The sequence below is a fragment of the Antechinus flavipes genome, chromosome 3 (assembly GCF_016432865.1).
Source record: "Antechinus flavipes isolate AdamAnt ecotype Samford, QLD, Australia chromosome 3, AdamAnt_v2, whole genome shotgun sequence".
Taxonomy (NCBI): Eukaryota; Metazoa; Chordata; class Mammalia; order Dasyuromorphia; family Dasyuridae; genus Antechinus; species Antechinus flavipes.
The window spans coordinates 546,530,276-546,602,364 of NC_067400.1; the positions used below are offsets into that span (position 1 = coordinate 546,530,276).

At 34.5% G+C, this 72,089-nt stretch overlaps 1 protein-coding gene across 1 annotated transcript; it reads left to right on the plus strand.

Annotated features, from left to right (window-relative positions):
* Positions 1–498: 498 nt before the first annotated feature.
* Positions 499–29,068, plus strand: MRPS31 (mitochondrial ribosomal protein S31). Its single transcript, XM_051987396.1, has 7 exons — positions 499–726; positions 3,607–3,906; positions 4,808–4,966; positions 16,796–16,939; positions 20,615–20,691; positions 24,614–24,757; positions 28,694–29,068. Exons 1-7 carry the CDS (start codon positions 602–604, stop codon positions 28,921–28,923), a joined length of 1,179 nt encoding a protein of 392 aa, XP_051843356.1. The 5' UTR covers positions 499–601; the 3' UTR covers positions 28,924–29,068.
* The last annotated feature ends 43,021 nt before the right edge of the window (positions 29,069–72,089 follow it).

Sequence of the window (72,089 nt, forward strand, 5' to 3'; positions counted from 1 at the left end):
GCACTTTGGAATTCGGTCTTCCTAACTCCAGGGCAGTGCCAGACCCGTGAGAGGCTAGATCGAGGATGAGAGCTCCCCAAAGTGAAAAATTTAGTCAGTAGAGCTGAGAATGGAACAATCGTGTCCAGCTTTTCAAGCCTGGTCCGTCCTTCCCTTGATCTGTAAATTGTCAGGATTGGGAGTCCAGTCCAGACTTTGGGTATGATCTTTGCAAAGACCTGTAAGCATTCTGGGACTACGTTTCATCACCAGTAAAATGGGAAGATTGGATTAAAATGGACTCTAAAATCCCTCCCTGCCTTAAATCCTAAAATTGTTCCGTGCTTCCAAGAAGGAAACAGAATTGCTAAAAATAACACGTGAGAGAGAGTGGCCACCACGGACTCCTCAGGGCAGGAAAGCCCCAGGCCGCGCAGGCGCACTCCCCTCCCAAAGCCTGTGATGTCATGCGTAACTCCCGGCACCTCCGGAACTGAGCTTCGGACGTCCGTAGCAAGTCGGACGGAAGGGAAAGCACACGGAAGAGGTGGGAGGAAGAGAAAAGTGTTGTTCAGTGGAGAGAACGTGTGGCTTCCGGTTGCTTTCTTCTTTCACCGCCGCGATGTTCTCTCGTGTTTCGAGTCTCGGGCCCAACCGCCCCCTCTTCCTTCGTCTTCCCTGCATCCCTGGTGGCTCTGAAGCGGCTATGGAGACTCGGGGGCCGTGGTCTCTCCCCGGCCAAGCCAGGTACTACCTTACTTTCTCCCCTTCTGGAGCCTTGGGGTCACCCTGGCAACCGCGCGCTCCTCGTGCCCCGCCCCCGTGACCTCTGCCCTCGGAGCCTTTCCTACCCCTCTTCCTTGCGACCCTTTTCCTGGGCCTAACATTGAGCTCCCTCTGCCCCTTTCCAGTTGTGTTTGTCCAGATTCGTGCTCCCCTCAGCCCCGGCCCTTTCCACGGCTTCCTCCCTAGCTGCGGGAGTTGGGGGTTAAAAACGCCCTCCATCTCCACGATTTCCCCTTACTGATATGCAACAATAGTCAAGTTAGCTGTAAGAAATTGGATTAGACCCTTAGAGGAGAGCTCCCGTTCCAGTTCCTTCGTGCACGAGTAGCTAACCAGCGTTTGTTGGATTTCATCCTTAGCAATCTTACTCCCTGTTCCCATACTCAATTCAGAGTTCTCCCAACTTTTATCACAGAGAGCACAAAGTACTGAGTGTGGAGTCAGGAAGACTGTGCAAGTCACTTCACCCTGTCTGCCTCAATTTCCTTATCTGTAAAATGAGTTGGAGAAGGCGGTGGCAAAGTACTCCAGTGTCTGTCAGGAAAATTCCAAGTGGGTCAGGGAGAGTCCGAGGGAACTGAAAACGACTGAAGAGCAAATTTCCATAAACCTGTGTTTTAGCAGAACTAGATGAGTCTCTGTTCTTGTTCCATCCCCTTTTTTGGTACCTGTCTATAGCATTCTTACCTCAGATAGCTCTTCTATGAGCAATAGCCACAATTTGCATAGTGGTTGATACATTTGATCCTCACAACAGCTATGTGACATGGGTGCTATTACTACCCTCATTTTACATATGATGAAACTGACAGATTGTGATCTTCCTCAACATTGTCTCCTCACCAAAGTGAGCTCTCCCTTAAATTTCATTTTTTTCATCTAGCTCATTTTTCTAGACATTTAATTATTTGTGTATTCATTCTTCCATCTAACTAGATTATAAACTCCTTTGTAAGTTTATTTTATATCTTCAGTGCTTAATTGTCGTTTGTCCTTCATTCTTGACGAGGACCATGACGTCAGGGAGGTGATGCCATGACATGCAAGTGAATTGGATTTAAGTGAGGGAGGACTAAACGTTTCATAGAGTAATGTCTGAAGGAATGAATATAACAATAATAAGTTTGCTAATCTTATTGGGACAGAAGAAAGATATAGTGTGGTAGGCAATATCGGAGATCTCATCCAAGGGGAAACCAGAGAAAACTTTATGGAAAAGTTAGCATCTCAACTAGACTTTACAGATTGAAAATGTGAGAAATGGGAGTGTGCATTTCAACCATGTGACCAGAGGTATGGAACTGGGAGAGACCTGCAAGATTTTTTGGAATATTGAGTTTTTCCATTTGACTGATGTACATGCAGAAATAAGGCCGAAGAACTTATCAAAATCTGTCTGAAAATGCTCTTTGCACCAAAAAAAGAGAAATGTACATTTAAGCAACTCTAAGGTTCCATCTCAGAACATCAGGATTGACAGAGATGACAAAGGAAAACGAGATATTAAGCTCCCAAAAAATAAACATATTAATATATTCTTAGAGGAGTTGTGGATTGGCATAACCCTTCTGGAAAGCAATTTGGAACTAAGACCCTAAAATCATTAAATTGCATTCGCCTTAACCCAGCAATACCACAACTAGGCTGTACCCTCAAGAGATCAAAGAAATACTATGACAAAGAATTGGTAACTGAGGGAGTGCCCACCAATTGGAAAATGTCTAGACAAATTATGATACATGAATCTGGTAGAATATTGTGCTGCAAGAAATGCTGAAGGAAAACCTAGGAAACTGTATGAAATAATACAGAGTGAACTGAGAAGAACCAGAAGAGTAATATGTGCAATATATGCAGTAGCAACATTGTAATGACAAACAACTTTGAAAGACTGAAAACTTGATCAAAACAGTGGCCATCCATGATTTTAGAGGACTGAAGATCCATGCCATTCCACCTGCTGGCAAAATAATGAGGAATTCATTGTGGAAGGAGATATGTTTTTGGACTCTATATTTGTTACTAAAGTTTTATTTTGTTTTTTTTTTTCTCCCCCTTTGGGGGGATGGGGAAATAGGGAAGTGTAAAGGAGAAAAGATAGATGTATGGGGGGCAGCTAGGTGGCACAGTGGATAGAGCATCAGCCCTGAAGTCAGAAGTACCTGAGTTCAAATCTGGGCTTAGATACTTAACACTTCCTAGTTGTGTGATCCTGGATAAGTCACTTAACCCCAATTGCCTCATCGAAGAAAAAAGAAAAGATAGATTTATGCTAATTGAAAAATAAAACTAGAAATGTAAGTTGGTAGCAGATGAGACTAGAAATGATTGAATGCCTCTTGTTTTGTTTGTTATTAGGGAGCCATTGAAGATTTTTTTTAAGTAGGGTTTTATCTTAAAGAGAGAAATATATGAGAAAGATGACTGTTGGTATATGGGAAAAGTTAGAATATGAAAAGACAGTGTTGGGAAAATCAGGTAGAAGTCTTATCAAAGGATATGTAAAAGCTGCTAAGGGTATAATTGGAATGTAGTGAGAATGGAAAGGAAAGGGAAAAATTGGAGAGAGATTTGTAAGGAACAATCAGTAACACTTAACAAGAAATTGGATATGAGGAATCAAAGATGATTAAAACTTCAAACCCAGGAGACTGGTAAACGTAGTGCTATTAAATGGTAAGGTTTTGAGAGGGGAGGAAAGTTATATTTTTGACTAAAAAGTATACATTCAAAGTCTTGAACACCATTGGAGTAGCAAATAAAAATAAACTCTTAAATTATCTTCACGTAATATATACATTTCTTTTTCCTTTTCTTTATTCTTTGAAATATCTTTCCTAGGACAGAATACAAAATCCAAAGATATTTTGGTACAAGCAGTGTGGTCTACAGAAAGAAAAATAAGTCTTTTGTTCCTGTTGCAAAGATTTCTGACAATATTCCAAAGAGCCAGAATGAAAAAAAGAAAAATGCAAGTAACTTGTTGAATATTATAAAGAGTATGAAAGTTGAATTAAATACATCAGACATGTTAGAGAACAGAAAACCTCATACAACCAATAAACAAAAGAAGGAGGTTAAAAACTTGGGGAGGACAAGTAATGTAAGTCAGAAAGCTGTGGAAGATTCTTCACCTGAGAGGTAAGTTGAATTTTCATTTGAATGTTTCTTGATATGATGGGTTTGATACTCCATTTTTTTCCCCTTTGAATTTGTACTGTTTAAATTTGAGCTTTTAAGTAACAAATAAATATTGTTTTCCCTTCATTCCAATCTCCAGTACTTCATCATGATGTGTAGATGATTCTGGGTTGTCCAAGACTATGTCATTGAAAAATAAATTCTGATAGATCATACTAAGATGTATAGCAAACTTTGACAAACTATATGACAATACCTTCAGGTTATGGGGGAAAAAAGGCCATATTCTGAGAAATTTTCCACTGAGAGAACAAATATTTCCATCTAAGAATAGATGGAAGTCAGAAAAATTAATCAGAAAGCTGTAGAAGGAATCTTAATTAAGAGTTACAAAGTGCCTGGTCAGGTGGAGGTGGAACTCGAAAGAAAGGGAAGATTTGAGAGTAACTGCCTAACAAAATTTCAAATCATGCAGTTACTGAAGAAAAACAGGAACACCACCAATGTAGTAATGACTGAAAAGGTATTATTAATTTCATGTTCTTAGATTGAAAATAATAAAACTGAATGTTTGTCAATTTTACACAATTAAGACTTTTTACTGAAATAGGTTTAGTCACCCCACTTTGTTAGCTTAGAATAATGAGCTTTATAATATATACATACATATTAATACAAAGTTATTATAAGATTAAATGTGCTTCAAGAAGATTTAAAACTAAAATAATATTGGGAATCATGTTTATATTTGACTTGTTAAGCTCTAAAACTAGTGGAGCTTTATATAACCTGGTGTAAAAAAGAAAGATAGATTACAAGACTGTCAATTTGCATTTTGCTTAACAGAGAAATGTAACAGTATATAACATTCTATTTTCTTTCTTTTCACATTCTTCTTCAGTCACCAGTCGCTGAGTCCCGAATTAGTGGCTGCTGCAACTGCTGTTGCTGATTCTCTTCCTTTTAACAAACAATCAGTCAAATCAGAGTTGCTGGGTCAATTGAGGAAACATGAGAAAGACTTCAAAGCACACCAAGGAAAAGAAACAGTTAAAATAAGGTTAGTAATTGAATGGCAATCTTCATAATGGTACCCGATGTAATCATTTTTTCATTTAAATGAGATGGCAATTGTAACTTTAAATTCTTCTTAAAAACATCACACAAGTTAAAAGTTTTATCTATCAAAAAGCTACTTTAAAAAATAGTAAAGTAAAAAGAAACTGGCAAACTTAGAACCTCTTTTTTTTTTTTTTTTTTTTAATAACTTTTTATTGATAGAACCCATGCCAGGGTAATTTTTTACAGCATTATCCCTTGCATTTACTTCTGTTCCTATTTTTCCCCTCTCTCCCTCCACCCCCTCCCCCAGATAGCAAGCAGTCCTTTACATGTTGAATAGGTTACAGTATATCCTAGATATAATATATGTGTGCAGAACCAAACAGTTTTCTTGTTGCACAGGGAGAATTGAATTCAGAAGGTATAAATAACCTGGGAAGAAAAACAAAAATGCAAGCAATTTATATTCATTTCCCAGTCTTTGGGTGTAGCTGCTTCTGTCCATCTTTGATCAATTAAAGCTCTCTTTATCGAAGAGATCCACTTCCATCAGAATACATCCTCAAACAGTGTCGTTGTTGAGGTATATAATGATCTCCTGAGAACCTCTTTTTAAGGAAATATTCCTGTGAAAGGAAACATTTTTCTAAATGAAGTAAATTGCTAGATGTATGTCAGCATGACAAAATCTTCCTTGGTCTTCATAATCTTTGACTTTTTTAAATTAATAAATCTCTACACTTAACCATCATGACATTCCCATAGGCACAAAATTTTGAATATAAATTACAGAGAAAGAGAAGCCCAATTATCATATATATAAAGTTATACATTTCAAAATTATACTAAAAAAAAATCAAGGTGAAACATTTACAGGTTGAGCTGAATTCATTTTTTAATTAATTTTTTTAAATTTATTTTATAATTTTTTATTGACAGAACCCATGCCAGGGTAATCTTTTACAACATTATCCCTTGTACTCACTTCTGTTCCGATTTTTTCCCTTCCTCCCTCCCTCCACCCCCTTCCCTATATGGCAAGCAGTCCTATATATGTTAAATATGTTGCAGTATATCCTAGATACAATATATGTATATAGAACCGAACAGTTCTCTTGTTGCACAGGGAGAATTGGATTCAAAAAGTAAAAATAACCTGGGAAGAAAAACAAAAATGCAAATAGTTTACATTCATTTCCCACTGTCCTTTCTTTGGGTGTAGCTGCTTCTGTCCATCATTGATCAATTGAAACTGAGTTAGGTCTCTTTGTCAAAGAAATCCACTTCCATCAGAATATATCTTCATACAGTATCATTGTTGAGGTATATAATGATCTCCTGGTTCTGCTCATTTCCCTTAGCATCAGTTCATGTAAGTCTCTCCAAGCCTCTCTGTATTCATCCTGCTGGTCATTTCTTATAGAACAATAATATTCCATAACATTCATATACCACAATTTGCCCAGCCATTCTCCAATTGATGGGCATCCATTCATTTTCCAGTTTCTAGCCACTACAAACAGGGCTGCCACAAACATTTTGGCACATACAGGTCCCTTTCCCTTCTTTAGGATATAAGTCCAAAAGTAACACTGCTGGATCAAAAGGTATGCACAGTTTAATAACTTTTTGGGCATAATTCCAGATTGCTCTCCAGAATGGTTGGATTCGTTCACAACTCCACCAACAATGCATCAGTGTCCCAGTTTTCCCGCATCCCCTCCAACATTCATCATTATTTTTTCTTGTCATCTTAGCCAATCTGACAGGTGTGTAGTGGTATCTCAGAGTTGTCTTAATTTGCATTTCTGATCAATAGTGATTTGGAACACTCTTTCATATGAGTGGTAATAGTTTAAATTTCATCATCTGAAAATTGTTCATATCCTTTGACCATTTATCAATTGGAAAATGGCTTGATTTCTTATAAATTAGAGTCAATTTTCTATATATTTTAGAAATGAGGCCTTTATCAAAACCTTTAACTGTTGCTTCCCTTCTAATCTTGTTTGTATTAGTTTTGTTTGTACAAAGGCTTTTTAATTTGATATAATCAAAATTTTCTATTTTGTGATCAGTAATGATCTCTAGTTCATCTTTGGTCACAAATCTGTTCCTCCTCTCCAAGTCTGAGAGATAAGCCATCCTATGTTCCTCTAATTTATTTATAATCTCGTTCTTTATGCCTAAATCATGGACTCATTTTGATCTTATCTTGGTATACGGTGTTAAGTGTGGGTCCATGCCTAATTTCTGCCATACTAATTTCCAGTTACCCCAGCAGTTTTTATCAAATAATGAATTCTTATCCCAAAAGTTAGGATCTTTGGGTTTGTCAAATACTAGATTGCTATAGTTGACTATTTTGTCTTGTGAACCTAACCTATTCCACTGATCAACTAATCTATTTCTTAGCTAATACCAAATGGTTTTGGTGACTGCTGCTTTATAATATAATTTTAGATCAGGTACAGCTAAGCCACCTTCATTTGATTTTTTTTTTCATTAATTCCCTTGAGATTCTCGACCTTTTATTGTTCCATATGAATTTTGTTGTTATTTTTTCTAGATCATTAAAATATTTTCTTGGAAGTCTGATTGGGATAGCACTAAATAAATAGATTAGTTTAGGGAGTATTGTCATCTTTATTATATTCGCTTGACCTATCCAAGAGCACTTAATATTTTTCCAATTATTTAAGTCTGACTTTATTTATGTGGAAAGTTTTTTGTAATTTTGCTCATATAATTCTTGACTTTCCTTTGGTAGATAGATTCCCAAATATTTTATGCTGTCAACAGTTATTTTGAAGGGAATTTCTCTTTGTATCTCTTGCTGTTGGATTTTGTTGGTGATGTATAAAAATGCTGAGGATTTATGGAGATTTATTTTGTATCCTGCTACTTTGCTAAAGTTATGAATTATTTCTAATAGCTTTTTAGTAGAATCTCTTGGGTTCTCCAGGTATACCATCATATCATCTGCAAAGAGTGATAGTTTAGTTTCCTCATTGTCTACTCTAATTCCTTTAATCGTTTTCTCGACTCTTACTGCAGAGGCTAGTGTTTCTAATACAATATTGAATAATAATGTGATAGTGGGCAACCTTGTTGAGCTGAATTTTAAAAGCATTTTGTGGAGGACTCTGGAAAAACTAGAAATCAAATTTTACTAGAGGAAATTTGTATGCCAGTCTTGGTAGTTTCTGTTATATTTACCTGTAACATTTTTTCTTCAATTTTCATTTGATAGTTTTTTTTTTTCCCTCCTTAATGTGTGTCATACCAACTCCAACTCCACTTTCTGAGAAGTTTCAAACATAAAAAAATAATAGATCTGGATTTTAATCTAAATATTTCACTATCTGCCCTCCCCCCACTTAATAGTATTTTATTCTTTTACAATTACATGTAAGGATAATTTCCAACAGTAATTTTTATAAGATTTTGAGTTCCAAACTTTTCTACCTCCTTCCTTTCTCTTCCCCCCTCTCCAAGATAGCAGGAGTCTGATATACATTGTACAATCACATTAAACATATTTCCATATTAGTCAAGAAAAATCAGAACAAAAGGGAAAAACCACATACAAAAAAAGTGAAAATGGCCTGCTTTCAGATTCCATAGTTCTTTCTTTGAATGTGTATAACATTTTCCATCATGAGTCTTTTGGAATTATCTTAGATTGTTGTATTGCTCAGAGTAGTTAAGTTTAGCATAGTGAATCATCATACAATGGCTGGCTCTCTCCACAAACTCAACATCAGTATGTAGAAATCTTTCCAGGTTTTTTTGAATTCACCTACTCATCTCCAGAATCTTCTTAAGCCTAGATTTTTCTCTTTATTTACAGTTTCTGCTTTTATGTTTTCATTAACTCAAGAAGTTCAAGGATCTTCACTATGCAGATGATTCCTAATTTTATAGTATAAGTCCCAAGTTCTCTGTTAAGCTTTATTCTTACATTACCAAATGCCTTGCATTCTCTAGATCTGAATGTCCCATGAGCATCTCAAATTCAACATCTAAATGCAGTTCATATTTCACCCAAGACCTATTCCAATGCCAAATTGCCCCACTTCTGTTGATGACAACACTATTATTCAACTCCTCCAAATTCACACAGTTGGGACCATGGCTAATTCTTCATTCTCTTCCTATCACTATATCCAGTAGTTGCCAATGCTTAGTAATCCTACCTACACAACATTTCTTATGCCTGACACCTCTCCATTCACAACCTTGACTCCTATTCAGGCCCTTGCCACTTCTCTCTTGGACTCTTGAAATAGCTTCTTTATTTGTCTCCCTTCTTTCAGTTTCTTGCCTTGAAAATTCATTATCCACCTCGTTGATATATTGATATTTCTAAAAGAGCACTGAGTCACTTTCTAGAAATCTTCAGTGGCTCCCTCTTACCTCTAAGATAGACTACAAAATCCTTAGCCTTTTATTTAATATCTTCTGCCCATCTTATGAATCTTATTCCATATTACTGCTAATTAAACTCTGAAGACAGTCCCTCTTCTCAAGGAATTCACATTCTAATAGAATAGAAAATGATAGGCAGTTTCAGCTAAGTAAGATGGAAGGTGATGATGGTTTTTAGGTTACAGAAACAAAGCAAATGATTGTACATTTCCTTTAATGTCATTTCCATTAATAAAACCAAAACTCTTTTAGTTGTTTAACCATTTGACTATGACAAGGACTTTGGTGGCAAAAAGCATTCACTTCTGCATGAAATTGATTCCCTGAATGATGGCTCTTGGAACTGGGTTGGAAGCAGAATATGGGTGATGGGATTGAGGAATGGAAGGGCTGTTGAGGGCATGTAGGGGTCCTGGATTATCTTCATGAAGGCCTAAAGGAAAATTGTGATGGAAGTGATAATGGTGACTTGACTTGCTTGGCGCATTACTTGTCTTTCCTTCAGGGTACCCTGCTACTTCAGCTAATGCACTTGTTCCCTGTAATTGACACGTGGTGGGGAATGGCTGGCTCTCTCCACAAAGATCCCTCCCGTGGATGATTGCTTTAGCAGCTGGGTTGGAAGCAGGGCCAGTGTGTTGGTATGGGAAGGGGCTATTTGCATAGTGTTTCCAATAGCTCTTGGGTTCACCTTCTTGTTGTTTGAGCCTCTTTCTCCCTTCCCTTTGCTTTAACAAATCCTTAACTGCTTTCAAATCATCAATTAGATACCACTTCCTATGTGAGGCTTTGGGCATCTTCTCCAGCCCAGTTATTAGCTTGTATGTGCATATGCTTGTTTCTTTCTCTCTCTCTCTCTCTATATATATATATATATATATATATATATCCCTTTCTCTCTCTCTCTTTTCTTCTCTCCTTTCCTTTACTCTTCCTTCTCCTCCCCTTCCCTTTCCTCTTCTCTTCTCTCATATTTGTATGTTTACATGTGTCTTCCCTACCCTCCCTGCCCCCCAGTTCAATATAACTTCCATGAGGGAGGCTGTTTTCTTTTTGCATTTGTATTTATATCTCTGGTATCTTCCTTATAATGAGCACTGTATGCTAATTGAGTTGAATTTTCATTATCTCATTCCAGCTTGGTCTGTCTACTTGCTTTCCTCTGCCTACTGATTTGAAAACTTTCTGTGAGGGATATGGATAAGTGGTTTCACTCCTTTTTAGAAACATAATTAATCTTGTAGAAGATAATTGAACTTTTTTTCTGTCATCTAATTGCTGATTTGTATCTGAATTCCTGTACTTTTATTAGTTCCCTCATTCCCCATTTTGGGCAGTTTTTCAGGTTTTTGATTGAGCAGGTTTTTAGCCTTTTTGCCTGAGTTACTTTTCAGTTTCACTGACAGTTTTCATTTTGTTAATTTTTTCAGGAACTTGGTTGGCTCCCCCCCTCCCCCTCCCAATACATTTATGCAACTGGTTCAATAGTTACTAAGCATCATCCTTGTGATGAGCACAGTGCAAGGAATAGAGGGAGATACAAAGTTCACCTAAAACATATTCCTTTTTCTCAAGGAATTTTTTAAAACATTAGGGAGCACTCTACCTATATATAGTCTAGTAATAGATACCAGTCAGTAAAGCATTTATTAAAGGCCTACTAAGTGCCAGGCACTGTGCTTATCTCTTCCCTTAGTGAACTTACATTCTATTGGCAGAAATAAAAGTACATAACTATTTATAAACTATATATAAAATATATTTCATAAATAAAAGTTAATAGAACATGGGGATCATGAGCTAATGGAGAATAGGAGAAGGCCATGTGTAAAAGGTGGTGCTTGAGCAGATTTTTTTTTCTTTTAAATTCAATTATTTAATATTTTTATTTTTCCCCAGTTACATTTAAACCAATTTTTTAATATTTGTTTTTAAAACTTTGAGTTCTAGATTCTCTTCTTTATCCTCACTTCCAGACCCATTTAATTAAGAAATCACATGTAAAGTTATGCAAAACATTTCCATAATGGTAATGTTGGGAAAGAAAACTTAGGTCTCCCATCCTTAAAAAAAAGATCTCACAAAAAATGAAGCGAAAGAGTGTATGCTTCAATCTGTATTCAGACACAATCAGTTCTTTCTCTGGGTATGGATAGGATTTTTCATCACAAATCCTTCAGAGTAGTCATGAATCCTTGTATTGCAGAGAATAGCAAAGTCATTCACAGTTGACCATCTCAGAACATTGATTACTTTGTACCCTATACATTTCACTTTGCTTAAGTTCAGGAATAATTTTCTGAGAGCATCCTACGAGCAGATTTTCAGGGAATCAATAGATTTCAAGGCAGTGGTAGGTGGGAGAGCATTTCATGGACATTGAACACCCAACTCTAAGGTACTGAGTGAGGCAGTAATATGAAAAAGTGTATTTTTCATATTTTCCATGTACTTTCCACTATCCATTTGGATGAGCTAATGAGCTGGCCTCCAGTCAGGAAGCCCTGGACAAATCGTGTAAACTTCTGAGAGCCCCAGGCAACTTTTACACAAAGTTTGCAGAACAGTTAGTCTTTATTGCTAACACATTTACTCACTGGAGAGCTCTCTAGTTGATGAAGTCACAGGTTTAATTTTGACCAAAAACAAAGGTAATTTGCTTATATGATGAGTCTATTGGAGGTTAGGAAACGTTGAAAGGGAAGATTGCTACCAATTTGGGATATTAGAAAAAAACTGATGATGATGATGATGTTGATAAAAAACTTATTTGATGATGACAAATGAAGGATAAAGCATTTATTAAGCCTCTATTATATGTCTATATTAAGTGCTAGAGATACAAACAGAAAAAACTGGAACAGTCACTGCTTACACTTGTGAGAGATGGTACATGAAAAAAGTTTAGCTAAAAGCAAATAGAAAGGTCCAAGAGTCTCTACATTACATTAGGAGATCAGATGGCAGCATCAGGGGCCTGCCAGGTATGTAGAGGTAAGGCAGGTGGCAGGACCTTGGGGACTTCTGGAGGTATTGACAGTGTAGATGCTAAGGCAACATTCTCTATCCCAATGGGTAGAGTAGAGTGAGTGACCTCCATCTCTAAGTCCTTGAGCAGGTAAGTAGCCCAGGAGGAAGGGGCAAGGCAAAAGTGTATTCATAATGAGTCTTATGAGACAAATCAGCTTTGTGAAGAACAATTGAAAGCTAACAGAGAACAGAAGCCCAGTATCAAAAACATTGATAGAAGCATCAGAGCGTCTAGGTTCACCTCCCACTTACCAGCTAGCTTACGTTGGGCATGACATTTAATCTCTTTGAAGAGCTCATTTTACTCATCTTTAAAAATAAGGGATTTAGACAAGATGATCTATAGAATCTCTTGATCTATTATCCTGCAATCATAAGGAGATATTACCAAAATGTTAGGGTCATAATGGCCTTTAAAATTTTGTTTCTGTGGAATTATCAGCCAACAGTGTGATACAAGAACATGTTGTGGGATGGGAGTAAAGACCAATTGTATTCTTTGTTTTGTTTGGAACCAATTAGTTGTATGACTTCACAAGTTATGTGCCCTCAGTTAAATCTTATCGTCTTCATATATTAAAAATGAATGAATTGATCTTCAAGGTCATTTTCATGTCTAAAATTCTGTAATTCTTAAGTGTTGAAATGCGGGTAATCCTTAAACTTGTAGTTTTTGCTTGTTAGGATTTTTTGAAAATTAATCTAATTCAAAGGATTTTAAAAAACTTAAATATAAAAGTGAGTAAAAATTTTTCATAGATCTTTATGAAAAGGTGCACATTTAGATTTTATAAAAATACATTAATGTTACCTGGAAATTGTCTTATAAAACAAAACTGTTGTGCTATTTGTAGTCAAGGAGTGATTTCAAGATAATTTCAAAGGGCTCATATTGAAAAATATTATCCAAATCTAGGAGAAGAACTGATAAACTGCATAAAAGTATGCAGATTGAAGCATACATTTTTCATATTATTTTCCTTGGTATTTTTTTTTGAGTGCAACATGGTAATATGGAAATATATTTTGTATAACTTCACATGTATAATTGATTTTTTTTTTTTTCACAATGGGCAAGGGAGGGTTTGGAAGGAGGGAGAGAATGTGTAACTTAAGATTTTTTTTAATGTTTAGAAAAACCAAAATATCTATTAGAACAAAAGCAAACAGTATTAGAATTTTTTTTTTTAAAGCAAGGAAAATGCTTTTGTGTCCCATTTTTTTACCTGCCTAAAATTCTACAGCCTTTGGTTGTGTAATAAAATATGAAATTATGAAATGGGGGTAGGTATTCCTTGTTCTTTGAGTACTTGCTTAGAAAGACCACAGCTGGCAGCAGGAAAGGGGTGCTAATCATACTTTTAAGTATTGAAGACAACAAGTCATAAAGGCAGAAACAAACAACAAAAGACTTACAGAGTCAGATGTTGATGTTCAGGTAGGAAAATGTTATGGTGATGAGGGAGAAGCAAAGAATATTACTCACATAATCATAGATTAAAGCTGGGAGCACTAGGCAATATTTATCTGATGAAAATGAGGACTTGCGGGGGGCAGAAGTTTGAAGTTTTATCTATTTAGGAATTTGGGGGTGGGAAACATTAATTAATATATACAAATCATTTCAACATTATCAGTAGAATTGTAAAGTTAACATGTCCTCATTATCTCAAAGTTAGCAGGACCTTTTTTTGATGTTCTGCTGGTCTGGAATTTGTCTGGAATTAACAGAACCCTGACAGCATTATATCTTGATGGCTTCTGATGATTCAGTACATATTACCAGGATGTGAATTTTGGTTAATATATGATATAATTTACAAATTATGCTTCTTTGATCTTTGGGACAATTTGTATGTTACTCTCAGCTTCTGCTTTTATCTCTGGCTATTAATAGTACTTCTTATACTGGCTACTTATAAATTTGATATATTGACTAGAAGGGGAGAAAATTTCAGAAGGACCAGAATAAGATATAGTTTTAACACAGTGTTTTCTTTTTTCTTCTTTTTTTTTTTTTAATGTAGTTTTTGGGATCATTGTTGTATCATTTGCTTTCCTTTATTTCTACTTTTCCTTGTGTGTTTTATATTTTTCATATCAATATGATATTATATTATTACTTTAATATGAAATATATTTGGCTATTATCTAATACTAGACTTCCATGTTGTTTTCTCAGTATTATTTTGTTGCAATTAAAAAGCTAATTTTGATCAGTAAAGAAATTGGTGATTGAAATAGGAATGATGTTCAACATGTAAAGGACTCTTGCCATCTGGGGGAAGGGGTGGAGGGAGGGAGGGGAAAAATCGGAACAGAAATGAATGCAAGGGATAATGCTGTAAAAAAATTACCCTGGCATGTGTTCTATCAATAAAAAAATTATTAAAAAAAAAAAAAGAAAGAAAGAAATAGGAATGATGAAAATCTATGGAGAATTTTATCATTTTAAAGTTCCTGATAGAGCCTTTAAATGACCAGTGGATAAATGTTCAATTCTCAAAGCTATCTAACATATGAAGAAACACTTCAAATCACTAATAATTAGAGAAAAGCAAATTAAAACAACTCTGTGGTTCTGTTTCACACTCATAAGATTAGTAAAGATGACAAAAATGGATAATGACCTGTTAGATGGACTAAGGGTAAAAAAGACATTTATTCACTGTTGTTGGAATTGTAAATTGGTACAACCATTCTGGAAAGCAATATGTAACTCAGTTCTGAGAGTCACAAAATTGCATTGCCTTTGACCCAAGGAGATCTTTTCTTGATCAGTATTCAAAAGAGAGGAGCAGTAAAGGAGCAAAAGGGCACATATGTATAAAAAGTATTTATAGAAGCTATTAGCAGTAAAGAACAAGAAATGGGGGGTGGGGGTGGGGGTGGTGGAGCTGAATTGGAGACTGAAGAAAGCAGAGGCAGAAGCAAAGGACAAATTTCCCAAATAATTGGGAAATATTTGAATAAGTTATATAAATGGCTAAAATGATGTAAGAAATGATGAAGGGCACAAATCAGATATAAACTGACATAGTCAAGTGAGAACAGTATTTACAGTAACAACATCCATAAAGACAACTTTGGTAGATTTCCAGAGGATTGATGGTCTATTGTGCTACCTCACTTCCTAACAGAGAGGTGATGAATTCAAAATACAAAATGAAACGCATTTTTTTTTTTTTTACCTGAGCAATGTAGAATTTATTTTGTTTGTCCATGAATGTCTGCTATAAAAGTTCACGATTGGCAATGAATATGGACATATAACACATTTAGATTTTAAGGAAGTAAATTTCAACAAGATCAAAGAGAAGACAGTTATAGCTCTTTGGCCTGAGATTGTAAAGTAGAAGACAGTTCAAAAGAAATGGAAGTTTCACAAATGAAAGTCGGCCAACACAAAGTGAATGATAACATTTTCCAAAGAGATCTGATAAGTCTAGATTTTAAAAAGATTACAAAAAGAGGCATATAATTAAAGAAGTCTTCCAAAGTGGCATAGACCTACAAAAATAGAATCAAGAAAACTAAGGCTCCAAATGAGACTTGTTTTTTAAAAGGCTAGGAATAGAGGCAGAGTTATCCCCCTTCCTTCCCCTTACCTCCCCCAAATTTATTAAAATCTGGAGGGAAAAGGAGGATGAAGTCTGCTGCAAAGAACACATGGTATAAAGCTAAACAATACAATGAAAGCAGAATGAGAAGAAATATAGGTAGAGAGAGACCAGGTGACTATTTTGAGAGTTCATAAGAATATTAATATAGCTGTTAAGGTTTTAATGAGTTGATGCAAGATCACTTTATTTCTAAGATTTCTATGTTCCTGTTCTATGAAAGACTTTAGGGGATGAAGTTTTTAAGAATCTATAAAATTATTTCTCACTTACTGTAAGTTTGAGCAAATTCTTTTGCTCAGATCTCTGAATATTACTTTTTCTCAGCTAGAAGTAGAAAAGGTTTATAAATCTGTCATTATTAAAAATTGAAAGAGAATTTCTAGATGTTCACATATATTTTAACAATGAATTAGTGACCTGAAGTGACTTTGCTGTAGATTGCAGTTATATTGAAATTATCTTTTGTATTTTTAAACTCAGAACTTATGGTTTAAGTTTAAAGGACTGCTATAGTTTTTAATGCAGAAATCCAAAGAACAAATTATAAAAGATAAAATGAAAAACCTTAAAGAGCTGTAGTAAGGGAATATTAGCTGGTATTTTGTATTACTGCCGATTTATACTTGTCAGTTAAAGTATTTATAATGATGATATAAAGATTAAATAGCCTGAGTCATCATTACATGTCAGGAAACCTATTACTGTTTTGTGGTTCAGTGCTCATTTAACCATTTCTGTTTAAGTTTCAGTGACATAATTTCAGATATGAAGATTGCCAAGTCATCTGCCCCTCGAACTTATGCCAGGCCAGACCGTCAAATTCAGTTTGATGAAGAACATGGATTTTTGTCTGCGAAAGAATTGGGAGATCTTAATCCTAAGAAGAGGTACTTTAATTCTCAATGTTTATTTGCTCCATTTTCCTAACTCGGAATATAAATTTTCTTCTATTCTCTTGGTTATGGACTTTGACTATGTATGTTCCTGTCCACAAAGTATTAGACAGAAAAGATGCATCCTCCCAGTCTATACTGCCCCATTCTGTTCACTGGAAAAGGATTTAGCGTCTGTATACATATATTATTCTGGGAGCATTCATATTATATAGGCTGTTTGAAATCCTCCAATATTGATTAGAGTTTTCCTGACTTGGACTAGGTAAGCCAGACCACATATTAGATAAGCAGTCTTCATTTGGCAGCTTTGTTTTCAATTGTATGTTAGTGATATGAAGTAAAATTGTACCAGCTTATATTAACATATTCTAATCATTCTCTACAGCAAGGGAAAATCTTGGAGTTGAAACTTGCTGCTGCTTCCCCAAAATATAAAGTATCCCAAAGAAATTGTTGAAATGATAGATCATTTCATTAATAATGGTAATTTATAAGATGTCCATTCTTCTTTTTTTGTTATTGATTCTGTACTTTAATTAGCTTCCATGGGCTCAATGAGCATGTCTACAGAGATGACTTTTAAGTCTCTATACAGCCCTACTTTCTCACTTCAGTGTTAATTTTGCCTCACAAGTAGTTAATGGACATTTCTATCTGCATTTCATATTTGTCACATTGAAAGAATAACTCATAGTCTCCACCTCTCAGCTCCCTAAAACATCCTTCGTCCACATGACATTCAAGTGTTTACTATGTGTTAAGTTCTAAGGATTCAAAGATGAAAGTAACAGTCTCTGCCCTCAAGGAACTTATATTGAATTAGAAGGGATATAACATCTGCACAGATGAATAGACAATAATTTCAGAAGAAGGAGAAAGAAAAGGCCTTTGTAGAAATTGGCATCTGACCACTGTTAAACTGCTAAATCAGTGGAATTTTGTTGGTATAACTTCTTAGATTTTTGCAAAATATTTGCTATCATCTCTTATACTATTCTTATGGAAAAGATGAAGATATGGACTAGAAGAAAGTTGTAATTAAATGGATTCAGACTAAGCTGTTAATGATAGGAGTTCCCCATTGGAGTTACCTGTGCTTGCCTTTGGGATCAGTGAATTTTTTTGTTTTTTAGTTAGTGTAATAGTAACTTGAAAGACATATATATCTTTACAAACACACCCTGTAGGAGACACAAACTGGGAGATATAGCTTACATACTGCATGATAAAGTCAGGATTTAATAAGATTTTGGCTGACTAGAATAACTTTAAAAAATTTAAATCTGAAACAGATTAAAATGGTACAGAAAATGTATGATATTTCTGTCTCCCATCCTCTTTGAAGCACTTATGATGGGTGGGAAGTGACTGTCAAAACCTGGGAATGGTACAGTTTAAAAGAGTGATTTTTATCCCACCCTGCCAGCTATATTTTGATATCTTGTTTGGGAAGGTGAGTAGTAGAATGCCATACTCACTCCCCTCTTCTCAAATGTCTCCCAGTTATGTTCCAGCAATTAAAAGATTGTTTATATTAATGGACTTCCCTATTAAAATGCTGGAAGTTTAAGCTGATCAGCAGTTCCTACCTTGCTAATCAGCTAATTAGATGGCTTAATGCTTAATGGAGATCTTCTGTGGGAGCACTTTGAAGTGCTAGGAAGTGGGGAGGAGTTGTTATTTCAAGTTAGAGCAGACTTGGAGGGCTTTGAAATATCCAAAAGACTGTTTAAAAAAAAAACAAAGGCACTATGGAGTGGAAAATTGAAACCCTGGAGGTTGAAAAGAGGAGAAAAAACCCAATTCTGCCCTGATGGGGAAAATAGCTTCATAAGCTATGGAAAATTGTCTTTCTGCCTTCAATGCTGTACATTGCTGAGCTTCATCTGTTAATGGAAAATAATTTTACACAAACAAGAAGGCTTTAAAATGCTGTCACACAACTCACACTTGCCAAGATTCATTTGCGATGCAAATATATGTGTATATGATCCAAATCTATGCTTGCATTGGCTATAGGAAACTTGGGATGAAGAAACTTCTATTACCAGTGCAGATAAGTAAATATTCTCTGCATTTTAAACTAGGTAGAGTTCAGAGAGGCACTTGCCCAAGGCTATGTGGTCAGTATTTATCTAAGAAATGATCTGAACCCCTGACTTTCTGATTTGCCAGCCAATTAATGTATTGAGTTTTTAGATCAAGAAGAGAAGGCTAAAAGCAGTTCAAAAGACCCAATTAAAAAGCTGGTTTTTAATATGTCACATTGGTATTTCATTTTGAAAATTCTGCAAATAAGAGCAGGAAACAGTGAAATATGAAACTTCATTAGAGTGAAATATGTTTGCAGAAAGAATGAACTTCAAGCATAGGGGAAAAAGATTAACATGCCATTAGTTATGATTAAATAAAAGACTATTAATAAAAACTATGGATATTCTAAACACTGAAACTGCTTTATGAGTTAGAACATTTTAATTTACCTGTTATCTCTTACAATTAAATTTTACAATATCTTGTGCAATTAAAAAGATCAGAATTGGTATGCTTAATGCTGAAGTTGCTAAATTAAGATTTGATAGTTTTGCCATTACATTGGGTTTTTTTATGACTAAAATGGAAATGAGTCAGATATAAAATTTTGGGATAATATTATATTATCCTTTCAGTAGGAATTTTGGGGATTCAACTGTATTGCCAAATTAATTGTCTTATGAAATAATAAGTCAAATGTGTAAGCCTCATTGTATCTTATTAAAACATCTGGTTTGGGTCAGTTAGTTTTAACTTCTACCTTAAAAACATTTCATGTAAAAATTTTTTTATAAATATCTTAAAATTGGAGTATATAAAAGTGATTTTTTTTTTTTTTAATAGCTTTTTATTTACAAAACATGCATGGGTAATTTTTCAACATTGACCTTTGTAAAAACTTCTGTTCCAACTTTTCCCCTCCTTCCCTCCACCTCCTTCATTAGATGGCAGGTAGTCCAATATATATTAAATATGTTAAAGTATATGTTAAATACAGTATATGTATGTATACATATTTATACAGTTATCTTGCAGCACAAGAAAAATCAGATCTAGAAAGAAAGTAAAAAAAAAAAAAAAAAAAAACCTGAGAAGGAAAACAAAAATGCAAGCAAATAACAACAGAAAGGGTGGAAATGCTTTGTTGTGGTCCACGCTCTTTTCCCATAGTCCTCTCTATCTGGATGTAGCTGATTCTCTTCCATTACTGAATAGTTGCAACTGGTTTGAATCATCTCATTGTTGAAAAGAGCCACATCCATCAGAATTGATCAGCATATATTATTGTTGTTGAATGATCTCCTGGTTCTGCTCATTTCACTTAACATCAGTTCATGTAAGTCTCTCCAGGCCTCTATGAAATCATCCTGCCTGTCGTTTCTTACAGAACAATAATATTCCATAACATTCACATACCATAACTTATTCAGTAATTCTCCAACAAAATAGTTTCCAGTGTATTGCCATTAGAAAAGGGGTTGCCACAAACATTTTTGCACATATGGATCCCTTTCCCTTCTTTGAGATCTCTTTAGGATATAAGCCCAGTAGTAACGCTGCTAGGTCAAAGGGTATACACAGTTTGATAACTAAAAGTGATCTTAGAACATGTTTTTCCTTCTTTGGTTTTAGGAAAGGATTATTCACGGGGAAGAGACTTAATGTTTTCCCTGTGGATGAAACAACACCTGAAGAGATACCTGAAACAGGTTGGTTATGAAACAACAGCAACATTACTTTTTCATGAATCCATTTCAAGTAATAGCTAATTACATCACTGATTTCTCCAAATGAACACTCTCCTTTCTTGGAGTAAATTAAATGTTCTCAGTTACGTGACCACAAAATGTTATTCATTATAACAGTTATAAATAAACAGGATAACCATATTCTTTTCCCTTGTAATTAGTTTTTATCCTTCAAATTCTCCTATCTTCTTTTTTAAAGTTAGAAATAAAATTCCTCAGTTTAGTTATAATTAGAAGAATAATTTTAAAATATGTTACTTAGAGACAATGTATTAAGTACTGCTTCATTTCTTAAATAGTCCTGATTTCATTTATCCCTCCACTGATGCATGTTGCAACTCTAAATGAGTTGCTGTAACCAAAAAAAAAAAAAATTAATAAGGTACCACTTATTAAGGACCTACTATATGCAGGTACTCTGCTAATTGCTAGAAATACATAAAGAGCCAAAAAATAGTCCTTATCCTCAAATTGTGAACAGCCTCATGGGGAACACTGCAAACAAAAAGATAAGTACAAATAAACTTTTTGCAGGTTGAATAGAAAATAATTTAAAGAGGAGAGGCATTAGTCCCAAAAGGGGTTGAAAAAGGCTTCTTGAGGGCCATATTTTTGTCTTTCTAGTGATGAACCCATCTTTACTTGCATAGACAGCCTTCCCAGCTTCTTGAATTACCAGAACTTTTATTTGATTTCATTTATTTTATTTATTATAATGCTTGCTAAACCAGGATCACCTCCATGACAAATGAGATATTGGGGTAGGACTTCAGCAGAGGCAATCATGTTTACAATGTTTCTAATATTGGTGGTTCCAGAATTAGTTTAAAACATGGCCTGAATGTTTCTTTAACTTTTTTTTTTTTAGGAAAGAAACTCATTATCTAAACGGCACATTAGGGCTGAATATATGCAGGGATTGCATTCCACAAAATATATTCCTGTCTATAGATAGCCTATAGAAAACTGTTAAACCTACAAATAGGCTAATCTGACAGACTTGGCAACAGGTATAATGTACACTGTAAAAGGAAATACTAAGTAAAGCATTGGGAACCCATTTCCTTGTGTGCCACCAAAAAAAAAAGATTAACTCTACAAATATAACAACTATTGCCCATGAAGTACATGGCAAAAAAGTTACAGGTTTTGTGTGTGTGGGTGCATAGAAAACTTTATATCTAGCTTCGTGTGGTCTGGATCTTTGTAAGTCAGAGAATGCTCTTCATTTCATAGATTATTTGAAAATTGATGAGATATATTGACATTGCAGAAAGTTTGTACTATCAAGGATGATACTGCTATAATTATCAAACATACTTCCAAAGTCTTTGAAGCCTTTCTCTTTCATAGGTTACAGTTGAAGTTCCTGGATGCTTTTTTTGGTATTGTGATGATAGTTACATCATTCCTGTCAGATATTATAGAGCAGACAAATAGCCAAATCTCAAATAGACAAATAGCCAAAACTTAAATGTTTAAACTACTGTGAAGGATGAAGAGGCCCATCTGTATGACTCTCCTTTGTTCATAGCTTATGTCTTTATTTTCTACACTTAGTTATTATTACTTGAAATCATGATTGTTACTGTGTTATCTTCGTCTAGTTGGTGGAAGAGGAAGCAGACTATATCCCAATTTTAATTGTCATCTTCTTAATTTGTTTCCACATGAATAAGATGATTAGACCATTTTTAGAATATTTGGATCAGACTTGCAAAGATTGTATTTAATTATTTACATATGAATGATGACATCTGATTATATTGATATATTTTTATCCATTCAAACAGTGAGCTGACTCTTAATAACCTATAGTGCCTGCTATTTGTACTTTTAAAGCCTTTGGGACAAAGGAATAAATCAAGGAGTAAGCAAGATGACGTACAGCTCCGCCAGTTGGACATTTTAAACTGAATGTTCTGGAGACGTCTCAAACTCAACATGTCTAAAACTGAACTGATTATTTCTTCCCTAAGCTCTTCTCTCTTCTAAACTTCCTGTTTCTTTTAAATATATTGCCATTCATCAGTCTCTTAAGATCTGAAATCTCAGCATTATCCTTGACTCATATTCTTCATCATCTCACATATCCAGATTTTGCCACTTCTGCCTATACAACATATTTCTTATTGGAATTATTCTTTATGCTCACATAACTACCACCTTATTTCAGGTCCTTATCAACTTCCTGCCACGATTATGATAACAGCCTTCTAATTGCTCTCCCTGCTTCAGGTCTCACACCATTGCAGTCTATCCTACAAGCTGCTTCTAAAGTAATTTTCCTATAGGGTAAATCTTACCACATGTTTGCCCTACTCAATTAACTTAAGAATCTTCCTATTGCTTCTAGAATAAAACATCAAATCTGTTTAGCTTTTAAAGGCCTACATACATTGGACCCAACTTACGTTTCTATGTTGCTGGTAATTACTCCCCCATCCTACCTGGTTTTAGTGATTCATCCATAAGGGGTGTTTCTGTTTTTCACATATAAATGTACTTCATGGTTTTATTCCTTTACACTGCTAGCTATTCTCTCTGCCTGCATACACTATTAATTACTTGCATCCTTTCTTCCTGTAAGACAGCTCAAACACCATCCATTTCATGAAATTGTTCCTGATTTTCTCAAACTACTGATGCCCTTCTCCCCAAACTACCTTATATTTAACTATTTTTTATATGTTTGTATCCATTCACTTTATATTTATTCTGTACATATTTATATATGACCTTTTCTTTCCTTCATATGGAACATAAGATCCTTATGGATAAGGGTTATGTGAAGACTTATGTCTTCAGTGCCAGGCACGTAATAACTGATTCTTAATAACTGCTTTTTGATTTACAATGATAAAACACAGGAAGCTTGTACAATGTGATTCATTCTGAAATCTTATGAATTAAAGGAGGTTTTTCTACTGGGAATTTTGTGAGAATTGTTAGGAATAACACTGATCATATGATTTGTGTTGATACCTTTACCAGTCATCAAAACTAAGAAATCCTTAATGTTCCAGATACCAGATAGTTATTAACAAAATTAATTTCAGTTTTATTAATAACTAGCATTAATGTGGGAATTTGTTTTGTTTGACTATACATTTTATAGGAAAGATTTTGTTTTTCTTGTTTTCCCAATGAAGAAAGGAAGTAGAAGGGAAAGCAGGTTGATCTTTTTTTGAAGAAAACAATTTTAAAAAGAACGAAAAAGCACCTGGGACTTTGGAAATTTTGTTCTTTTCTGGAATGTTTACTTTTGCCTCAAAGCCTTTGAAACATAACAAAGTAACTACTGACATTTTTATGGTACTTTATGGTTTATTAAGTATTTAACATATATGATTTCATCTAATCCTCACAATTGTGCTGTAAGATATATACTGCAAATATTCTTTTTTAAAGCTGAGGAAACCACAGAGAAAAATGAAATTTCTTATTGATATTCACATAGCTTAAAAAGGGCAGGCTCCATATCCAACATACTTTCTATTGGAGCACACCTTAGTGATGAAAGCATTCTTACATAAAATACTACAAGGTGCATTACCTTTGTAGGAAAAGACATTCTTATTTATTTATTTTGAGCAAATAGGAAGTCAAACCTCCATATTAGAAGAAAGCTTAATTCATTCAGGTCAAAACAGTAATAGGTCAAAACAGTAATAATCTTTTTAGTAGTTCCTTAATTACAGCTAATAAGTAAACAAATAAATAAACAAAAATAATAAAAGTGATAAAAATAAATAAATAAGTCTTATGGGCTTTATTTTATAAATATCATAGATATAAAAACCTAGTATTAATGCTCAATTTTAATTTTTTGCAATAAAAATCTTTATGATTACACTTATTTGAAGTAATTTGTTTGCTACAGAAACATCACCGACACTTTGGGATGTGGAATTTGCTAAACAATTAGCCACAGTAAGTCAACAACTGCCCCAGAATGCTCTTGAAGAGATGATCCAGTGGACAAAAGAAGGAAAACTTTGGACATTCCCAATTAACAATGAAGCTGGTATGTCTTACCCCCCATCCCCCCTCAAAAAGATAATTAGGAGAAGGAAACTTTCTGGTAGATTTTCTAATTTAAGCTTCATATATGTATATTATTTTGACTAAATATCTAAATATTTATCTTAAAATGGATTTTTAGAGAGATTTGAGCTAAGATTTTTAGATTTCTTTTTATTCCTGGCAACCTAGTAAGAAATTTAAACATGAAAAATGACAAGTTAAATGTCAGTTCTTGATATCATAGAATAATAAAGATTATTGGATTCATTTAACTAGTCACAACTTTTTACATTCTGAAGAGATTATGGTGTGGCAGATTTTGAGTTTGCTTTTTCTTAGTGGGACTTTAGGAATGTTACTGAGGGGCAGCTAGTTGGTATAGTGGATAGATGACCAGCTCTGACATTCTGAAGGCCCTGAGTTCAAAAGTGTCTAAGGCACTTTTGCTTTCTAGCTGTGTGATTCTGAGCAAGTCACTTAATCCCAATTACCTCAGCAAAAAAAAAAAAAAAAAAAAAGAATGTTACTGAATGATCCATGTGGAAGTAAGTGTAGAGGAGAACTGTACATGCTTGGCATATATTGGATTGCTTGCTGTCTGGAGGATGGATGTGAGAGGAAGGGGGAGAGAAAAATATGGAGCGCAGGGTTTTGCAGGGGTGAATATTGAAAGCTATTTTCACATGTGTTTTGAAAATAAAAATCTTATCATTTAAAAAAAAAGAATGTTGCTGAATTTGAAAGGTCTTATAGGAACTTTCCATGGGATGCCATGATGCCCAGAAAAGTTATTTCTATAACACCTAGGAGGCCTTGAATTGCTAAGAATCTGGGGCCTTTTTTCTGTTCTGCTTGAAAGCTAAGCTACTTAAATCAAGAGGAAAACATTCTAGCTACATTGTATGTGCTTATCCTCCACTGTCAATTAAAATGTATTAAATATTTTTTGAATATTCTTTTGAATAATTTTCATTCAGAAGAGAGCCATTGAATTTCTTTGGAGAGTTGGAATCGGTGTAGCACCAAATTACATAAAAATGACAACTACATAGGTCTTAAGACACTTTAAATAGAATTTTAGGCTTTTTGATTTTTAATTAGTGTTCTAATGGAATTTATATTTTGAAATGGAAATATTTTTTTAAAAACATTGTATTTTCAGTTGAATAATAGAATGAAAAAATTTAAATATGCCAGTCTTTGTTCTTTTATTTTTAAAGAAGCTTTTTTGAGTCTTGCTGAATTTTCTCTTGTCATATTTGCAATTTTACTGTGCACATACTTATATATTACATATGTTCATGCATGTTTTAGATACATGTGTATATATGTTCATAGACATAAAAAAAACAGAACAAGATGGAATTAGTTTAAAAAAAAAAAAAACTTTTCATCTCAAGAAAATGATTTGATTTACTCCTTAAAAAATCAGTGTTTAATGCAAATTGGGTGCTTTAATCCCTGACAAAGTTAGCAACATTTTGATAAGGTGGTATTTCATTAGATATGGCCTTGTTTTATATGTTCTCAGTAGCTACTTATATTGCTATACATTTTAAAATTATTTATAGTATAACTTGAATCTGAAATGTCAACAGTATTTCCTAGTGCAAGTGGCTACTAAGTATGGTTATAAGAAGGTGAATGAGGGCACATCATCATAACAACTATGAGATTTATATTTCCATTCCATTATTTCCATTTGACAAACAGTCTTGAATTTCAGTGCCTAGCAAAAATTTATCTTAAAGTCGATAAAGTCATTGAGAATGTTTAGTCTCTGAGAAGGGGGGAAACGTCTGTTTTGATCAGTTGGGGAAGAAAAATGTGACAGGTATCTATATACACTGCATATTATTGATGCTACAGTGTAGGAAAAGGAGGTGTCTCATTTCCAGATCCTTAAGACATTTGAATATCTGAAGGAAAAACAGGAAAGAAACCATGGAAACTTTTTGAATTTGATCTCCCTCTTCAGCACACATTTGTAAACTTCTGAAGACTTTGAGGAACCTGTACTGTGACCTGGTTCCTCACAATAGGAGGCTATTTTCCTTTTGTTGTCCTTGGTATTTAATTTTCATTTTTAAAAAGGGGTTATCAGATATCATGTTTTTCTCATTTATCATTAATAACTTCCATGAAGATTTACACACATTCCTTTGGCAAAGGAAATTCCATTGTTGCTTTACTTAAAACAATCTTTATTCTTTATGAAATAAATTAGTTTTTCTTTAGTACAATGATTGAACAAATGTGAGCATTGGAACATTATAATGAAAATGATATTTTGTGTATTTACAATGAACTTCTTTATACCTTTTTTTCTGGTATCAGAAAGTTAGGAATATGTGTGTGTGTAAGAGAGAGAGACAGATAGAGACTGAGATGTTTATATATGTATGGCACTTAAAGCAGCATCTAAATTAACTTTTAAAATTCAAAGTAATTTCAATTCCTGTTTTTGAGGCTCTCTATTTCACAATTCTTTATAGTCCTTGTACATTTTAAGAAGCTATCAACTAGGTACAAGAATATTTTTTCCATGTTTTAAGCATTGGGTTGGAGAGAAAGTAAATCTTCTGTGGATTTGACTACTCAACAAATTTAGGAACAATATAGCAACATCTAGTTAGCAAGCTTTGTTCCTTGAAAATATGTACCCAAGAAAGAATTTTTAATCAAAACAATAATAATTCCATTTGGGGAAATAATGAGATGTTATCTGAAGTCAGTAATTCTCTATTTTGAATTATATCAAATATAATTATTTTGACTACTTGTTCCCTTTTCATTGCCACATTTTTACAATACATGACAAAGAATAAGCCAGTCTGCATAATGCTCAATTTATTTGATGGCCTATTTACTGAGTACGTATTTATGCAAGGCATTCTGCTTGAAGTAATGACACAGAAATTTTAATATTGTTATAAGAGCTCCAGTAGAGCCCTTGATAGTATATTCTTTGACACAATCAGAGGACCCTGCTAGAACAGGCTCATGGGGAGAGTATGGAGAGAAACCCAGTGCAGAGATTCTTAATCTTTTTTTGCATCATGGACACAAAGGAAGTAGAAACATAATTCAAAGTGAAGCAAAAATAGTTTGGAGATTATTGTTATAAACAAGTGCTTTTTTTTTTTTTTTTTTTTGGCATGGCACAGATATTAGAATGATACTAGAATCAGTTCTTGGAGACCCTGCCATCCTCCTATGTGTATTTCTTAATTCTATTTTATTTTTTCATTTCCTTTAGCAGTTCAATCCTGAAATAATAGATGTTTTTACTTGAGACAGTCTTGGCTAAAATGATTACTGACCCCTGATAGTAGAAGAGTAGTGAGAAACATGATTTGTCTTTATCAATCCTTGCACTTCTTTATAGACTCTCTTCCTTCCCACTTATCTTCTTTACTTAATCAGTGGACTTCCAAAAAATAATAAGTAGCTAGGTCACTTCAAATTTAGGGGATAGGGATTGGATTTGTGTTTTCAGTGTTGGATAAAGAGACTACCTCTGTCATTAAGATTGGTGTCTTCTCTGCATCTCATACATTAGTAGGTCTGTTTCTAATGTCATGGAAGGATGCCAATTTATTTAATAGATTCAGCAAAAATACTTGTTTTCAGCTTACAGTGGGTTGCTTATTTAAATGACATTGCTGTATTTATGTGTGTCTCAACGACATCATACACTATAAAAGGAAAAAAAAAATCTCACCCTCAAAAATAGTCATGAGAAATTCAGAGTTAACTATAGAACTAGCTTACAAAGACATAAATGGGAAATAAATATGTTCATTTTTAAGTGTTTTGTGAAATGTTCTTATTTTTAATCGGTGGAAAGATCAATAAGCTGACTCAGTTTTTAATATATTTCTGATTTATATTTGTACATGCATTCAAATTGTATGTATTTTGGCTCTTTTTCTAGGTATTGATGATGATGGTGCTGATTTTCACGAACATATATTTTTGGACAAATACCTGGAAGGTTTTCCAAAACAAGGCCCAATTCGTCATTTCATGGAATTAGTTACTTGTGGACTCTCAAAAAACCCATTTCTAACTGTTAAAGAAAAAGTTGAGCATATAGAATGGTTTCGGAATTATTTCCATCAAAAAAAGGATATTCTTGAAGAAAATAACATTCAATTTGGTTGAAAACATGGACATTTTTATTCTTTTGGAGATGGACACTATCACAGAATAAATAGAAATTTCACTTTTCCCTTTAAGTTAACTTGTGGTAAATAATTATTGTAATTGATTTGCATTACAAAAACATTAAATTGTTTAAGAGACTAGCCATGGTGCCTGAAAATATTCTTAGTTGTAAGATTTCATAATATTCTATTAGATAATAAAAATTATTCCATGAAAACTGTCAAGCAACAAGAATTCTTAAGTATTTATAATGTTTCAGGCACTGTGCTAAAAGCATTGGAGCTATAAGACAAAGGTGAAACAGGAAACAGTCTCTGCTTTCAAGGAGCCTCCCATGGATATATGTGCTGACAGCAATAAAAAAAAAAAATTAGGAATTATATTTTACAAAGAATTGAAGGTAGAATTGCTTTTTTTTGTATGAAAGGCTAATCATCTAAAATGTTCCGTGCCTCCATAGGGGATGCTGTAGAACAAAGCTTCTTAAACTGGGTCTGAATGTGGGGGCTGCAAAATTATTATTATTAGTAAACGTTTGATTTATATACCTATTTTATGTACCAATATAACTTAGGGTTTTGTAAAAGTTTTTCATGCAGAAAGGAGTCAAGTTTAAGAAGCCCAGCTATGGAGAAGTAGCCTTATGAAAAGAGATAATAGTATATTTTGAAGATCCTTCTGGGACGTTTTTTTCCTCCTGCTGCGTTAAGTCCTCTCTCATGTGTCTGAGAGAAGTATAGCCCATGTGTCCTGTAAAGTCAAATTCATTTAGTTGTCATGTAACATGTACTAATCACAGGATAAACTTGATTTCATGAGCAATATCATTTGAATATCAAAAGAAAAAAAGGAACATTGAAAAAGTGAGCTTATTCTTAAATTAGAAAGTTAAATTATTATTTTTCTGGCACATAATTGGTGCTAAGTGATTGTTATTGACTTCTTTTAAGTAAAAAATAAAAAAAATCAACAGAGAGAAGGCACTACCATTAGGAGCAATCAGGACAGGATTCCTGTTTAAAGGTGGAATTTTAGCTGGGACTTGGAGGGAAACCAGGAGGCTGAGAAGAGGAGGGAGAGCCTTCCTTGTATGGGAATGCCCAGAGGTGAGAAAGTGTCTTATTTGATGAATATGAAGGAGGCTATTGTCACTGGATCAAGATGGAGATGGGGATGGGTAAGACAGAAGAGGTCTGGAAAGATATTGAGGGTGAGGCTAGATTATGAAGGACTTTGTTGTATTTTTTCCCCCTGAGGCACTTGGGGTTAAGTGACTTACCCAGGGTCACATAGGAAGTGTTAATTGTCTGAGGTCATATTTGAATTCAGGTCCTCCTGATGTCAGGTTGGTGCTCCATCTAGCTGCCCCACAAAGGACTTTGAACACCAATAGGATTTATTTTGTATTCCAAAAGTAATCAGGAACTTTTGAAGTTCATTAAGTAAGGGGAGACAGGGTCAGACCTGTGGGGAGAAACTTTTGGCAGGCAGATTCACTAGTAGGCTGTTAAAGTAGTCCTGAACTCAAATGATTGAAATGTTAGCAACAGACCTTGGCAACAGATTTGGTTTTGGGGATACGAACTGAGGAATCAAAAATAACATTTAGGTTGCAAGCTGAGGTGATTGGGAGAATAGCAGTGCCCTACACAGGATGAGTGGAGTTCAGAAAGGAGAAGGGTTGAGGGAAAGATAACGAGTTCTGTTTTGTACATGTTTAGGTGAAGATGGCTATGAAACATCCCAGGTCTGTTCATTATTGGAGATGAAAGACTGGAGGTCAGTGGAGAGGTCACTGAGAGATTGCCAGAGAGACTCCTTTGGGACGCCTATAAGTTACCTGCTTGGTTAGTGCCATGTCTGGGTGAAGATCCAGTGTTGGACACTGAGAAAGATCAGTTGGAGAGGTAGGAGAACCAGGGTTATAAGGTTTCAAGAAAAAGAAGGAGATCTAAGACTGCCAAAAGGCTACAGAGAGATCAAGGATGGGGACTGAGAAAAGACCATTCATTTTGGAAGAGAAGAGATCATTATTAATTCCAGAGAAAACAAGTTAGTTGAATGATAAGGTTGGAAACTGAACCATAGAGATTTAAGAAGAAAATGAGAGGGGAGGTCTGTCCAAGAAGTGTATGTATACAGTAGCATCAGTTTGGGGACTCAGCTCAGAGATATTAAGGGGGTCAGAAAACTGATCACAGGACACCTGTTGCTAACACTGGGTACAACTGGCACTGATTGGCAGCTCTCTTCTGCTCTAGTTCCAGAGTAGAGAGGAACACTTAAGGTGGGTCATAAGGGAGCAGAAGTCCAGAGCCAAGAGGAGCTCTAGCACTTGAAATAGCAGGGCAACAAGGCACATGGTCACAGTTCCAGGGCCAAGTAGCTAGGGCTTATGGCTATCAGAGAGCAAGGGCCCTTCCTGGGTAAAGACCAGAGCATAGACCAGTAGAGCAGTAATCACGTCTTTCCAACAATCACACTATCTTAGAAACACCAAAAATAGGGACTCCTTGAATTAGCTGTGAAAACAGCACAAAAAAACCTGAAACTTGGGACAAAGCCTCCCAAACCTGGGTGAATAGAGTCCAACTTTAAAGTTCAAAGTCTAGAAATAGGCTGGAAAAATGAGCAACAACAGTAACCATAAAGCAATGGTAGAAAAGACCAAGACAAACTCAAGACAATAATATGAAAACAGCTCTCACCAAGATTTCAAAGAAAATGCTAACTTAACACAGCCCAAAAAGAATTCCTGGGAGAGAACATAATGATGAAAAGAGAAAAAATTGGGAAAAAGAGTTGTGCAAAAAAATTACAAGAGATTAACCAGCAGTCTGTTTATTTTTTAATAATTTAAATAGATTAATAAAGTTTAATAAAAACACACTAAAATATCAAAGAATATAACCTTTTAAAAAACAGACTTGGGCAAATGGATAAAGGTGGTACAAAAATAGATAATGAAAGGACTTTTTAAGATCTCCCAACAAAAAAAGATCAGAGCTAAATAGAAAGTCTTATTTTCAAACAATACTTATGCATAAAAAAGATTAGCAGGAAGGAGAAATCATAAGGGACTCAATAAAGTTAAGCTTATATTCCTTTAAAGGAAGATGATTTGTATAAGTTGTAAAAACTTTATCCATGTTAGAGCTCTTTAAAAAAAAGGGCTTTGTGAAAGGTCATGGGCATCTAGGTTGGTGTACTAGGTAAGAGTACCAGGCCTGGAGTTAGGAAGAATTATATTTCTGAGTTCAAATCTGGCCTCAGACACTTATGAGCTATGTGACACTGGGCAAATTACTTAACCCTGTTTTGCTTCAATTTGTTGTAAATTAATAAGACTTTAGAATAATAACATTCAGTTCAACAAGAATTTGTTAAACATTTATTATATATCAAGACACTTTGTCAGATATTGGAGTTACAGAGAAATAAATGAGAGTCAGTTCTCTTAAGAAGTTTATTAGGGACACATAACATGAGTATGGAAAAATTTCTTGAAGGAAGTGACATGTTCTGAGCCTAGAAGTTAAAGATTCCAAGAGCTCTGGAGGTGAGAAGGGAGACCACTCCACATATAAGGATCAAGTCTGTACAAAGTACAAAGTACAATATCAAGAAGTTCTATTTAAAATGTGCTATATTATATGAGCTTCTTAAAATTATGTATTTCATGTTATTTATTCGGAGACAAGTGTGAAAAAGCACAATTATGGGGTCAGAAGAGTAAATTCTAGTCAGTTCTGTTATTTCACTTTTGATGATAAATTGATCAAATCACTTAATCTGAGATTGTTTCCTATACAATGAGATAATAATGGCTCATATGTATATAAATTTTGCTTTATCAGCCCTTATACCTTTGAAGCGTGTTGTAAAAATTATCTTAGAAGATAATGTGAAAGTGCTTTATAAAACATATAGTGATCTCTACATCTCTAGCTATTTGGGGACCAATCCAGAATATTGTGGAAGAACCTTTTTATATTCTGCAAATATCAGTTGATCCCTAGTTGTTTTCCATTGTATTCTTTCTTCCCCTCAAAATTTTATGTGGACCCACACTTAACACCACATACCAAGATAAGATCAAAATGGGTTCATGATTTAGGAATAAAGAACAAGATTATAAATAAATTAGAGGAACATAGGATAGTTTATCTCTCAGACTTGTGGAGGAGAAAGAAATTTGTGACCAAAGGTGAACTAGAGATCATTATTGATCACAAAATAGAAAATTTTGATTATATCAAATTAAAAAGCCTTTGTACAAACAAAACTAATGCAAGCAAGATTAGAAGGGAAGCAACAAACTGGGAAAACATTTTCACAGGTAAAGGTTCTGATAAAAGCCTCATTTCCAAAATATATAGAGAATTGACTCTTAATTTATAAGAAATCAAGCCATTCTCCAATTGATAAATGGTCAAAGGATATGAACAGACAATTTTCAGATGATGAAATTGAAACTATTACCACTCATATGAAAGAGTATTCCAAATCATTATTGATCAGAGAAATGCAAATTAAAACAACTCTGAGATACCACTACACACCTGTCAGATTGGCTAAGATGACAGGAAAAAATAATGATGAATGTTGGAAGGAATGCGGGAAAACTGGGACACTGATGCATTGTTGGTGGAGTTGTGAACGAATCCAACCATTCTGGAGAGCAATCTGGAATTATGCCCCAAAAGTTATCAAATTGTGCATACCCTTTGACCCAGCAGTGTTTCTATTGGGCTTATATCCCAAAGAAATACTAAAGAAGGGAAAGGGACCTGTATGTGCCAAAATGTTTGTAGCAGCCCTGTTTGTAGTGGCTAGAAACTGGAAAATGAATGGATGCCCATCAATTGGAGAATGGCTGGGTAAATTGTGGTATATGAATGTTATGGAATATTATTGTTCTGTAAGAAATGACCAGCAGGATGAATACAGAGAGGCTTGGAGAGACTTACATGAACTGATGCTGAGTGAAATGAGCAGAGCCAGGAGATCATTATATACCTCAACAACGATACTGTTTGAGGATGTATTCTGATGGAAGTGGATCTCTTCGACAAAGAGAAGATCTAAGTCAGTTTCAATTGATCAAGGATGGACAGAAGCAGCTACACCCAAAGAAAGAACACTGGGAAATGAATGTAAATTGTTTGCATTTTTGTTTTTCTTACCAGGTTATTTCTACCTTCTGAATCTAATTCTCCCTGTGCAACAAGAGAACTGTTCAGTTCTGAATAAATATATTGTATCTAGGATATACTGTGACTTATTTAACATGTATAGGACTGCTTGCCATTTGGGGGAGGGGGTGGAGGGAGGGAGGGAAAAAGTCGGAACAGAAGTGAGTGCAAGGGATTATGTTGTAAAGAAATTTTTTTCAAAATAAAAAAAATTATAAAAAAAATTTTATGAACTTTCTCTCAAGACAGACATTTTAGAGAAATTGACATTTTCTGACTTGAAAAATGAGACATTATTAATACAAAATTTTGGTTTTATTTCTGCATAGGTTGGAGGAAGCTTGAATAGTTTGCCTGAAATTGGATACTACTTCATTCTGAGGCATAAACAACTGTGATAGGCTGATTTGGATCAAGAATGTAGTAGCTCATTTTATATTAATTTTACTTTCTTTTGCTTCCTTTTCTGGAAATGTAAAAAAAACAAAAATGAAATCAAAAGACCACATCTGTGTTGATGCAAGTCAGTCAATAAATATCTATTAATCTACCATGTGCCAGGCAGGATGCTAATCTCTAGGGATATAAAGAAAGGCAAAAAGACAGTCTCTATCCTTAAGGAAATTGTAATCTAAAGGGAGATTCAAGAGCATATTCAAATTCACCGTTGGCTACCTGACAGAGCAGTTGCCAAGTTCAATTCAGCTGTATTTTTCTTAGTGAGCCTTCATCACTCTTCCATTCTGTCTCATTTTCTTACAGTGACATAGCCTATTAAATGCCAATGTTTGCTACAAACGTGCATCCATGATGTTTTATTGTGTTTAGGTAAATGGAAGGCTGTGTTGGTGATAAGGTCATGAGATTCATAAGTCTTCAATAGTAAGTAACCATTGCTGTTGCCATTTCCAAGTTCATTCCTCCTAAGGATTCCCTGCCATCTCTGATAGTCTGCATTTACTCTGGCATTAAAGCACCCCAAATTATAACCTCATCCTCTTATGGCACATTGATGATGAAGGTCTCCAGGACTTCATAAAATTTTTCTTTGACCTTATCAGATCTTATCTTTGACCTTTGACCACCACCTATACCTTGTCAAAGTGGGAGCAAATGAACTGAGAATGGTCATCTGGCTTTTCTGAAAGTGGCAATTAATTGCATTTTCATGAGCCGCCTGTTCACTCCTTTTGGGAGGCACACTAGTTTGTTGACCAGATTATATTTAATAGCAAAACCTGGGCCAGCTTCCCATCAATGCTCCCCATCACTGGCCTTCCTTTGCCAGCCTTGTTTCACTTAGGACTACTATTTGGATGCAATACCTGCTCTCACAAGCAGAGCTGTTTGTCTTTCAGGGCTACTGGATTCATGTTGTCCATGAATGTGTACACATTTTCTGTACCATTGTGAATCGAATCTTTCACAAAAGTTTTTGTACATTTTTTGTATTTTAACCACAGGATAGGATCCCTATCTGCTATGATAAACAAGCCAAAGTTAGATTAGGTGAAGCAGGATGAAAAGCCAAGGAGAAATGGTACTTTCTCTATGAAGAGAATACTTATATTGATCAAATCACTGAAGTAACCATAACTTACAGAATTTAAATATGCAGCCCTTATACTTTAGTGGGCCAAGGCAATCAGACCGAAAATTCCTCTTTGGAAAGGATTTCACTTATTTGAATGGGTGGGAAAGAGAATGGTTTATTCCCAAAGTATTATTTAGGTAGAATTATGGTCCTCATTTCAGTTTAATAGAATATTATGGGAAATCATGGGATTTACAGGTGGAAGGAATCATTGAAGAGACTCAGAGAGATAAAGTCACTCATCCAAATTCATATAGGTAGTAAGTGCTAAAACCAAATCCTTTTAACTACAAATTCACTATATCTTCCAAGAAGATGCTTTTGGTATTGGGAACTCCTTTTCTGTGGGTAATTTGAGAATTTTAAAATTAATGGTCATATACTTCACTTTAGTTGGAAGAAAGGGTAGCATAAAATTACACACTTTCTTCCAAGTTAAGTGAAGTATATGACTGTCATTTCATTTCTTGAACACTTTAGACAATTTTAGATAGAGATATTTTAGAAGGACCTATATGACTTCCTTCTGAGAGAACATCAGGTATTTTTTAAAAGGAAAGAAAAATTTAGGCATATGATTGCTGAATAATATACCTTTTATTAACTAGTGCCTGTGAGAACACTGATTTGATGATTGTCTCTCTGAGAGAATTTTTTTTATTTTTCATTGTAGAAAAGATAGTTTCAAAATTGAGATACTAAAGGATTGTTGATCCTTTTAGCACTATGACCTTATGTGTTTAAGTACTTCCAAAAATGACCAGTCATGAGCTGTCTCTATAAAAAATTCTACTGTGCTTGAATTTTTGCTTTGAAACAGTTCTTAGAATTGCTTCTGAATTTGTTCTAGAAATCAGTATTAACTTTGATAAAAGAGGAAAGAACAAATATTTTCCCCTTTATAATGAATTTCTTTACAAATGTATGCATTTGTTGGATATAGGAGCTGTCAAGTTTGTGTTCTAAGAAAATAAATATTAAGAGCATAAGGTTATCTTGCCTTCTGACTTCTCTTAACCCAGGGACCAGACCATTTCTAAAAGTAATCCCAAATGATTTACTTGGCCTGTTAACATCTCTGTTAACTGGGATACTGATGATGAGGGTGGCAGAAGGGAAAATATTTTAGAGAGAGAAGAATGTCCAGCTGTTTCTTGGACTGCTGATGCACTATTATAAAAGCACATAACAGCAGCAGTGGAGGGAAGAAGCCTCTTACAAAAAAAAAAAAATAGTTCTGCAAAAAAAGAAGGTACTCATATTTTCCAAGGTCATGGGATAAATGATTTTCTGAGTAAACAGAAGCTAGAATTAAAGGTGTTTGTACTCTGTTAGCCCATGGTACATTAAGGTTAGGTAATGCTTTAGGAACAGCTTATCTGGTATGAAATTCTGCAAGAAGGAACAGCCTGCTCTTGCTACTTGCTCATTTTTATTTCAAATAGACCCACACCACCTCTGTGCTTCTCCCTGCCAAGTTCTGGAACAGCAATGGGCCTAAAAAACATGCCTGGAGTTTTTCACCATTTATCTGGAGAAAACCAAATCCTTGGGGGGATAGAGGAACAAGGAGAAGTAACACTGGAATTTTGGCAGCATCCCATGTTTCAAAGCCTTGTGGTGGTCCAAATCATTCCAGAGTGTCCTTCCTACTTTTTCTTCTCCTTTTCCAGTTCTGTTCTTCTTCCTCCCCACTTTTTTAGATCCCCAATGAAAAATAGAAGGGAAAGATTATAGAATTCTTGTTTTATTTTTTCCTCCACCTCTTACCCTGTAGAGATGACTCTTCTAAGGATGCTATTCCCATTCCCAACCCCCAACATCTCTGGAATTTCTTTGGCAGCAACAGCTTGCTTGCTTTTTCATTTTCCAGATCTAATCAGTCATTACCAGGAAGTTTCATGTTTTAATCTTATGATACTCTTCCCTGACCCGTTAATAACCTATCTTTTCCCTTTCTCCAATCGCTATTGACCTAAATAAAAAAAAAGAAAGAAAGAAAGAAAGAAAGAAAGAAAGAAAGAAAGAAAAGAAAAAGTAAAGAAAAGAAAGGAAGGAAGACTTGAAATCTAAAATAGATGTGGAATAGTAAGAGTGGGAAGGAAAATTTTTTACTCTTGCTCTCTTCATACATCCCTGTTCTTAGTGATTTCAAGTATTCAAAAGCAAAGTAAATAGATCTCAGAAAAGCCCATAAGCTATCCTCTATATCATTGTAATATAATTAAATTATTTCTACTTTGCAATATCTAAATGGGTGCCATAATCCACTACTGTTAAGCAGACTTGTTAGTAAGAAATATATCATTATATTTGTAATGTCATTTATACTAATGCTTTTAATTCTTTACTTAAAAAATGAGTTCTAGAAAAGAACTTGCAGGGTAAGAAGTTCTAAAAAAGATCTGGCAAGACAGTGAATAAGAAAATGGTTAGTGAATCAGGGACTGGTATTATTCTATAGTGAGCAAGAAATCTTCCCTACTGGTTTTCTTCTTTTCAGTCTTGAAAATCTACTGCCATTTAAAATCAGTCTGATGACTTTTTAGCACCTTTCATAACTCTTCTTGATACACTGCTTCAAGAAACTGTATCTTAATATTTAGTTCAAGAATACTACAATAAAGTTGGTGAACTTAGAAAACACTAATACCTCTAAGCTCTTAATAAGAGATATATAGGGAAAGAAAGGAGAAAGGGGAGTCTCTGAAGTATGGACTTGTGAATATATGAGAATGGCAAGTTCCCAATATGGAAATTCTCTCCCTGGAGGTAGATCAGCAATTATTCTATAGCTTGAATTCTTAGAGAGTTGCTTGGTGGCATTGAGACATTAACTTTGATCAATCAATCAATATTTAAGCATTTACTATATCCAAGCAGTGTGCTAAGAGTTGGTAAGTGACTTGCTCATGGTCAGCTAGTCAATATGCTTCAGAGGTAGGGCTTCTACCCAGATATTTTGGACTCAAAGTGTGGTTCACTATCTATTAAGCCATGTTATCATTTAAAGAGACTAAATGTTAATGATTTTGAAATGGTATCTAATGCACTTTTATCCCACTTTATATTTCAAAAGGTCTATGAAAGCACGTAACTCAACTTGTTGATTTCATTATATTAGTTAAACAGGAATTCTTTAATTTTAATATTCCTTCTTTAAATAGTATAGAATCAGCTCCATGAGCTACATCAATGGGAGATACATTAAAGAAAGCTAACATGAAATATTTATGTTAGTATCACATTTCCTTAGCTTTAATTCATAAAGCTAAGATTTTCCCATTCCATCATTAATAAGATCCATTCTAGGTAGCTTAATTCTAAAAACAGAGTACCCAAAAAGCCACATGACACATGTTTATCTGTCTATTGCATTATGTGTTCCCCATTACCAGGTAAAATAATACTTGGTCACAGGATAGGTCCAATGCTATTTTTCTTCTTTGAGAAGGGAAACAGAAAAGAGAATTCTTGTTTACTTCTACCATAAGTTGTCATTTTGTAGTCTTTTTATAATCATTTTTACAAACTTCATTAGCATTTATTTTCTCCCCTTCCATTCCTCCCCTCCACAATTGAATAATCCATAGACATATGAGTAGGTAGGGAGAGAAAAAGAGACAGAGAGACAGAGACAGAGAGAGAGAGAGAGAGACAGACAGACAGACAGACAGACAGAAAGAGAGTTCTTGTAACAAATATACAATCAAGCAAAGTAAATTCTTACATTAGGCATGTAAAAAAAGTCTCATTTTAAGCAATCTTCTCTTTTTTCTTCTCTTCAAACAGAGCAAAAGCAAGAATTTGTTTGTTTGTTTGTTTTTTAATGATTCAATATCCCCTAGGAATTAGCACAATAGGAAGTTTAACAATTTTTGAAAATAATGAGAGATTGCTGCAAATGGCAAATTCCTTATAATGAAAACTAGATGTATACAATAAATATATCCCCAAATTTGTGAGGGCATATTTGGTGATTGATCATGTGTTTATTATTCCATTTTATCAAGAAATGGCTTCATTGTGATCAATGACTTGTAACTAGGCTATAGAAATGAAGGAAAGGGATGCCATTTTGATGAATGGTAACAAGAGTGAAGTAATCTATGTTTGAATAAGTGTAGCTGAGGATTTAATGGACAAGTGATTATTCTCACCAAAGTGGAGACATCAGGAATTTCCATTCACTTAGGGGCTGGTAGAATGGAGTAGACTGATCATAGGGCCACAAACCCCATAGGAATTTAGACTTTACATGTTCAGATGAGGCACTATTGAAAGGTATATTGAAGAAAAATGAGGTGAGAGTGGGACACAGCTTTGGCTTAAGCATTCATGATGCACTGAATGAGAGCATGTAGTGACAAAAAGCCTAGTTTTTCACCAACAGATTTGGAGGTCATAGAAATGGAAAAACTTGGACTGAGAAAAGTGATCATTTCTTCACTGAGTGAATTATTAGTGGAGGCTGGGTCTTCTAAATTATGATCCATCTTTCACTTATTTTGTTTAAACCCTAAAATATCTAAAATTGTTTATCCCAAACCACTGATTGGCTTCTCTTGCCTCCAGTGCTTCCTTTTTGCTGGCAACCTATCAAGAGAGTTATTAAGAAAAGTAAAAGAGATTGAATGCAAATCAATCAATTTTATTGCCACAGTCACTGTAAACCAAAAGGCTTAATGGGAATTGCCATATTTTCTGAAAATGAGCTTTGTAAACTATGTGAATTTCATTTGTGTCCTCCTTCTGAAGTCCGTTGCTTTGAGAAATTGAGACATAGAGGGGTTTAAAAGGCAAATACTGTAATTTTTAAAATATGAAATATTAATTCAAAAGTACATATTCATATCAGTATTTTAAATCTTGAGAAGCAGTGTGATAGTTCATTGGTGTCAAACTCAAATAGAAAGAGAGGGGACATTAAATCGTAACTAAGATCTCTGTGGTACACATATTGACCTGGAGAATAACATATTAATATTCTCTATATTCTATTTTAAATTTTTCATTGATTATTTCTCAGTTACATTGTTATACCTCTGATATAGACTAGAGGATAGAGAACTGGCTTTGAAACTAGGAAAACCAGGTTCAAGTCTATCCTCTGCCATACTCACTATATGACCTTGGGGAAGTCTCTCAATGTCTTAATGCAATTCTCCAAGATTCTAAATTGCAGAGAAGATGCTGATTAGTATAGGAGCTTTTCTCCCCTAAGAAATTCCTACAGCAATAGTATCACAGGTTTAGTCCCTATCATGTTATAAATCTTACATTTGATTAACATAAATATATTTGAGCAAACTGATACAATAAAAGCTGGAGAATTTTATCTTGCAAATTTTGTTGCTAATAGTTTAAACAGTTAGCATGACTTAGGGGCTAGGTCCGATTTGACTCAGTGGAATTTGCCAAATGGAAAAAAAAAAAAAAAAAAAGCCCATTGAGAGAAAACAACTTCCTTAACAGTAGAACTGGACAAATGGAAAGGGAGGTTAAAAAAAAAAAAAAAAAAAAAAAAAAAAAGCTCACAGAAGAAAATAATTACTTAAAAATTAGAATTGAGCAAATGGAAACTAATGACTTTATGAGAAATCAAGAAAGAATAAAACAAAACCAAAAGAATGAAAAATTAGAAGAAAATATGAAATATCTCATTGGAAAAACAACTGACCTGGAAAATAGATCCAGGAAAAGTAATTTAGAAATTATTGGACTGCCTAGAAGCCATGATCAAAAAAAGAGCCAAGACATCTTCTTTCAAAAAACTGTCAAGGAAAACTGTCTTGATATTTTAGAACCAGAAGGTAAAATAGAAATGGAAAGAATCCATCCTGATCATCTCCTGAAAGAAATCCCGCAATGGAAACTCAGGAACATTATAGTCAAATTCCAGAGTTCCCAGATCAAGGAGAAAGCATTGTAGGCAACAGAAAGAAACAATTTAAATATCATGGAGCTACAGTCAAGATAGCACAGGATTTAATAGCTCCTATACTAAAGGATCGGAGGGTTTAGAATATGATATTCTGGAAGGAAAAGGAGCTAGGATTACAATCAAGAACCATAGATCCAACAAAACTGAATATAATCCTTCAGAAAGAAAATAGATATTTAATGAAATAAAGGACTTTCAAACATTTTTTATCAAAAGACCAGAGGTGAATAGAAAATTTGATTTTCAAATACAAGCTTCTAGAGAAACATAAAAAAGTGAACAGGAAAAGGAAATCATAGGGGACATCATAAGATTAAACTGTTTATATTACTACATGGGAAAATGATACTTAAAATTTATAAGAACTTTATTATTATTAGGGTAGTTAGAAGGATTATGTATAGACAATGTTAGTTGAATGTTTGCTGCTATCTAAAAAAAATAAAATTAAAGGATGAAAGAGAGATGTACTAGGAGAAAGAGAAGGGGAGAGTGGAATGGGGTTAATTATCACACATGAAGAAAGAAAAAGTTCTGACAACGGAGGGGAAGAGGGGGAGAGAAGGGAAAGGGAGATAACCTTACTGTCATCAGAATAACATACATACCAATTGGTTATAGAAATCTATCTTATCTTACAGAAAAGTAGGGGAGAAAATATAAGGGAGGTGAGGTGATACAAAGGAGGACAGATTGAAGGAGGGAATAGTCAGAAGCAAAACGCTTTTGAGGAGAGATAGAGTGAAAGGAGAGAGAATAGAATAGGTAATACAGTTATCAATAATAATTGCGAAAAAAAAGTTGAAACATGTTTTTCTGATAAAGACCTCAATTTTCAAAATTTAGAGAAGTGAGTCAAATTCATAAAAGCTAGAGCCATTTCCCAATTGATCAATGATCAAAAAATATGAACAGTTTTCAGATGAAGTAATCATAGCTATCCATAACATATGAAAAAATGTTCTGCCTTACTATCAATTGGAGGAAAGCAAATTAAAACAATTTTGAAGTACTACCACATGCCTATTAGATTGACTAATAGTAAAAAAAGAAAAATGATAAATGTTGGAGATGTGGGAAAAAAACGAGACATTAATGCATCGTTGGTAGAGTTGTGAACTGATTTTAACATTCTGTAGAGCAATTTGGAACTATGTCCAAAGAGATATAAAACCATGCATATCCTTTGACCTAGCAATACCAAACTTGGTCTGTATCCCAAAAAAGATAAAACCAAAAAGGAAAGGATCTATATGTACAAAAAATATTTATATCAGCTCTTTTTGAGGGACAAAGAATTGAAAATTAATGGGATGCATCAATTGGGGAATGACTGAATAAGTTCTGGTATATGAAGATAGTGGAATATTATTCTTCTATAAAAAATGATGAATAAATTGAGTTTAGGAAGGCTTGGAAAGATTATCATGAACTGATGCTGAGTGAAACACCAGACCAGGAATTCTTTGTACACAGCAACATCAAGATTGTGCAGTGATGAACCACGAAAGTTTTGTTTCTTCTCGGTGCTTTAGTGATCCAAGGCAATCCCATAAACTTTGGATAGAAAATGCCATCTGCATTCAGAAAAAGAACTATGGAGATTGAATGTAGATCAACACATAATATATTCACTTCATTTTTCTGTTTTTTTCCCCTTTTGTTCTGACTTTTCTCTTCCAATGTTGATTCTTAAAGAAATGTGTATTTTTTTTAAAGTTAATATATATGTATAACAGAAAAAAATAAAACAATTTTGAAAAATTAATGAGATGCTCATCAATTAGGAAATGGCTGAATAAATTGTGATATGTAATTTTGATAGAATACTATTGTGCTATAAGAAATGAAGAGCAGTATGCTCTCAGAAAAATCTGAAGAGACTTGCATGACCTGATGCAAAATAAAATGTACTGTGTACAGAGTAACAGCAATATTGTAAGATGACAAGATAATTGACATTATTCTCAGCAATACAATACCAAGACAACTCTGAATGACTTATGATGAAAAATGTTATCCATATCCAGAGAAAGAACGGATGGTGTCTGAATGCAGATTGAAGCATACTTTTCTTTTAAACTTTATTTTTCTTGAGGGTTTTATTTTAGGCCTATGCTTTCTTTCATAACATGACTATTATCAAAAGGTTTTGCATGACTGCACATGTGTAACATATTGAATTGTGTGCATTCTCAATGGGGAGGTTAGGAGGAAGAGAGAATCTGGAACTTAAAATTTTAAAAACAAATATTAAAATTCATCTTTTCATGTAATTGTGGAAAAATAAAATGTTCAATTAAGAAATAATAAAGAAAGAAAATGAATCAGGTCTTGAAAGAGCTTATATTCTATTTTGGGAGACAATATATATGTATATATTTTCGAGTGAATTTCTTATTCTGCTAATTTGGAAGTTTCCTCCAGTGATGCATATTTCTATCTGTACCCATGCCTGCCCATCCTGAATGAGTCTTATCAATTTCCTCCTATACATTAGCTCTAGGGAGTCTGCTTAATGTCTCATTTTCTTCTGATATCTCAAGAGTACAGACTATGAAATAATTTAGTTGTTCATTCACCTTTCCTCTCTCTCCCGTACCCCTTGCTCTCTTTATTTGTATGGAATCAGTTTCAATCAATGAATTCTAGTCATAGAGCATTTTCAAATTAGAATCCTTAATTACTTCAACCAATTCATCTATAGTGGTTTTAAGTCTTTTCTTATTTCATTCTTCAAGATATGCTCTAGCTCAGTAATGTCCCTTCACAAATATGGTACCTATAACTATAGATCCCTATGAACAATGATAATCTACCTGAACTCATTCTTCAATGAATAATCTACATCTGTTCTGGCATATTCAGGTGCACCCCAGTGATTTTGAATCCCAGTTTGCCATTACTCAAACTCTGTTGACCATCTCCACTTACTTATTCCCATTCTCTTCATCCCAGTCCCTCCAAATTCCTATTCTAAAACTACCCAATCTTCTCAGTGTGATCTCTGGAATATCTGTTCCATAGGTAATTATATTTCATTTTCATTTTAAATCTTTCCCTTTCTTGCTCCCTCCATATTCTTATACCATTTGAGACCTGGATTCCTCCTGATGGCAGCTTCCCTAATTACCCTTTGCAGAGTTACAGCCCTCTTAGTGATCATGGTGGAGAAGTTGAATTATTTTTTGCTCCCCATTGCCATGCTACTTCCATGTGTCCCTCTACCACTATCACTCAGTAACCTCTCTTCCTTTAAACTTCATTCAATCCCCATTTTTCACCCAATCAAGATTCTGATGAGAATTGTCAACTATCCTCCAGGACCCTTTCCTTCCCTCTTTCCTAAATGAGTTAACTGCTTGGCTCAATCTTTCTTTCCTTCCCATCTATTGCTCTCATATTAGGGGGCTTCAAAAATCCACATTGGTATTCCTTCAACTTCTAACTTCTTCCTAACCTTCAACTACATCAACTTCATTTCCCATGATGTTACTCTTCCATTGCACCACAGCTATATGCAGAGATGATCATACTCTTGATCTTATCACTTACAAGTATTCAATACCCATGTCCTTAAACTTTGAAAGCCCTTTATCTGATCATAGTCTATTGGCATTCTACCCCTTTCTCTACCTTGCAACCCCAAACTCTGTTCATCATCCTCACCATTCAATTCCTCCCCAATCCATCATCCCTGTATTTAATATACTTTGTTCCCTTTTTAATCTTGAACTTTTTGTTCAAATTTAGACTATCCTCTTCTCTATAATACCTTGTCTCTTTATCCTTTTGTACTTGCTCTGCCAAACTCCACTTTGGTTTACTCCCATCATCCTGTATCTTCACTCCCACTCACATGCTGCTTAACAAAACTAGAGAAAATCACAAAATTATGTTGACTGGGTCCACTACTTACAAAGCCCTCATGTTGACAAGGAAATCCTTTTGCCCTTCCATAATTGATTCACTATCCTACTCACTCATCCCCCTCACCACAGTAGCTTTTCCAAACCTCCCACAGCTTCCCTTCACCAGTCTCTTATCTGAATACCTTGACTTACATCTCACTAAAAAGCTGCATCGTAAAGAGATCCCTCTTCCCCTTCTCATCTCACATCACTCAGCTTCAACTGTCTCCTCCTTCACCCTAGTTTCATATGAAGATGTGACTTTCTCCTTGCCAAGGCAAAACCCCTTCACCTGCATAAATGATCCTACTCTTCACTGGTCTTCCCCAGCAGATTACACCCCTCTGACATTCCTAGTCTCTTATTAACGTTCAGTCATTCCCTGTTTAACAATTGATTCCGTTGTTCTCTAGCACATCTATGTTTCCTCCATCCTCAAAAAATATTGATCCTTCCACTCTGCTAGCTGTCATCCTCCATATCTCTTCCTTTTGTGGCTAAACTTTTTTGGAAGACCATATGTAATAAATGTCTTTCATTTTACTCTTCTTAAGTCTCTGCAGTCCATCTTTCTCCAAATGAAACTGCTCTCTCCAAAATTACTAGTGATCTCTTCATTGGCAAATTTGAGGGTCTTTTTCTCTGTCCTTACTCTCTGCAGACTTACCTCTCTGCAGACTTTCACATTGTTGGTCATCTTGATATTCTCCTCCCTAGTTTTTTATTAGAAACACTGATGGATCAAAAGTATACACAGTTTGATAACTTTTTGAGCATAGTTCCAAATTGCTCTCCAGAATGGTTGGATCCGTTCACAACTCTACCTACAATGTATCAGTGTCCCAGTTTTCCCACATCCCCTCCAACATTCGTCATTATCTTTTCCTGTCATCTTAACCAATCTGAGAAGTGTGTAGTGGTGCCTAAGAACTGTCTTAATTTTCATTTCTTTGATCAATAGTGATTTGGAGCATCTTTTCATATGCCTAGAAATGGCTTCAATTTCTTTATCTGATAATTGTCTGTTCATATCCTTTGACCATTTATCAATTGGTGAATGGCTTGAATTCCTATAAATTTGAGCCAATTTTCTCTATTTTTTAGACATGAAGACTTTCTGTCTATATTTTATGACATTGCTGTCTTCTAGTTCTTCTACACTTTTTGATTATTTCTCAGTCTCCTTTTCTGGATCTTCATTCAGGTTATACCCACTACCCATGAGGGTCTCCAATAGCTTTATCATGAAGGTTCTTTCTCTCTTGGTCCTTATATGTATATGTGTATGTATTTATATATATATATACACATATGTATACATATAAATTTTATAAACAAATGTTATCAATATATTTGTTTTATGTTTTCCATACCTATACACACACACTATATATATATATATATATATATTTCACTTGGTGATCTTATTATCTTACTTGGTTTCAATGATCATTTCTAGTGGTACAGTAGATAGAGCACTGGGCTTGGAACCAGAAGGATTCATCTTCATGAATTCAAATATGACCCCAAGAAGTTGTCAAATCCAAGTAATTTCTACCTTTGCAACATCTCTCGTGTATGCCTTCTTTTCTACTCTGACACTGCTCCCCCATGGTTCAGGTCCTTCTCATCCTAATAACTAGCAATAGCTTGCTAGTTGGTTTCCCTGTCTACTGTCTTTCCCCACTCCAATCATTTTCCATTTAGCTTTCATTTGTTCTTCCTAAAATTCAGATCTGACCATGTCACCTTCCCCTAATAAATGAACTCCTTTGGCTATATGGTCAAAGGTTCTGAAATAAACAGTTCTCAAAAGAATTGCAAAGCTTTTACAACCACATGAAATAATGTTACAGATCATTAATAATAAGAGAAATGCAAATCAGAACAGTCCTAAGGTTTTATTTAGTACCCTGCAAAATAGTCAAAAGTGACAAAAAAAAATCAGTAGTCAAATTTGAAGGGGTTATAAGATGATAATTACACTAATATATTATTGGTAGAGCTGTGAGATGGTAGAGCTTTTTGGAAAACAATTTGTAATTATACAAATGAAGCAACTAAAACATCCTTACTTTGGACAAGAGATTCTTACTGGCCTTTTACCCCAAGGAAGCCACTGCTAAGAAGAAAGTCCTAAGATACATCATAGTATTTATAGCAGAATTTTTCATAGTTGTGCAGAATTAGCAATAAAGTAGATGCCTTTTGATTGGAGAATGGCTAAAAACAAATTGTAGTACATGAATGTAGTGGAGTGTTTCTGTGGTAAATATACAGATGTGGAAAGAGCTACATGAACTGATAAAGAGTAAAATAAGCAAAGCTAAGAAAACAACATACATAACAAGAAAGCAAGAGTTGCAACAATGTAAAGGAAAATAACTATTTCATCAAAAATCAAAACTAGATGAAAAAATATAAAGATCAAGAATGAGTTGAATTAAGAAATATGATCAAATATAAAATCCTCTGCCTTTTTAAAAGCCCAACTTATCCTCCCCTTTTCCTATCATTTCAGTTGTCTTATATGTGACTCCTTTCCAACTAGTGTCTTTATTGTTTCTTAATAATAATGCCCTCTAGACACTGAATATCTTCACTGGCTGTACTTCATGCCCAAACTCTCTTGCTCCTTCACCTGTGGATTTCTGTAATCAGATATAGAAGAAATTGTGTTCCACATCCCATCTCTGAAGTTCCATTCCATCACAGAGAGGGTGAGAGAGAATGCTAAAATCTGCAGACTTATTGTCTTTTCTGATTTTGAGCTGAAAATCCAAAGCAGCCTGCCCCTCACTGATACTGTGAACTTCAATTTCTAATTGCAAAGAGAACATTTCAATATTATCCCAAGCAAAACTTTGAAATAAAATACATAACTGGATATTCCCTCCTTTCTACTCACACTGATGCTACCCTTGTCAGGTGCTTTTTGTCATCAAATCATAAATACTGAAGAATTTGTGCTTTCTATTCAGTTTGGTCAGTTGTGTGACAGCGAAGATATGGTCTGCTGTGAAGAATTAGTTGCAAAAGGTTCCCTGTTTGGTTCTCATATTTTCATCAGGGTCAATGTGTGTAGACCATAGACCATTCTCATAAAGACTTCATGGAGATGAGAAAGTAGCTATGTTGCTTCCAAGTGTCTTCTTGGACATTTTTTTTCCTTTTTGGTCACCTTATAAAGTAATAACACTGCACATGTTTTGTTTAATTTCTTTCATTCTTTTGGAATATTGTCCTCCTTGAGGTATTTTGAAAATTATTCCCCACCCGCCCCACACCCCTCAGCTTATATCTTCAAAATGATGTGATTTTCAGTGTATTTATTTTGTATATTCATACTATGGGGATGAAAGCAGATTTGGTTCCAGACCACCACAATAATGCAAATATGACAATGAAACAAATCACATGAATTTTTTTTTTGTTTTCCAGTGTATGTGTTTATACCATACTGTATCTATTAAGTATGCAATAGTATTATGTCCAAAAAGACCAATGTATAAACCTTAATTAAAAATACTTTATTACTAAAAACTACTAACCATCACTCAAGCCTTTCTCAAGTCATAATCATTTTGCTGGCAAAGGATCATGGCTTGACATTGATGACTGCTGACTGATGAAGGTGGTGGTTGCTGAAAGTTGGAGTGGCTATGATACTTTTTAAAAATAAGACAGCAATGAATTTTGCTTCATCAATTGACTCTTCCTTTCATGAAAGATTTCTCTTTAGTACATGATGATGTTTGATAGCATTTTAACTATATTAGAACTTTTTTCAAAATTGGAGTCAATCCTCTTAAGATCTGCTCCCGCTTTACTTTTTACATAAGCTCATGTAATATTATTTAAAATTGTATTATTTCAGAAAATAGGGAGATCAGAGGAGAGAGAAAGAGACGGGGGGAGTGGTGAGTCAATAGAACAACCAGAACACGTACAACATTTATCAATTGTTCACCATCTTTTATGGGCACAGTTCATGGAGCCCCCAAAATTATAACAATAGCATCAAAGATCACTTATCATGGATTACCATAATAGATATAATAACAAAAAGTCTGAAATATTATGAGAATTACCAAATGTGACACAGATATAATGTGAGCACATGCTGTTGGAAAATGATGTCGATAGACTTGCTTATCTTAGAGTTGCCACAAATCTTCAATTTCTTAAAAAAAAAAAACAAAAAAAACCCAAAAAACTCATTATCTGTAAATTGCAATAAAACAAAATACACTAAAACAAGATATGCCTACATATATTTGGCTAGAGCGTGCTGCTTTTCTCAGTTTTCTTAAGCACCATTTTTCATTCCTTATAAGCACTTCAGATATAATGGGTTGAATCCAAATGTAGTTGCTATAGTGTTATCAATGATAATAATAGATCACTATGGAAATGCTGCAAGACCTCTTTCTTTTTCTTTCTATGTGTGACTTCTAACTTCATCAGTGTGCTGCACAAAGTGTGCTGGATTTGAGTTTAAGAACTTGGTTCAGAATCTTAGCTTTGATTTTTACTAACTGTAACACTGGAAAAGTCATCACCTCTATGGGTCTCCATTTCTTTATCTGTAAAATGATGGAGCTGAATTAGACAACTTCCAAGATTGCTTTTAACTCTAAATCTAGTATTCTATGATCTACAAATGCACTTGAAATATTATGGCTTAGTTGGGTCTCAAGCCAAGAATTTTGCAGACTCATTTCCTTTCCACTACTTTTTATTGTTATGTGATATGATCTAATTTAAAATCTTCAGTAAGTAGTATCTTCCAAAAAGACTTTATTCTAAATTGATATTGTACTTAAGGAGATCAAATGTTTGTTGAGTAAGACTTTTTTTAGGCTTTTTTGACCTTGTTTTTGAGGACTATTTTGCATAGCTAAACTTGTCTAGGAAATTAGAATCAATGATTCTACTATCCATTTCCCATTTTTCAAATCGACAATTCAATTAGATTGTATGGGAGCTTTTACTATTGTAATAAATGTATAAATAAATGCATGAATGCATGAATGAAAAATATTTTAAGTTCTTAGTATGTGCCAGGCACTCTGCTAAGCACTGGGGATACAAATACAAAAAAGCAAGATGAAGACAAAAAATAGTGCCAATTCTCAAAGAAAAAAAGTGTTTACATTCTAATTGGGGGATAGTTAAGAGATTAGGGAAGGAAATTTTGGTCAAGAAAGTCACAGGGGCAGAGTGGAGAGAGAGAAAGGGATGTAGAAGACAAGCATTTATGAAGTGTCTAGCATGTGCCAGGTGATTTGCAAATATTCCCTATCAAACAGAAATCTGTCAAATATAAAACACCAACCACGGGAGGTGGGTACCATTATTATCATACCCATTTTCCAGTTGAAGAAGTTAAGTTACTGGACCAGGGTCGCACAGCTGAATTTGAACTCAGATCTTCCTGATGTCAAATCCAGCATTCTTACCCACTATGCTGCCAATATCTCCAAAAGCAGATAATTACTCCTAAGTACAAATAATTGAAACCTCCTCTCCACGAATGGTAGCACTGATGTGATTATAGTTCCCAAAGTTATAGGGGGAAGGAGAGGGGATGGAGGATGTACATATCAGCATGACATAAAAATGACTTGGAAGCAGCAAAGTGAATCTAGGTTGGCTAAAAAAGGTGAACAGAAGCCCAGATTCCTAAAGTGGGAGCTGGAGTGTTTGGTCATAAATGGGGTGGTGGTGGAATGGAGGACTATGGTATAATGATGTCCAAGGAGCTACAGAACAACTATAATGTAAAAGGTAGAATTCTTGATAGCCAGCATTGTTTGGGAGTTTTGTCCTTCCCTTGTATATAAGTAGGTGCTTATCTAGCTGCATAAAGACAATAAATGCTAAATGAGTCCCATGTCAGAGGTCCTTTTCTGTCCTTAAGATATAGTAAATTTAATATTTTGAGATGATGATCAGTGCTTATCTTGTTTGGCCCCTGAAGTTATTTTCTTAAAGAAAATGTTAATTGTATGCTAGCATGAGGCTTTTGAGTGATCTAAATACTTTTGGCTTCTTTATATTTCACTCGAGTTTCTTTTCAACATTTTCCACTGCTCTTCCCAGTATTCATCCTCACATTGAAGTCATTGAGTATGTTAAGATATTTGAGTAAATTTTGTGGTAATCACATTTCTTTGTAACATTTCTCCACTTTTTTTCATCCTCTGTAAACTCTGGGGTGAGTGACACTGAGCAGCCACAATTTGGGGGGTTGATCCCTTGACATCAGAAGCATTGCAAGTTGAGGAGATCAGGTTTCCCATGAAATAAGTTTTCTTGTCACCCCTGGAAAAATGACAACACCAAATTCCCCGACTCCTTTATTCACTGCTTTAAAGAGACATTTTTCTTTGCCTAAACTATCCTTTGATTTAGCAGCCACTTCCTTATGTCTTACAATTTCATCTATAGTAAGAATATTAATATCAATGTGACTCAGTCAAGCAGTACATGTACTTGTTAGGAACACATTAAGAGACTTATGACATTCTGAAATAAAAGTTTCATGTAATTAATACTGATGCAGTGTTACAAGTCTGAATGAATACTTTTGGAAATGTAAAATGGACCATAACACATCTGGAAAACATCTTCACCAAAATTTGTACAATGTTAAACATTGGGCCAATTGGCCTTAAGACAGAAAAATTAACATTTGCTCACCAAAAAGGAAGAAAACATTGAAAGAATTTCTTAGTTTTTCTTGCCCAAAAGCTTCCTATCCTGGAATTCCACTTTTGTGCTCAGGTAATCTGCTTTTTGTTGCTCTGCCATCTTGGCTCAATCTTCCTATTATGTACTAAGGCAACTAAGGCATCTTAGTCCAACCCAGATTCACTTTGCTGCTTCCTAGTCATTTTCATGTCATGCTATTGTATGTGTATCCTCCCTCCCCTTTCCCTCTTCCACTTATACCTCTGAGATCTTTAAAAAATAAAGATGGAGAATTAAAAAATTAAATGTGAAAAATAATTTTGAAAAACAGAAGCAAGGCAGAAGTACATCATATAGTTTTAGCACAGTTCTTGATTGATTAGCTTGATACTGATATAGTTTCAGTGGAGTTACTTTTTATAGTATGACATAGGGGAAAGCTCACTGGTCAGGAGAATTGAGTTTAAATATCATTTCTGACATTTACTAGATAGTGTGTACAATTCTAATTTTTTAGTGCCTCAGTGTGTAGGTCTACAGACATTTATTAAGTATTTTCTATGTGTCAGGCACTATGGTAAGTGCTAGGGATGCAAAGAAAGGCTAAACACAAATGTTGTCCTCAATCTGTCAGTAATTCTTACTGGATATGAGCATGCAATGTAAATGCAAAGTAATCTTAAAGGAAAGGCACTAACATCAGGGAAGGGAAGGAAAGGCCTCCTATAGAAGGTAGCATTAGTTGAATTTTTTTTTTCTCAATGGTATTTTGTTTTTTCAAATACATGTAAAGATAATTTTCAACATTGATTTTTTTCTCCCTCCTTCCCTTACTTCCCCTTCTCCAAGACAGCAAACAACCTGATATAAATTATATGTACAATCATTTTAAACATATTTCCATATTTGTCTTATTGTGCAAGAAAAATCAGATCAAAAGGGGGAAAAACACGAGAAGGAAAAAGCAAAGAAACAAACAAACAAAAAAAAAAATGGTGAAAATGGTGGATCAATGCTTTGATCTACATTCAAGCTCCATAATTCTCTTTCTGGATGTGGATGGCATTTTTCACCCCAAGTCTATTGGAATTGTTTTGGATCACTGCTTTGCTGAGAAAAGCTAAATCCCTCCCAGATGATCATCACATAATCTTGTTGCTATGTACAATATTCTCTTGGTTCTGCTCACTTTACTCAGCATCAGTTCATGCAAGTCTTTCCAGGCTTTTCTGAAACCATCCTGCTCATCATTTCTTATTAAATATTCTATAATATTCATATACCATACCTTATTCAGTCATTCCCCAATCGATGGACATCCATTCAATTTTAATTCCTTGCCACTATGAGAAGAGCTGCTACAAACCTTTTTACATATGTGGATCTTTTTCTCTCTTTTATAATCTCTTTGGGATAAAGACCCAGTAGTGAGACTGCTGGATTAAAGTTATATGCACAATTTTATAGCCCTTTGGGCATAGTTCCAAATTAGTCCCCAGAATGGTTGAATCATTTCACAACTCTACCAACAATGCATTAGTGTCCCTGTTTTCCCACATCCCCTCTGACATTTATCATTACTTAGCCAATTAAGTGTGTATTTTAAAGTTGTCTCAATTTGCAGTTATCTAATCAATAGTAATTTATAGCATTCTTCATATGACTATCAATGACTTCCATTTCATCTGAAAATCATTTCCATATCCTTTGAACATTATCACTGAGGAATTATTTGTATTCTTATAAATTTGATTCAGTTTTGTATACATTTATAAATGAAGTTTTTTTCAAAAATATTTGCTTGTAAAAATTGTTTCCTACCTTTCTCTTTCCCTTTTTGAGTTGGGTTTTGAAAGAAACCAGGGGGGTCAATAATGAGAGCTGTAGAAGCAGAGAGTTTCATGATTAGGGAGAACTTGGTGGGAAATAAAAATGTAAAAATTAGAAAAGGAGAAAGGGGCTATGTTGGGAAGGGCTTTAAAAGCTGGATTTTATATTTGATTCTGGAGGTAACATTTATTGAGTAAGGGAATGACATTATTCAATTGCTTCAGACTCTTTATGACTTCATTTGGGGTTTTCTTGGCAAAGACACTGGAATGGTTTGCCATTTTCTTCTCCAGCTCATTTTGCAGATGAGGAAAATGAGGTAAATGGCTAGTAAATGAGGTAAAGAGCTAGTAAATGGCTAGGACCAGATTTGAATTCAGAAAGATCAGTCTTCCTGATGCCTGAATCTCTATCTATTGCACCGACTTAGCTGCTGCTAGAGGTAAAATGGTCAACTCTATATTTTAGGAAAATCACTGGCAGCTGAATTGAAATAGGGAGATGTCAACCAGAAAGCTACAGTAGCCCACATAAGAGAGAAGTGAAGAAAACCTGCATAAGGTTTTCTTAGAAATGGAGAAAATAACTCTCATCTTACTCATCTCAAAAGGCTATTGCATGGAAGATATTTTGTAAATCTTAAAATAGTATATAAATGTTCATTGCTATTATTATTAATACAATTAGAAACTCTTGATCCAGTATTGGAAATGGGGTTTGATTTATAAGGGGCTCTACATGGATTATAGTCAAGAAAAGCCATTCTTAAAGAATATTCATTTTATTACAATTTTCTATTGATCTTCCCCCGCCAAAAAAATCCTCCTCCAACTCTTTTCAAGATAGTTTTTAAATATCATTCTAAAGAAGGCAATGTGAGTTGGGAAGAGATTGGATTTGGAATCAGAGGACTTTTCTTCAATTCTCTGCATGTTCCTCCATGAGCAAATTATTTCACTCTCTGGGTCTCAGTTTCCCCATCTGTAAAATGAGAGGGTTAGACTGATGACCCCTAAGACTTCTTTAAGCTTTGTGAAGCAAGGAATCATTAGGAAATGGAGAGTATTATTGGATAAGATCTTTCATTCACTATTTATTAATTCCACTAATAACTAGGCAACTAATGAAGACTTATCCGACTGAATATAAATCTGTTCTCTGACACTTTATACCTGTATGACCTTGAGCAAGTCACTTAATCCTGTTTGCCTCAGTTTCCTCATCTTTAAAATGAGTGGATGAAAGAAATGGCAAACCACTCCAGCATATTTACTAAGAAAACCCCAGTCAAAAAGCCTGAAAAGACCGAACAACAATAACAATAATATTTTTATAGCACTAATTTTACATGTGCTAATTATCTCATTTGTTTCCCTCACCAATATGTTAAAAATGGTGATTTTACACCAACAAAACCCAACAGCAAGAGATACAAAGAGAAATTCCATTCAGAATAACTGTTGATACCATAAAATATTTGGGAATCTATCTACCAAAGGAAAGTCAGGAATTATATGAGCAAAATTATAAAAAAGTCTCCACACAAATAAAGTCAGACTTAAATAATTGGAAAAATATTAAGTGCTCTTGGATCGGCCGAGCGAACATAATAAAGATGACAATACTCCCTAAACTAATCTATTTATTTAGTGCTATACCAATCAGACTTCCAAGAAAATATTTTAATGATTTAGAAAAAATAACAACAAAATTCATATGGAACAATAAAAAGTCGAGGATCTCAAGGGAATTAATGAAAAAAAAAATCAAATGAAGGTGGCCTAGCTGTACCTGATCTAAAATTATATTATAAAGCAGCAGTCACCAAAACCATTTGGTATTGGCTAAGAAATAGATTAGTGGATCAGTGGAAAAGGTTAGATTCACAAGACAGAATAGTCAACTATAGCAATCTAGTGTTTGACAAACCCAAAGCCCCTAACTTCTGGGAAAAGAATTCATTATTTGATAAAAACTGCTGGGATAATTGGAAATTAGTATGGCAGAAATTAGGCATGGACCCACACTTAACACCATATACCAAGATAAGATCAAAATGGATCCATGACCTAGGCATAAAGAACGAGATTATAAATAAATTAGAGGAACATAGAATAGTTTATCTCTCAGACTTGTGGAGGAGAAAGAAATTTGTGACCAAAGATGAACTAGAGACCATTACTGATCACAAAATAGAAAATTTCGATTACATCAAATTAAAAAGCCTTTGTACAAACAAAACTAATGCAAACAAGATTAGAAGGGAAGCAACAAACTGGGAAAACATCTTCACAGTTAAAGGTTCTGATAAAGGCCTCATTTCCAAAATATATAGAGAACTGACTCAAATTTATAAGAAATCAAGCCATTCTCCAATTGATAAATGGTCAAAGGATATGAACAGACAATTTTCAGATGATGAAATTGAAACTATTACCACTCATATGAAAGAGTGTTCCAAATCATTATTGATCAGAGAAATGCAAATTAAGACAACTCTGAGATACCACTACATACCTGTCAGATTGGCTAAGATGACAGGAAAAAATAATGATGAATGTTGGAGGGGATGTGGGAAAACTGGGACACTGATGCATTGTTGGTGGAGTTGTGAACGAATCCAACCATTCTGGAGAGCAATCTGGAATTATGCCCCAAAAGTTATCAAATTGTGCATACCCTTTGACCCAGCAGTGTTTCTATTGGGCTTATATCCCAAAGAAATACTAAAGAAGGGAAAGGGACCTGTATGTGCCAAAATGTTTGTAGCAGCCCTGTTTGTAGTGGCTAGAAACTGGAAAATGAATGGATGCCCATCAATTGGAGAATGGCTGGGTAAATTGTGGTATATGAATGTTATGGAATATTATTGTTCTGTAAGAAATGACCAGCAGGATGAATACAGAGAGGACTGGCGAGACTTACATGAACTGATGCTAAGTGAAATGAGCAAAACCAGGAGATCATTATACACTTCGACAACGATATTGTATGAGGACATATTTTGATGGAAGTGGATTTCTTTGACAAAGAGACCTAACTGAGTTTCAATTGATAAATGACGGACAGAAGCAGCTACACCCAAAGAAAGAACACTGGGAAACGAATGTGAACTATCTGCATTTTTGGAAATGGGGTTTGATTTATAAGGGGCTCTACATGGATTATAGTCAAGAAAAGCCATTCTTAAAGAATATTCATTTTATTACAATTTTCTATTGATCTTCCCCCGCCAAAAAAATCCTCCTCCAACTCTTTTCAAGATAGTTTTTAAATATCATTCTAAAGAAGGCAATGTGAGTTGGGAAGAGATTGGATTTGGAATCAGAGGACTTTTCTTCAATTCTCTGCATGTTCCTCCATGAGCAAATTATTTCACTCTCTGGGTCTCAGTTTCCCCATCTGTAAAATGAGAGGGTTAGACTGATGACCCCTAAGACTTCTTTAAGCTTTGTGAAGCAAGGAATCATTAGGAAATGGAGAGTATTATTGGATAAGATCTTTCATTCACTATTTATTAATTCCACTAATAACTAGGCAACTAATGAAGACTTATCCGACTGAATATAAATCTGTTCTCTGACACTTTATACCTGTATGACCTTGAGCAAGTCACTTAATCCTGTTTGCCTCAGTTTCCTCATCTTTAAAATGAGTGGATGAAAGAAATGGCAAACCACTCCAGCATATTTACTAAGAAAACCCCAGTCAAAAAGCCTGAAAAGACCGAACAACAATAACAATAATATTTTTATAGCACTAATTTTACATGTGCTAATTATCTCATTTGTTTCCCTCACCAATATGTTAAAAATGGTGATTTTACACCAACAAAACCCAACAGCAAGAGATACAAAGAGAAATTCCATTCAGAATAACTGTTGATACCATAAAATATTTGGGAATCTATCTACCAAAGGAAAGTCAGGAATTATATGAGCAAAATTATAAAAAAGTCTCCACACAAATAAAGTCAGACTTAAATAATTGGAAAAATATTAAGTGCTCTTGGATCGGCCGAGCGAACATAATAAAGATGACAATACTCCCTAAACTAATCTATTTATTTAGTGCTATACCAATCAGACTTCCAAGAAAATATTTTAATGATTTAGAAAAAATAACAACAAAATTCATATGGAACAATAAAAAGTCGAGGATCTCAAGGGAATTAATGAAAAAAAAAATCAAATGAAGGTGGCCTAGCTGTACCTGATCTAAAATTATATTATAAAGCAGCAGTCACCAAAACCATTTGGTATTGGCTAAGAAATAGATTAGTGGATCAGTGGAAAAGGTTAGATTCACAAGACAGAATAGTCAACTATAGCAATCTAGTGTTTGACAAACCCAAAGCCCCTAACTTCTGGGAAAAGAATTCATTATTTGATAAAAACTGCTGGGATAATTGGAAATTAGTATGGCAGAAATTAGGCATGGACCCACACTTAACACCATATACCAAGATAAGATCAAAATGGATCCATGACCTAGGCATAAAGAACGAGATTATAAATAAATTAGAGGAACATAGAATAGTTTATCTCTCAGACTTGTGGAGGAGAAAGAAATTTGTGACCAAAGATGAACTAGAGACCATTACTGATCACAAAATAGAAAATTTCGATTACATCAAATTAAAAAGCCTTTGTACAAACAAAACTAATGCAAACAAGATTAGAAGGGAAGCAACAAACTGGGAAAACATCTTCACAGTTAAAGGTTCTGATAAAGGCCTCATTTCCAAAATATATAGAGAACTGACTCAAATTTATAAGAAATCAAGCCATTCTCCAATTGATAAATGGTCAAAGGATATGAACAGACAATTTTCAGATGATGAAATTGAAACTATTACCACTCATATGAAAGAGTGTTCCAAATCATTATTGATCAGAGAAATGCAAATTAAGACAACTCTGAGATACCACTACATACCTGTCAGATTGGCTAAGATGACAGGAAAAAATAATGATGAATGTTGGAGGGGATGTGGGAAAACTGGGACACTGATGCATTGTTGGTGGAGTTGTGAACGAATCCAACCATTCTGGAGAGCAATCTGGAATTATGCCCCAAAAGTTATCAAATTGTGCATACCCTTTGACCCAGCAGTGTTTCTATTGGGCTTATATCCCAAAGAAATACTAAAGAAGGGAAAGGGACCTGTATGTGCCAAAATGTTTGTAGCAGCCCTGTTTGTAGTGGCTAGAAACTGGAAAATGAATGGATGCCCATCAATTGGAGAATGGCTGGGTAAATTGTGGTATATGAATGTTATGGAATATTATTGTTCTGTAAGAAATGACCAGCAGGATGAATACAGAGAGGACTGGCGAGACTTACATGAACTGATGCTAAGTGAAATGAGCAAAACCAGGAGATCATTATACACTTCGACAACGATATTGTATGAGGACATATTTTGATGGAAGTGGATTTCTTTGACAAAGAGACCTAACTGAGTTTCAATTGATAAATGACGGACAGAAGCAGCTACACCCAAAGAAAGAACACTGGGAAACGAATGTGAACTATCTGCATTTTTGTTTTTCTTCCCGGGTTATTTATACCTTCTGAATCCAATTCTCCCTGTGCAACAAGAGAACTGTTCGGTTCTGCAAACATATATTGTATCTAGGATATACTGCAACATATCCAACATATATAGGACTGCTTGCCATCTAGGGGAGGGGGTGGAGGGAGGGAGGGGAAAAATCGGAACAGAAACGAGTGCAAGGGATAATGTTGTAAAAAAATTACCCTGGCATGGATTCTGTCAATATAAAGTAATTATTAAATAAAAAAAATTTTTTTAAATGGTGATTTTATTTTTTTATAGATTTTTTTTAATGGATGAAGAAATTAATACTAGAAAAAAGGATAGAGCCTGTCTCAAATTCAATAAGGGAAAATAGCCATGAATAAAGATTAAATATAATGTAAATTAGAATTTAATCAGTGTATAAAAGTAGTATAAAATGTTGAAGTCAAATGAGAGAGAGGAATAATAATAGTCAAAAGGGCAAGGGACAGTGAGTTAGGGATTATCAGAGCAGGATCGAGTCCCAAGTTTGAGATAAACTAATTGTCTTTCTCTTAAAAAAAAAAAAAAAAAAAAAAAAAAAAAAAAGTCCTGGAGGCTAAGAAGGGGTATATACCTGCTGTGTTCAAGTTCTCCAACTTTTTGGGGTGGAGACAATGGCTTTGCTTTGAGGACTGGGAGTTCCTTGCCCCGGATTCACAGAAAGCTAGATAAACAAAACTTTGTTTATAGGTGAAATTCCATTAAAAGATAACCAGTAGAGCATTCTTTCTCCAAAGGCCCAACTAAGCGGAGCAGTGGCTCCCAGCTCTTATATTAAAGGAAAATTTGCATCACAATGGTTGTAATTGAAATAAAACACCCTTTCTTCCTTCTCTCCCTCCTCCCTACTCCTCCCTTCCTGCTTCCAGTAGCTTAGATTGAAAAGGCTGATACTTATCTTTGTTTATAAACCCAATAAGCCCCTTTACTTTATGGAGAGATACTAGTTTTGCTTGTTTTCTGTGACATTATAATATGTATGTTTGTTTTAGAAGGAAGAACTGTCAGTGGAGAGGGATTTTTTTCCCCTTGCAGTGTGACTAGTAACGGCAGTTATTAAAATTGAAGCTAAAATACCCAAAATTAACAATTTGGTAGAACAAAATGAAAAGTTCTCAAGTTTTGAATCTCTTAAGTACATATCTTATTAAATGCTCATTCTAACTAATAGAGTAAAGGTAAACTAGGGGAAAATCTGTATCAGTAAAAGTTATATGACACTTTCCCTCCTTATTTCCTCACATATGTATATATACATATATATTTGCAGTATCAATATAAAGAATAATGTATATAAGAGAAAGAAGCATTGATTGCAGTTTTAAAAAAACTTTCAGAAAAGTATTTATTTCAGAAAAGTATTTAGAAGGTAGTATAAATTTCCTGGGAATTTATTTGAAGAATATAAGACACTTGGAGTACTTTCCAGGAGTTTGTTTCTTTCTTTCACATGTTCCAGTATATTAATTTGGCACTAGATTGCTAGTGAAAGGAATTTCAGGGCCCCCATTTGACAATGGTTTATATCCCCAACTTCCCTCCAGCTATGCATTAACAGCCACACCTAGCTTTTCTGTAGAAATGAGAGCTTTACTCCAAGAAACCCTTGAATGACTGGGTAATGAGTGTCTTCCCTTGCTCTCCCTGGGGGCTGGCTAATCACTACCTAGCAGGCTTGCAGTTGGTAGCAAAGTTCGGAAGCTTGCCTTGGTCTCCGGTTCTTTATCTCAGTGTTGAAAATCAACAAAGAGAGGCTCTCTTCTGCCTTGGTTGTATCTAAATTTTAACCAGAGTACAGAAGTATCTTTCCTCTTAAACCCATGTGCAAACTAAAGTTGGAAAATTAACATTAGATCTAAAGTGAAGTCTAATTTACTGAAATTTGGGTTTCCCCATATGAAGACAACTGCTGCCTAATCTAATTTATAGCTATCTCTCTTCATATCCCAATCATCATCCACACTAACTAGACTATTCCCCTTCATACCAGCCAGTTTAAATCTGCCTCTAGTCCGGTGATCTAATTTAGCACAGTCACTAGCTTATTGCTTGTAATTTATGGGGAGAATTTCACTTTTTAGAAATACGAATGGGTCTTTAAAAAGCTGTTTCCACAAAATACTACAACAGTAACCTTGGAGAATCTAGGCTATAATTTGCCCTTTCCAGATTCTTTGGTTATCCTAACTTAAATTTTCTCCTAATCTGAAGTAAACAACAAATATTTATTTGTTGTTTACTATGTGAAAGAGAGTATACTAAGCCTAGAGATACAGGAAATGTAAGAGACAGTCCTTACCTGCCTGGAATTCACAGTTTAATGGGAGAGACAACATGCAAACTATTTTGTACAAACATAAAATACATATACAGGCTGAACTGGAGATAATTTCAGAGGGAAGCCACTAGCACTGAGGAAGATCAGGAAAGGCTTCTTGCAGATAGTGGGATTTTAGCTGAGATTTGGAAGAAAGCAGAGAAGCTGAAGCTAGAAGACAAAGAGGGAAGATCATTTTCAAGACTTCCCGGAAAAGAGCTAAAGAATTTTTTTTTCATTTATACAATTGGGATAAGTGACTTGCCCAGAGTCACACAACTAGCAAGTGTTAAGTATCTGAGACTAGCTTTGAACTCAAGTCCTCCTGACTTCAGGGCTGCTACTGAGCTAAAGAATTAACATTCAAAAATGAGGATAATCATGGTGTGAGTATTCTTAGGTATGCCAGAATTAATTATCCAAATACAAAGAATATTATTAACTTCTTAACCATCTATTTTATTCTTCAGATTTATAAAGTTATATAAAATGGAGTGTTTTTAAAGAAACATAGCTAATTGTAAACTGGATGTCCCTCTTTTTTCTAAAAACTAAATGGGTTAAAAAAACAAATAACTGGGGCAGCTAGGTGGCCTAGTGAATACACTTGCCCGGAAGTCAGGAGAACCTGAGTTCAAATGTGATTTCAGACACTTAACACTGCCTCACTGTGTGACCCTGGGCAAGTCACTTAACCCCAATTGCCTCAGCAAAAAAAAAAAAAAAACAAAAAACTAAAACTAAAAACTAAATGGGTTGTTTCTGATGAGCATATATTATACAACTGAATGTGATTACCAGTAGGGGGAGCTCAAACATTGCTTTTGAATTGTATTTGTAAATTTTTTTTTTTTTTTTAAGGCTCTAAACAAAATAACCTTTTATCCAAAAGGAGAGAGAGGATTTTTTTTTTTTTTCTGGAATTAATTTACTCTGTATATTGATCTGGAAAAGTCTCAGGCAATCAGATACAGTGATAACTGAGTGAAATTATTTCTGGCAAGCATATTACTAATAAAACATGGCCCTTGTGTTACCTGTATGGAAAGCAAAGAATAAGAACTCACAAAAAACCTATGAAGTCGTATTCCTATTACCCCCATTTTACTCAGGCTCAAAAACAGAGACTTTAACTTAATTGTTCTATGGTTAAGACAATACCCTTATTTTCCTGTTAGTGAATAAAAACTTCATACTACTTCTTGTATAACAGTTTGTAACTGCTATGGACAATTATACACAGGGGTTTGCAGACTTTAACCAACGGGGAAAGTTAATTGCACATTTTCTGTCTTACATTTTTATTTTCTCCCCTATAAAATTTCATTTAAAAATTCCAGATCATTGCGGCTCTAAGAGAGATCATAGTTTGGGCATGATCTACTCTAACCATCCTACTTGAAGCACCATAAAAATAGCTGGTGAGAGAATGGCCCGGGGCATACATTTTTGGCAATCCTGGATTCTTTGGGGTGTCTTAATTACTTGGGTATGCCGAACTGTTTGGGGGCAGTGTTCATCTGTTGGCAGGGACATCCAGGGCTATGAAATAAAGGAACATCTGCTCTTGTCAAGTGGGTTTCTCATCTCTTGGGTTTTATTTCTCATTAGAAATTATAGAAAGCAAGCCCAAGTAGTTATTTCCCTATCTACCCTGACCCCTTTAAAGAAAGAAGAGCCGATATAACCCCGTAACATTTTGAACCTTGTCTTTTAATTTTGTTTAAATGTTGCTGGAGACAGCAACTGTAGAATTAAAGTTCCTAGCCTGAGCTCTTTGAACTCGGCTTGTGTCTTGTATCAGATGGCAGGTCCGAGGCTCTGCTAAGTAACTTTCAGAACTGTGTCATTCAAGAGGTGATGAAAGAGCTCCAAAGAGCAGCTCAGCTGTGCCGAGCCCAAGGGGAGAAGGGATAAAATTAGGATGCGGGAGCAGCTGCCGCCGCGCGAGCTGGCCGGGCAGTGGGGCTCGGAGGTCGGCGAGCGCTCTTCCGGGCCGTTGCTGAAGTTTCTCAACAAGCGTGTGATTATTGCACTGGGGTACAAAGAGAGGTGAAGAACAGTCCCTGGTCTCAAGGAGTTTTCGGTCTGAGGGGAGAGAAAACAAGCGTGTGTGTGTGTGTGTGTGTGTGTGTGTGTGTGTGTGTGTGTGTGTGTGGCGTAGAGAGAGAAATTTACATATATACAAAGACAAAGTTACATATATATACAGAGACAGAGAGAAATTTGCATATATACAAAACCAGAGAGAGTTACATATATTTTATATATATACATATACACAGAGACAGAGAGAAATTTACATATATACAAAGACAGAAAGTTACATATATATACAGACAGAGAGAAATTTACATATATACAAAGACAGAGAGAAAGTTACATATATACACAGAGAGACAGAGAGAAAGTTACATATATACAAAGACAAAGTTACATATATATAATATATATATACATATATATATATACAGAGAGACAGAGAGAGAAATTTACATATATACAAAGACAGAGAAAGTTACATTATATATATATAGAGAGAGAGAGAGAGAGAGAGAGACAGAGAGAGACAGAGAGAGAAATTTACATATATACAAAGACAGAGAGAAAGTTACATATATACACAGAGAGACAGAGAGAAAGTTACATATATACAAAGACAGAGAAAGTTACATATATATAATATATATATATATACAGAGAGACAGAGAGAAATTTACATATATACAAAGACAGAGAAAGTTACATTATATATATATATTATATATATATACAGAGAGACAGAGAGAAATTTACATATATACAAAGACAGAAAGTTACATATATATACAGACAGAGAGAAATTTACATATATACAAAGACAGAGAAAGTTACATTATATATATATATATATATAGAGAGAGAGAGAGAGAGAGAGACAGAGAGACAGAGAGAGAAATTTACATATATACAAAGACAGAGAGAAAGTTACATATATACACAGAGAGACAGAGAGAAAGTTACATATATACAAAGACAGAGAAAGTTACATATATATAATATATATATATATATACAGAGAGACAGAGAGAGAAATTTACATATATACAAAGACAGAGAAAGTTACATATATATATATATAGAGAGAGAGAGAGAGAGAGAGAGAGAGACAGAGAGAGAAATTTACATATATACAAAGACAGAGAGAAAGTTACATATATACACAGAGAGACAGAGAGAATGTTACATATATACAAAGACAGAGAAAGTTACATATATATAATATATATATATATACAGAGAGACAGAGAGAGAAATTTACATATATACAAAGACAGAGAAAGTTACATTATATATATATATATATATATATATATTATATATACAGAGAGACAGAGAGAAATTTACATATATACAAAGACAGAAAGTTACATATATATAATATATATATATATATACAGAGAGACAGAGAGAGAAATTTACATATATACAAAGACAGAGAGAAAGTTACATATATACACAGAGAGACAGAGAGAAAGTTACATATATACAAAGACAGAGAAAGTTACATATATATAATATATATATCTATATATATACAGAGAGACAGAGAGAGAAATTTACATATATACAAAGACAGAGAAAGTTACATTATATATATATATTATATATATATACAGAGAGACAGAGAGAAATTTACATATATACAAAGACAGAGAGAAAGTTACATATATACACAGAGAGACAGAGAGAAAGTTACATATATACAAAGACAGAGAAAGTTACATATATATAATATATATATACATATATATATACAGAGAGAGAAATTTACATATATACAAAGACAGAGAAAGTTACATTATATATATATATTATATATATATACAGAGAGACAGAGAGAAATGTACATATATACAAAGACAGAGAGAAAGTTACATATATACACAGAGAGACAGAGAGAAAGTTACATATATACAAAGACAGAGAAAGTTACATATATATAATATATATATACATTATATATATATACAGAGAGACAGAGAGAGAAATTTACATATATACAAAGACAGAGAAAGTTACATTATATATATATTATATATATACAGAGAGACAGAGAGAAATTTACATATATACAAAGACAGAGAGAAAGTTACATATATACACAGAGAGACAGAGAGAAAGTTACATATATACAAAGACAAAGTTACATATATATTATATATATACAGAGAGACAGAGAGAGAAATTTACATATATATACAGAGAGACAGAAAGAAAGTTACATATATATACAGAGAGACAGAGAGAAATTTACATATATACATACAGAGAGACAGAGAGAAATTTACATATATATGCAGAGAGACAGAGAAATTTACATATATTCATACAGAGAGATAGAAATTTACATATATACATACAGAGGCAAAGAAATTTACATATATACATATATAGAGAGAAATTTACATATATATGCAGAGAGACAAGTCAGAGAGACAGAGAGAAATTTACATATATACATACAGAGACAGAAATTTACATATATACTTGTAGAGAGAGACAGAGAGAGAGAAATTTACATAAATACATACAAAGAGAGAGAAATTTACACACTACATAAAGAGACAAAGATACAGAAAGAAATTTACACATATACATTTAGAGAGAAATTTACATATATAGAGATAGAGAAATTTACATATATACATAGACAGAGAAATTTACATATATACATACAGAGAGAAATTTACATATATACATGTAGAGAGAGCCAGACAGAAATTTACATATATACATGTAGAGAGAGCCAGAGAGAGAAATTTACATATATACATTTAGAGAGAGAAATTTACATATATACATACAGAGAGAACAGAGAAAAAGAGAGGTAGAGACAGAGACAAAAAAAGAAAGAGAAGAGACAGACAGACAGAGAGAAAAAAAATGTATATACATACTTACAGAGAGAGACAGAGAGACAGAGAAGGAGGGAGGGAGGGAGACAGAGGGAAAGATGAATAGATACATATATCTGTATGTGTGTGCATGTATAACCACACACACACACACACAAAACACACACACACACACACACACACATACACAAAACACACACACACAGAATAATCTCAGAAGGAAGATAGAATGTGGAATTTTAACTGAGATTTAAAAGAAGCCAGGGAATCCAGGAAGCAGGGACAAGGAGGGAAAGCATTCCAGGCATGGGAGTCAGCCAGTGAAAAATGCTCGGAGATGGGAGATTGAGTGTCTTGTGCAAGGAACAGCAAGAAGGCCGATGTCACTGGATCTTAAAGAATGTGAAACAGAGCAAGCTGTCCGAAGCCTGGAATGGTAGGAGGGGGCCATGTTTCTTATGAGCCTGTTCACACCATTCTGGAGGCATGTTGGAAGCAACTTGAATTAATTCAACTGAAGAGTGACAACAGGGCCAGCACATTTGTAAACATTAGGCTAAGGTAGCTTTAGGCAATTAATTTCTTGGTGTTTGAGCCAGAATTGGTCCAAAATGAGTTTTTATTCCACAGGCAAGTCCCTGTGGGCCTTCAAAGGCCTTGGATTGGTTTAGTACTATTGCTCCTAGAAGTGTTCCGAATATAAGAATAAGTATTCCAAGGCCCTTGGACAGTGAAGGATGGTAGGGAAAAGTTCTGTAATAGATGGCCTAGGTTCTATTCCTAACTCTGTTTATAACATGGATGACCTTGCATAAGCAACCTACAATTCTCTAGGTTTCAGGTTCTTCAACCATGAAATAATACTTCTTACCCAAGAAATTTTTATGTGACCCCCAGTATATAGGCCTATAAACTAGGTATACAAATCAAACATTTACTGATTATAAATCATAATTTCAGGACCCCCACATTCAGTTAAAGATTCATATGGGGTCATAACCTACAGTTCAAGAAACTGGGATCTAGATGTCCTCTGAGGTCTCTTCTAGTTCTAGTTTTAGAGTCCTGTGTGATCTTCAGGAATTGGTCCGGTTAACTATAAAGCATTGCAAAGACAAGGTTAGATCAGAAAGAGGGAAAAGGGAGGAAACAGAACAAATCCACATTATGTCAAGAACTCCCTTACATCCTACAGAAAGGACCTCTATGGTTCATATTGAAGAAAACCAGCAAGTAGATTTATAATGCTCCATAGCCAACAAATTCCACTTGAAGGATAACTGTTTGGGAAATTAAAGGATAGTGATTAAAGAAGAGTTAGAGTGTTTAGTAGGATGTGACTGTATTTACTCTTCTGAGCTCTGTTGATTAGACTATTTTCATTAAATACTGAATATTATTTTAAAAAATTCAGAATACGTATAATTTTTTAAAAATTCTGATCATTAGTTTGGGAATAAAAATGTGTAAGTGTTTATTGGAGAGACCCAGAAAGTGGTGAATGGAAGGGACCAGATAGGCTAACTGCTTGGGGGAGAGGATTTGCTTGCATCTCTACAGGTGGAGAAGGAATCAGATGGGTGCCTACGAGCCGCATTCGCCTTGTCCATCGCAGAAAGATGGAGCAGACCCTTGAAACAAAGGAGAAGACCCAAGAAATATCGGGTGGTTCTGTTGCTGATTGTGCTCACAAGAATTATTAGATTCCTGGCACATGAACTAATGGACAATGGAATCCTATTGGACTGTTTCTAGGACTTATGGACATGTGTAAATTTTCAGATTGATTCTTGTTATTTGTTACATTACTACTAGCCTGTGTTATATTGCTATGTGCTCATGTAAATTATGTATAATGCCTCCCATATTGATGGATTTATGTATACCATGTATATCTGTTACAAAGTTCTGGCCCATATTGATGGATTTATGTGTACCCCCTCAGAAACCCCCTATGTTTTAAAACAAAAGAAAGGGGGAGATGTTGGAATCCTTACTAACTGCTAAGTAATTAGAGTTGATCTAATCTTACAAGAAGTTGTTTTGGCCAGAACCTGAAACAAGGTACTAAATAGAACTAATCAAGACAAGGCTTGTGTTCCCACCTTTACTCATTGGAGTCCACAAGTATGCTAGCTTCACAAAGTACACTTTCTAACTTCAAGAGAGTCCACACCTTAAAGCTCTTTGGGCCAGAGAGCACTATGGGAGAAAACCCATAATCCCATTCTCTCAGAAGGTTCAGATATAAGGCGAGACAGCCATTCCAGAATACATTTTTTCCTCTTGGCTGGCTGATCGCGCTGGACTCGAGAGGAACGACTCTGCTGCAGAGAACATTTTGACGGATTTCAGTGGAGCTACGCCAGAAGCCCTCTCTCCGCGGCAAGTTGGTGGCTGGGCTCCCCAGAAGGAGATAAGAGAGACCTTCCATCTCTGTCTTGGTTGGAGGCAGAAGAAAGCAGAGGCAGAGGCTGAAGGACAGAACCTTTGGATTTGGAGACATCCGAAGGGCTCCAAGCCTCTAAACCGGCTGTGCCTTTGAGAAGAACAAACTCCAACATTTGAACTCTAACAGTTTATCATTTTTGGTCAGGTTTTATTAGTACATACATAGTAAGTATCTTGCACTAAAGTTGTTCAATAAAGGATGGTTTAATTGAATTGAAATGATTTGGAGGAATACATCTGCTAGTAGTTAAATTAAAAAAACAAAAAACAAAAAAAACAACCAATAGTTTGAAAGCAGACATAGAAGGAGTACAATCTGCTAATTTGTGGATTGTTGATGAATCTCACCAGGAAAGTCATATTTGAAGTAGATTGAGGGAACATATTTCTCTCTCCCTCTCTCTCTCTCTCTCTCTCTCTCTCTCTCTCTTTTCATATATACATATGTCTCTATATGTTTATGTGTGTTCATGAAAAGAAATATGTGTGTCTCAAATGAATATTTGTTTTTATAAGTGTTTTCCATGACTGTCATTAATTCTTGTCCATTAATGACTACATTGATTGAATATTTTATTGGGGTGTGAAAAAAGTATGGCATTTCACTATCTCTTTTAATAGAACCCTAGTCTTTATACATACACACATTGACATGTGATTCTATAGCATACATGCCAAGAAAAACAAATCTAGGAATAACTACAATATCTGATAATACAGGTGCTATGCCTCGTTAGAAATAATTTGTCTACATGAGGAGACATGAATTCCTTTTAACTGAGACCTGAACATGAAAATTAATCTGCTACTTTCCTTCTTTAAACAAACAAATAGTCTTTTAAAACTGCGATGGGGGGGAAGAGGAAATCAAGACTTAAAAATATATTCATGCCTTTCCTATTCCCACCTCCCCTTAAATAACAGTACTCTTTTTCTTGAGAGACAGTAATTGTGAGAAAACTTTTGTATTACTTTTTTTAGCTGGATCACAAGATCACTAAGATCATGGATAAGGCAGGACTCAGTTACCTCAAATGTTTAGTGTTTTTTTTTTTTTTTTTTCAAAATACTAAATATTTACTAATGCCCATCTTGGGGAAAAAAATGAGCTTAGTTGAACATAGTATTTCTTTTAGACAAAACTTTGAAAACTAAAGGGACAAGGATAATTTAAATGCTTACTCTGTGTTAATGCTCAGATAGATTATCTCATTTGGTACTCAAAATAACTCTGAGAGGAAAGAGATTATTATCCCAATTTTACAACAAGAAACTGAGCTAAAAGTTAAATGACTTGCTTAAGGTTACAGGAGTGTCTGAGGCTGGATTTGAGCTCAGTTCTTTCTGACTCAGTTTATCCCTCTATCCAGTGGGCTTCTATTTTAAATATATGTATTAAAAATTATATTTTTTTCTTAACACATTTGAAGTATATTATAAATGTCTTAAAGTTTTTGAAGAATTTTGGTTTAGTTATTTGAAATATTTTTGATGTTTTTCGCAGTAATATTATCTATTAACTGAAGGTGACAGGAGAACCATTAACAGCTATTTCCTTGAAATAAACCACCTAACTCTACTTTTAATTATTTTTAAAAACCATTCATTGAGATTATTAAGGATAATGTGAATTATCATTATTGTTATATTATATAATAATTACAATATTTAGGATAAGGATAGTTATAGATACAAATACATATTATACATATATATGCTTTTATAACAGAGTAATTGATTTATCAGGCAAGTGTTTAAATGATTTCTAAGCCCTTCCTAGTTCTAGCATTCTAACATTCTATATGAATCATTGTAAACTAGATTGCAGAGTTTAATTATTTTAGGTCACTTCATTTTATTTCTTCTTTTATATTCATGACTAAATGGCATAGTAGTAAAATGCTATAAAAACTTGCCTTAAAGAAATTAACCTAGTTCTATTAGTAGTACACAACTTACCCCCCAATACACACAGGCGTATTAGGTAACTAGGATGGTTACCTAAGTGGGGAAGCTATTCTATAGACTGAAAATGAGTTACCTATAAAGTGGTTAGAAACAAATGCCTGTGATTTGGAAATAATGCATTCACCCAAGTTAGAACTCAAGCAGCTGCAAACACAACCCACAAAATTGTACTGATGTCAAAGTACAAACCTTTCATCCTAGTCTCAAAGCACTTTGCAAACATTACCTTAATCCTTAGACACCTCCTTGATGTATGTAGGTGGTACTTACAACTAAGATAACACTCCATGAATGCACAGAAGATTGGCTTTTGCCTGCAAGTCCTTCCAAAAGTGATTTTTTTTTTGTGACTTCATCTTGTCATATATGAAGGGCCAATATTACTTTACATTTTATTAAAAAAAAACTGTTCCCCACAATGTCTAGCTTTGGTAAGAGAATCATTGTGCTAAACATTTTGCTTACACAAACATTTAGCTCTACCTGTACTTTGAAGCTAGAGGTAGCTTCATGGATCCATGACTCTTTTTTTCTTTTTTTTAATTAAAGCTTTTAATTTTCCCATTACTATTTCTTAAGGACCAGAGAGAGGCCTAATTTTTAGGTGACTGCCATGACATTCAACTGGTTAGCCCAAGTCTTTGGTAAAGCATCTATCATGATTTGTGTCTATAAAATCAAATATCAAACGTATTTGATATCTTGTATAAGGTAGGAAAAATATGTTTGGTCGATTTACATTTTAAACTTTTCTGTATTTTTTTTTCTTACT

Bases quoted from the DNA above. Each gene is read 5' to 3' on its own strand.
- MRPS31 (XM_051987396.1), top strand. From the start codon at position 602: ATGTTCTCTCGTGTTTCGAGTCTCGGGCCCAACCGCCCCCTCTTCCTT. The intron at 4,967-16,795 runs GTTAGTAATTGA...TTTCTGTTTAAG, and splicing joins AAAGAAACAGTTAAAATAAG to TTTCAGTGACATAATTTCAG. The intron at 24,758-28,693 runs GTATGTCTTACC...CTCTTTTTCTAG, and splicing joins CCCAATTAACAATGAAGCTG to GTATTGATGATGATGGTGCT.